General features: G+C 41.4%; 1 protein-coding gene across 2 annotated transcripts; it reads left to right on the top strand.

Annotated features, from left to right (window-relative positions):
- The first annotated feature begins 4072 nt into the window (after nucleotides 1-4072).
- LOC141805621 (uncharacterized) lies at nucleotides 4073-60440 on the top strand. Of its 2 annotated transcripts, none has more exons than XM_074690758.1 (4): nucleotides 4073-4653; nucleotides 15321-19097; nucleotides 22725-22799; nucleotides 59429-60440. In XM_074690758.1, the coding sequence occupies exons 2-4, from the start codon at nucleotides 16114-16116 to the stop codon at nucleotides 59616-59618; spliced, it is 3249 nt and encodes a 1082-aa protein (XP_074546859.1). In that variant the 5' UTR covers nucleotides 4073-4653; nucleotides 15321-16113; the 3' UTR covers nucleotides 59619-60440. The 2 variants fall into 2 exon arrangements, with proteins under 2 accessions (XP_074546859.1, XP_074546860.1); XM_074690759.1 differs by having other exon boundaries at nucleotides 22728-22799.
- The last annotated feature ends 10881 nt before the right edge of the window (nucleotides 60441-71321 follow it).

Below are 71321 nucleotides of genomic sequence, written 5' to 3' on the forward strand. Positions count from 1 at the left end.
AAAACAAACATACACCTTGGTAAAAATCTCCCAAGAGGGGGTGGTGGTGCTACTGGTAATCTTTATCCTGGAAAATCACTGTCAGTTTGGGCCAAAGGTGTCACTGCAATCATCGATGACATTGTTGTGCTGTATCACAAGATAAGTGTGGTCAATAAAACACAATACATATACATTACATTACATTACATTCATTCTTCCTTACTCGTATTAGTATTTAGCTGGAAATCCTGTTGCTTTTCTGAGTTTGTTGTTGTAAATACTGCCTATCTCCAAGGTCAAGCCGCACCTTTAATCTCAGGGGTAATTCAGTTGTGAAATCTCAATCGATTAGGTTTTATGTTACATTTTATTGATTGAGGTAAATGCCAACTCTGATTGAGCTGCCCATTCACATTACGTCCTGTTAATGTTTGCGTGAGGCCATCTCCCACATCGTAGGTGTGGCTATCACAGAAAATGAAATGTCTAATGTCTTTTTAGTTTGCATTCAAATGAATCTTCAGTTGTTTGGATTGTAATAGGGCCTATTGTTGACTTAAAAAAGAATTATGCACGTTGATTGCTTCTTTTTTCATGATTATCCTCCCCTCCCTTTTTTTCTTTTTGAAAAATGGCACCACCCTGGGTGAGACTGTTAATAGTCGTAGCAGCTGGAGTCTGGCAGGTCCACAGCAGCAGGTAGTCTGCAGCAAAGATCCAGAGGAATCTTCAAGACAAGAGAGGTCAGGGACTCTCAGAAAGATCTATGAGCAGTAACATTAATCAGACATTTAGGCCCCCTTTGCACCACAACATTTCACCCCAAATGCAAAACGTTTGCACAGAAACACTGAGGGACTGATAACGCTGCAGTAAGCATGCCAGGCCTGTAGTTGGCGCTATAACTGTCTTGTCCAGAAGCAGCTGTTGGTAGATCTCCTCTGAAGTAAAGTTGGGTAGATCATCTGGTGTATTGGTGAATGCTAAGAGCAGAAGTGGAGCAACAGCAATGAACTTGAAAGACAGTCAGCAAATTGAGCAGCACAAAAACAACACAGTAGTCAGCTACAATGGTAACGTCAGTACTTTTGTACCAATGTACTACATGCTTAGAAGGGAGCGTGACGTCAGCGTTTCCACTGAAAGTCTAGCTCGCCGTTTACATCAAAACGGTGGCTGTGGCGTTTCAGAAAAAATCCACTTTAGGGGCTGTTTTCAAAGGTCCCGTTTTAGGTCAGCTAAAACGCCATTTCAGTGTAAACAAGAGGCTGAAACACAACAAAACTTTTAGATTTAAAGTTACTTACTTATCAAAAAGGAAAGTTTGAAGCCTACACTTAAAGTAGAGTGATTGTCTGCCTCCTTGACCCTGACTGGTAGATGATCCCAAAGAGAAGCCTGATAACTGAAGACTCCACCTCCCATACTACTTTTAGAGGACGTAGGAAGAACGGACAGGCTGCATGCTGGGAGCTCACTTTGAGGTATGATGGTGTTTTTACCATTAAGTGTCTTTTTTACTAGTAAGTTTGTTTGAAATTTGTCAGAATTAAGAATTATGTTCATCTCTGTGTAACCCAGGGGTGGCGTTATGGGTGGGCCCAGCTGCCCTAGGCCGCAATCATTTTCCAGTAGCACAACATTAAACTTTTCTATTATTTTTCCTTTTTCTTTACTTTTTTAACCAGTTTTTTTTTAATATGTGTGAAATTGTGTCTCTTCAGTTTTGTTTTGTTATTGTAAGATGATCTGTCTTTATAAAACAAGCTGAGTTTATCTCATTATTTAGATGAAAAAAAAAGCACTCTTCTGGTACTAGATGGCAGCACCTGTAGCCAAACAAGATTTAGCCACACTAAGGTTTTCCCCTCTGTCTTAATTAATACGTCACTTTGGACAAAAGTGCCGTGCAACACAAGCAACCATAGAGTAGTAGAAAGTTATACAGGCAGGACTAGAGAAGGATTCTGGAAAAGACTGCTGATTTTTTGTCTTTAATGTCACCGTTGTTAATTTCGCTGCTTTTACAGCCTATACCACATGAAAAACTGTAGTGGTGTAGCTTGTTGTTGCGCTACTGTTCTTTGGTCATCACCTGGATCTGTCTGATTCCCCAAAACGTCATAAAATCTAACCAAATGTTAAGGAAGTAAAAACCAATAAATCTGCTTTAAAACCACTCAAAGGGACAATGATGTATTTTTCAGTGGTTTTTATTCATTTAAACAGCTAATCAATCTATATTTATGTATGAGACAAGTTTTAGTCATTTAAATGTGGTTAAATAATGAATATGTTGATATTGCACTCTGCATAAATTTGGAAGTGTTGTTTTTCTATCAAGGGAATGTTTTTTTGTTTTTTTTGATACAGCTAAACTTAATTTTGGTGTAGTGCTTGGATAATTTTGGGACTTATGTGAGTTACCGTGGCGTTAGGAGGGAACTGATAGGGGTGTGGCTTGTGGACAGTTGCGTAGTTCAGTAAAACAAAAGCCAGCCAGCAGAGAAGTCACGTTTTTTTTTTAGTTTTTTTTTTACCTTGTCTGTGTTTTGTAGCATACGTGAAATTTTTGGTTATATTGAAGCCTCTGGATAATTTTGTGACACTTCTAAAAATAAAAGTTTTTTTGTGTTTTAAACCTACAGGGACGTGAAGTGGATTAATGCCGCAAGACACAAGAAGACACGCGTATACTACGACTATAGGCTGTCCAACAGTTTTTAACTCTTAAGTCACAACAAACATTATCTCAAGACACCTTCCAAAGAACATTAACAGGTCTAAACCCCTCAACGTTGATAAAATTTTAAACAATGATCAACCAACTTTTGTAGTTTAAGGCCCACCCAAATCCTGGCTCCGCCCCTGGTGTAACTGCATATTTGCCTTCAGTACCTCAGTTATTTAGGTAAAGATTAAGAAACATCTGCACGTTTATAAAACTTGTGTGGGATCTTCAAATATGAACATTTTCATGGTTCCTCTAATATCCAAAGGACCGGTCTGTATTCATATGAGCAGCCCATGTATTTCATTTGCATATCTTATTCTATCTTATTACAGCTCAGCACTGCAGCAGATGGCATGTTCATTCATTCTCTATTACTGTAGATTCTATGAAGTAATTGTCCTCTTTCCATGAAATTGTATTATAGATGCTTCGTACGAGGGTTCCCAGAAATGAGCTCTGAATGTGTAAAAGCAGAACATCTGAGAGATGTAAAAATAGGATTCACTGGATGTTAATGTAAGCCTGATAGAGAGAGCCGAGCTGGAACAAGATAAGTGATCAGAGCTGATAAAATCAGATGGGATGTGTCATCCCTTGAGGCATTTAGGTGTAGTCTTTATCTCTGTATCTCGTCCATAAAGAGTGGTTTGTGCTAAGCAGCCTCAGGTGGAAACACCATGATGAGGTCAGCGTATCGCAATGAGAGGGAAAACTAAATCAATTTGCTTTAGGTGATCGTTTCGGACGGAGTAAACCTGAGAGGAGAAACGTGCGATTCATCTGATGTAAACTGGTGTTGTTCCTTTAATCTGCATGCACAACAGCAAACACTTTGGGCATGTTAATTCAAAGAGCCTGACAGGTCTGAAGTGGTTTAACCTTCGCTGACTGTGGATCTGAGGCCCATTGTCCATGTGTCTCTATTATCCTGCTGGTCACGGTTCCCCGGCTCTGCCCCGGCTCATATGGGAGATATCTGTAGAATAATTCTACCTGTCTGTTCCTATCTCCTTCTCCCTCCTTCCTCCTTCCTCCCTCCCTACCGCTCTGTATGCATGACCTTTCTGCATTCCTCTCCAGCTGACCGTGGTGTCCTGTCAGCTCTTTCCCTTCTCTTCCCCACCTCTCACTACTACCAAACCACCCCCAGCCCACCTCATGCCCCTCATTTCCACCCCCCACTGACTTCTCCCCCTGGTTCCGCCCCCTGGATCACTTTGCTCTCCTCCTCTCTCCTCCTCTCTCCGTCTCCCTCTTTGCCCTCTGCAGCTGTACATACTCTGCTTTTTAATTAGACCGACTCTCTGGCTCCTCCTCCTCCCTCAGCCTCCTACTCCCCTCCCTCCCTCCCTCCCTCCTTTGCTTACAAGGATACAGGGGGCTTGCATGGCGACACAGAGAGGGGGTCACGATGGAGAGACGCAGCGAGAAGCGGGGAGAGAGGAAAGAGGAACGAGACGAGGAGCATCTGAAAGGATAACTGCCTGTTTGCTCACTCTTGTCGTCTTGCTCCCCCTCCTGTCCGTTCACTTCCACTCAAACACTCAGACAGCTAGGTAGGCTCAGCTCAGCACAGCACAGCACAGCGCAGCGCAGCGGAGCTCCGAGCAGCTGAGGGATGGATAAAAAGGTTCCCACGTGAAAGGCATGAATCCACGGGAGAAGAGGAGGGCGAGCTGGAAAAAGACACAATCAGAGAGCAGGGAGGAAGAGGAGAGGAGGAGGAGAGGAGCAGATGGACTCTAAAAAGAGGAAAGGAAACAGTATCGAGCTGCACTGACAAGAGAGGTGGGAATTAAAAAAAAATAGCAAACATGAACAGCAGAGGGATGGAAGAATGGGCTGAAGAGACGTGAAGGAATAAGAGCGGAGAAGAGCAGCGAGCGCTTGTGGGAAGAAGAGACAACACGGAGGGGGAACAGGAAGAGGGAGATGTGGTACGTGTGACTCAGTTCTGTGTCCTGATGGAAGATAGTACAGCAATCTCCCCATCAGGCTCCTCTCAGCATCACCATAGCTTCACCCTAACCCAGAGAGAAAGCGCCGAGCGGGGACAGATTTCAGAGCAGCAGTGAAGTGTCTTTTTGTTTCTCCACTCACTGTTTCTCTCTGAAAAATCCCAAATGTGAAATAAGAAGGAGGAGTGTGCGCGTCTGTGCGTCCTTGCATGTGTGCGCACACGTGCATGCATTTTGTTTATGTGCTCAGCAGATGTGTGTGTGTGCGTGTGCACCATTGATTCTTACAATGGGGGTGTGTTTTTGTGTGTGTGTGCGTGCAAAACCTTCCAAAATGGGGTCGTGTGTGCGTGCGCGCGCGCATATGTATGTGTGTGTGTGTTTGGATGCTGGGATTTGCTTTACCGCAGGTGTGGGAGTTATTTTCCGAGATTGTGCAGCTTTATGAGGAGCTTTAAAGAGTGAGGAGCTTACATCGGTGTGTCGGTGATGCAGCTTTGCAGATTCCAGGAGCATGCTTTCATTGCATATTTGTCATGAGCAGGAGTGTGTGTTTATATGTGTGTGTGTGGTGGTGGGGGGAGTGTGCGCAGAAAGTTTGAGGAGGAGGAGGAGGTGGTGGTGGAGGAGGAGGAGGCACTCAGTGAGGGAATTCCATTTGTATGGATCCATATCTCCGCAAGATCCAGCGCCTGCTGCTCCGGCCTCATGGGGATTTTAATGTTCACGTCTCGTGTTGAAGTTTTAATGCATCTTTAAAGAAACCAAACACACTCTCACACATCATAACATCACTTTAAGGAGTAATACTTTATTCAGATCCTCCTTTACTCATGTAAGGTGACTGATCTCATAGTAATAGTGTCATTGACATGTGCTGCAAATGTAATTGCACATGCACTTTCATGCATGCATGCACTTGATCAAACACACGTATGCACACAGCCACAGATGCACATTTTGCACACACATCTTTGCAGTGTGGAGAAATGCTGCGCTGTTAATCCTGCCCGTTGTTGCCCGACCCTCTTTCCCTCCTTCTCTCACTCCCTCTGCTCCCCGCTACAGTATATTTCCCTTTTATCTTATCTCATCAACGTGTCTTTTAAAGGGTCAGCTATCTCCACCTCCCTGCTTCCTCTCCCGCCGACTATTTAATCCCTTTTTCTCTCATTGCTTATAAATCTCCCTCTGTCTCCTCCATTTAATTTCAGCCAACAGAACTTAATGTAATCTGAAAGTAAAACTTTCTCTCTTTCACTTTCTGCCCACTCTTTAAATCTCTGTCTGCTGGCTTTGTGTTTTCCTGGACTGACAGTGTCCTGGTTTTAGAGGTAACACGCTATGATGCACGCTCTGAACATTAGTTTGGACAGAGGAATCGCAGCACGTCCGCCCAGCAGAGAGTCACCCCCGGGGAGCTGACTGCTCTATACGCACCCACAGGTAGCGTTCACATCAACATGCCAACAGAGCCACCTGTTTCATTCTGCTGCTAATTTTCCTCACAGAAACCTTTTTGGAGTTTAACCTCTCTGAATCCAGCGGCAGAGTGGAGGAAAAGAGACACAAAAGATGGAGCATAAAAGAAGCAACCAGCCAGAGAAACAAGACAATTAGTCTGCAGAAGGCGTGCAGGAAAGAAAAGCAATGTTTACTCTGGCTCTCTTTCAAACATCCTCAAATTTGCTCACAGTTGGCAGAGTATGCTTATCACAATCCATTGGCCTAAATATAGGGATTTCATATTAGGCAGAGGATTCTGGTCAAAAGAGGACAGATGGAACAAATCATTTCTGGCACTCACACTCTGAAAGTTCGAAATAATCCGGCCATGCTTCAAGGAAACTGGCACAAGCAGGGTGGCTGCTCTGTCCTTTTTAGGAATGAGCTGCCCAGCGATACTGCAAGCTCACATTTGTGTATGTTTGTGTGACAGTGCAAGGGATGCTCCAGCCTGAAATGTGTGCACGATGGACTGAGGAAGGGATAAAGGAAAGATATGCTTTAGAGAGATTTGCTGCTAAAGATGAGCCTCGAGATACTGAGCGTCAGTTTCCACATCCCAACATAAAACGTGATGATTCTAAGGATGCTTAATGATCTTTGGACCATGTTTTTTTAGTATTACAGCTCACTTTTCTGTTTTTTTTTTTTTTTTTTGCTTGTTTTGTTTTTGTTTTTTAATGAAAAACCACCAAATGAGCACATACCAGTATTTGAATAATATAACTTTGGTTGAATAAACGGTAAACTCAAATCTGGACATCTGACACCAAATGTCAACCGTTTTCCTGCTGGCTAAAACATGGTTACTACATCAGCGTGTCAGAAAATACAAATTTAATACATTTATTTATTTAATTTCTTTTCTAAATGGATATTGAGACAACAAGTAATCCTCCAGCTGCAGTTCCAATCCCGTGCACTGCATTTCATTTTCCTAGAAACACATGATCAGAGTGCATCATGAGCCGTGGGATGTTCACAAGAAGGTTCAGAAACATCACACAGCGAAGTTTGCCTCAGTAGAAGAGAAAAGAAAACTGCACATGATCTGATTCTTCGTCTGCAGCACAAAGGTTGAAACGATGCTTGGATGACGATGATTAAAACCAGACGACAGCGTGTTTGAACAGAGTTCAGTGGCCGCTGGTGAAAAGCAGAGGAATTGTCAGCTGCTTACTTATCGTTTTGTGGTAACGCCAACTTTTAGCTATGAAACATGATAGGCAACTTCAAAACTGCTCTGATGTGAAAATGTGAGATGAATCTTTTGATTTTCCTTTGAAAAATGTTCAAAACATGGACGTTTAATCATCCAACACAAAAAGACATACAAAAATACATATTTTTCACCTAAGAACACCTCTTTATGACAGCCTTAGTTGGTTTTTTAAACTCATTTTCATTCATTCTTTATTTAAGCAGGGGAGACCCACTGAGACCAAGGTCCTTTTTCCATGGGGGCCCTGAAGAAATACAATGAAACAGAAGAAAAATACATAGAAACAATTACAGATACAGTAACCACACAATCCATGCTCATTTTGTTCCTGCTTGACAATGTATTTCTCAGTGTAAAGCACAGCAGATACTTCCTTTAAGTAGCTCACACACACAGTCTCTTTGACCCTGTAACGCCAAACTAACATACTTGATATATGAGTTTTAAAGACCTCAATCTCATCAACAAGATGAACAGTTTTCTTGAAAAAAAAAAAAAAAGTATTCTAACCCCTTAAGGATTATTACACCACTAGGGGCAGCTGAAGTTTTATTTTGGCCTTTTTCAAAAGGCCTGCTTTCATGAAATCATCCACACTTTCACTCAGGCAAATCAATCATTATTTTCAATTACTTGCCTCAAGAAAAAACAAAAAAAGTATTTTCTGCATTGAATGAATGCATATTTACTCAAACCTGACTAAAAAGGTTGCCAAACTGCTCAATTTATCAAATGTGATACTCATCTTTGGAGGATTAAAACATGAAATCAGAGAGAGGAGTTGAGCCATCACTCGAAAAATATTTGAAATTATGGGAGCAGCAACACTGAAAGTAGTTTTTCTTATCTAGTTCTAAATGTTGGTGTTTTTAAAGTCGTCCAGATTTGAGATCTGGTCGTAAACAACATTCGGTTGTTGATGTTTTTAAGTCTCTCAGAGAGAAACGATGAAGTGTTGCATCAGATTATGCCACAACATCTTAGCCAAACAGTATCATACAAAATCGACCAATGCACTTTTTAACTAGCAACATTTTTGCAGCGACAGCTGTGGCAACACGATATGATTCAATACGATACAATACAATATGATTCGATACCATACCATGCAATACGATTCGATATGATACGGTACAATTTGATATGATACAATATGATGCAATATGATTTGATACGATACAATACGATTCGATACGATACGATACGATACGATACGATACGATACGATACGATACGATACAATACGATACATTATTGTCAATACCATACCATACCATACCATACCATACAATACAATATGATCCAAAATTATCCGTTACCATACCATACCACACTATACCATACCATACCATACCATACCATACCATACCATATAATGCAATACGGTACGGTACGGTACGATACAGTATGATACAATGTGATAAGATATGGTGTGATATGATTCAATAGGATACGATAGGATACGTTACAAGAAGTTACAATACGATATGATATACTTTATTTTCTCACTAGGGAAATTTGTTTTGGACTCGCCTGCTGCTTACAAGTCTCCAGAATCTGATAAAACAAACATCACAAAAATGCACATCACTAGTATTACACATACAGACACATATTTCACATTACAGAAATATCACATTGTACACATATTGCACTTAAAAGAAAGAAAACACACTGCGCAATCCCTGCAGCCTTAAAAAGAACTATTTAAAAGCTTAATTGAAATAGGAACAAATGAGTTTTTAATTCTGTTTTGTTTACAGTGGGGGACTCTGTATTGTCTGCCAAAGGGCAAAAGCTCATACTCCAAGTGCAGGATGTGTGATGGGTCAGTCACAATCCTCTGAGCTTGATGAAGATCAGATTACTCCTAACCCTAACCCTAACTTCTTTGTTAAAGTGTTTAATTTCTAAAGGAAATACACCAGTACTTACACATCATGTTGTTGCAGTCATTTGTTCGAAGTTTAGTCAGCAATTCTGCATAATGTTAGCTTTGTTTTGGTCTCAACCCTCTCCCAAAAGAAATAACTGGGCCACTTTCTTTCTTTCTTTCTTTCTTTCTTTCTTTCTTTCTTTCTTTCTTTCTTTCTTGTGTCAGTGGCAGAAAAGTTTAAACGGTGATAGACTTCCTCGGACTACTGAACATTCAATAGCTGCACATACAAGGGAGACGCTAACAGCTAATGTTGCCCAATGAATCAGCTGACAGTGACAACAGTGACCTGAGACCTCCTGCCTTGGGAATACACTCACCGGGCATCCAAAAACAGACCAAAACAAAGAAAAAATGCTTAAGCTACTTCATTTAGAAAAATGAGTCAACCTGTGTGCACATATCTGTGTGTGTCCTAAATGAATCTGCCTCCACTGATACCATCATTATCCTGGTTTAGTCATCTCAGGGATCTTCAAGAAATGTGAAAACAGATCAAACAGTTTCTGTTTACATGCTTTTATATCAAATTTTACCTCTGTTTTTGTTTTTATTTTTACAATAATGGATGAAATATTTAATTGTAAATGATTTGGGGATTTTAAAGGCGTTTTACAACCATCTCTGACGTCCCAGCCTAACTTTGGAAACCACTGTCCCCAATCAAACTCATAGAAGTGGAGCTGTGATGAGTTATGTGTGCTTTTTTTGTGGTGGTCACCTCTTTGGAGCGTAACTTTATTCTGATGAAGAAGCTCCTGTCCCTTTAGACTCAGATTCTTTAATACTTGCACTGCAGCTACAGCGGCCACTGAAAATATGGCTCGCTGTGACGGCTGACTGTAACCGGCCAAATTGGATGCTGGTACACAGTCATAAACAAACAAACCAGCGTTTACATCTCGCTGCTGTTAGGAGAGTCTGACAGGAATAACAATGCCTGCGTTCACTGCATAACCAGCGATGTATAATGAATTAAGAAGCATGATTTAATTCATGTTTGTTTGTGTAATTTAATTTCTTGTTAAGCATGATCGGGTTCAAGATTTTATCAGGCGGTTGCACTTTTTTTTTGCTCCTCTGAGTGGAAGCAGCGAAGTGTTGTTACCCTTCAGCGCAGTGAAGGAGATATCTGAACTAGCTTTACCTCGCTCATCTCTTCACTGAGTCCACTTCATTTACCAAAGCTAGGTTGTGTCATTGCTGATTTATGCAAGTTGTTTTGTTTACCCACATATTTTAAAGCCCACAAGGATCTTTATGGTCTACATCTGTTTTTTTTTTCAACGTGCCTGTCGGTTTTATTGCATTAAATAAACCGAAACATCCCCCCGTGTTTGAGACATGCTTCGCTGCATGCGATGCTTACCTAACAAAAATTCCTCTACAGGCATCTTTAGAGGAGTTGCTCCTAATTTTGAGATCTCTGCGTGCAAAAACAACAAATTCTCCCGCACGTTGCTTTCAGTCTGTCAGGTGACCGTGTTGTGAAACCCTTCGACAGAGCACAGGTGAAGCTGCAACTCAAATATTTTTTTGCTCACAGGGCCAATAAGTGATCATATATCTTTTCTCAGTTCCTCTCCAGTTCCTCTTTAAATGCCCTGACACGCTGATGCTCCTGATTTACCACTTCACTGAACCCTAACCATGACATTTCCTCTGCTGCCAGGGGTTGTTCCCTCTTGCTTTTTGCTCCCTGCCCCCCCTCCACCCATCTCCTCCTGCCTGTCTCCCCCTTCGCCTCCCCTCCCTCCTACTTATTCGTACTCCTCTCGGTTTGTTATGTGTCTCATAGCATCTCTAAATATAACCGTGCATGTCTACCTCCTCTCCTTACTCTCCCTCTTTCTCTTTCTCTCTCTGCCTCCTCTTCATCTCAGTCCTGTCTGACAAATTCAAGCGTGCCGAGACAATCCGATCTGACATGCCTTTACATAACAATTCAATCCGCAGCACCTTCCACCTCCTCAGCACCGCGAGACCCAAAGGTGTGTTATTGGCATGGATGCAATCCTCAGCATCCCTGAAAGACTCGGAGTATTATTAGATCTGTGCAAACAGACTCTGGGCCTGTTTTGTTTTGAAATTTGCATCAGATATGTTTCTGCTAGTCAGCACCGCTCAGCACACAGAGATCAGATGTGACCTTAGCGTTACCGTCGCCACACACACACACAGGAAAGAGGATGGGAGCCTATTTTCACCACAAAACCTTCTCGTTGAGGTAGGCAGCTAGCGAGCGGGCTGTAGTAAATCTTAAATAATAACCCTCAAAGAGTTATGACCCTTGCTGGCATTATGCCGTCGCACACCTTCCTCCTCCTGCTCGGTGATTTATCACTTGTCTGCCAATAAAGCTCAACATGAAAATGTCACATGTGGAAAAGAGCTGGCCTCAGCCACGGGAGTGAGCCCATGCAGCATTAAGAGGGTCTGGATTCATTAAAGTGTCAGCATAAATATTGATCCCAGGATAGTTCGCGGATCCAGAGAGAGGAACTGAGGTGATGTGGGATGGAGAGCGGCAGCGGGAGAGATTGAGGCGGTGGAAAGAGGGAGAAAGATGCAGTGACAGAAGAAAAAAAAGGGAGGAGAGAAGGTAGAAAGATGGTACGGTGAGGATGACACGACGACAGGACGAGTACGGGTAACGGTCCTGCCAGAAACCACTGACAATCTGTCAGCGTGAATGTCGAATAGAGAGTGCTTCTTTTACAAGAGAAGGGTAAAAATTCCCAGCGCAAATTCAATATTCATATTTATTCCCTTAAAATTCAGACCGAAATAGTCTCATAGGTACTGATAATGGTTTTTGGAGAATGTTCTAGAGCGGCTAAGTCTTTTGTTATCTAAACATTTTTTATCTTATTTTTTAAATCTAATTCTTTTGTAGGTGAGATTACTCTCTGAAAATTGTCAGAGGTTAGCAAAATGTTTTTCACATGGATAAACACATGATCATGTGCAGCTAACATTAGCCTTACCTGGCAGGTTATCACCTTCATGTCTTTGCTGGTTCCTCATCCTTCCAGTCCCCCTGGTATAAGGATACGCCAATCGTCCAATCCAGAAACAGACAAAAAAAAAAAAAAAAAGGCCAAAGATACTTAATTTTTTCCATGAGTAAAAATTAAGACTATCTATGTGCAGATATAGCTGTGTTTCCTAAATTAATCTTCCTTCGCTAATACCATCTTTATCCTGGTTTAGTCACTTCGGGTTCTTCACCAAAAAAATGTGGAGAACAGATGAAGCATCATCTGTTTGTTTGCTTTTATACCAAATTTAGTCTCTGTTTTTGTTTGAAATTGACAATAATGGATAAAATATGTATTTATAAATAGTATTTGATTTTGGAAGGCATTTCACATCCCCTCCTCCCCCAAATCAGCTTTTGAAGATCCCCCCAGGGTACCGCCCCACACTTTGGGAACCACTAGTTTCACCAGACAACTTTATTTCTTTACTGGATCAACATGCTGACAAACAGGCCACACTCAGTATGTAATGTGTTGTTTCTGCTTGTTTACATCAGGGTAGTAGATCAATTTAGGATCATGGCTGTAGCCATTAACCAGAGCGAGAACCTCAGCTAGTGGTGGTAGGCTGCACAACAGCTTGGACACAACACATGACTGATGCTCACAAATTTGACCAAGTTGTCCAAACGGGGTTCATCCCCTAAACTGGTGTTGTGACAGCCTCAGATGGTGTCAAAAATGGGTTGTTGGGGCGCTGGTATGGCCTTGTGTTAACCTGGGTTTGTATCCAACCTGTGATTTCCCAGGTCACTCTATGGTCTCGCCCTGTTTCCTACCCTATCCACTGTCCTGTCTTCTCTCAAAAAGGGGCACAAAACACTGAAAAAATAAAAAAAATAAAATTAAAAACTGGGTATTGAATTTACTAGAATAGTATGATGAATAGTATGGTCTTCAAAATGCCGAAAACATATAAAACTTGTTAATTCTTTCTTAATGATAGCAGACTACCAAAGTGCTAGCGAGCACAGATTAAAATGTTTGCTAATATTTACGGTTTGGTTTACACCAGGGGTGGCCAACCTGTGGCTCGGGAGTCGCATGTGGCTCTTTGCCTTTTGGTGTGCGGCTCTTCGATGCATTCATAAAAATATATATACATACTTAAGAGTAGTGGTGTGCTGATCAATCTTAAATATTGATATAGTGATGCCAACGTTGGGATCAGTGTCGATCCATATTTGGGTGTACACATTGATACTTAAGCTTCAGTTTCTCTTCTCTAGGACGAATTTAAACACACTTACAAACACAATAAACCTCGCTTTGAAATTGGAAATATATTGATTTTTATTTCATGTCATTTTGTTTATGTGTGAGAGGAAGTGTGTTTGTAAGACCCCGTGTGTGACGTGGCTCTCCATAGTATCACAGTAATTTTTCTTTAATTTCTTGGTCTCTGACTGGTTGGCCACCCCTGGTTTACACTTCTGTCAAACCACAGCCAAAACATGGGCCCCTACATGTGTGGTTACTGTGTCAGCCACTCCAGAGAAGCATCAATGCACCAGAGTTAAATGTTCATAAATAGTGTTTTTCCAGCGCTACCAAGCAGTTCTCAGATTCAGGTTTTAGATTTGGGAAGAAAAAAATGTAATTGTAACATGTCTATTAAACTTTTATGCTTGTTAAGCCTCTGTAGCCCAGGATCCAGTCCTCCCAAATCCACTTTAACCCACAGTGTTTGTGTCTCCTCTGTGAAATAAGCAGCTCATCTATTTACACTGAACTGATGAGAAGGTAATATGAAAAGGAATCCCATGGTTTGTTTCCAAATCCATTAATATATATCCAAGCGTGCACGCTTGATATTTCCCCTTGAGGCAGTGCTGTAACTTTAATCATAATTTAAGCTAATAACCATGTTTTTAAAGGCTCTTGACAGCGGGGGTGTGGTTGTGACAAAGATCCTCCTCTTCAGCGGCGTGGAAAGAAAGAGAGAAAGAGGAAAACAGAGGATGTAAATAAAAGTGGCAGCCCCTCGGGTTTCTCTCTCCCTAAATAACCTGGGAGCTGTGAAGGAGTCACTAATTACCCCTCCCACAGCAGAGAGGGGAACAGAGTTACGGCCAGTCACACTCCCGCACAGAATTAGCAGAGGCCCGTCAGTGTCACAGGCAATCACAGCCAGATAACAAGACACAGATCCATAGATGGTGCACGGCGAACGACAGCCTCACGCTTCACTGCCAGTGGTCCAGACAGGAAATGGAAGTGATATATATACGTATCAAGGCCATAGATCGTCAAAAACAGGCTGCAGAATCAGACTGACGAGAACATACTACTAAATACAGCGAGGCAGACAGACTGTCACACAGTGACCAGATGAATCAGAGAGGATGTCACCATGGCATATCATCAAGGACTGATAACAGGGCTGCAGACTGTTTAACATGGAGGAGAAGAAAAATCTGTAAGACACACGGGATGAGGAAAACGATAACAGTCATACTCTGAGAAGGAGAAATACTAAATAGCGCTCACTCTTCTGCTGCAACAACAACTACTTCTAACAATGCAAGTAATGCCCGTGAGCATACGTACAAAAGATTTAAAGTCTTGAAGGAAAAGAAGAAAAGAATATCAAGTACACATAAGAACCCCCTTCAGCCCGTGTGAATCAGGCCATAATTACAATCTCTTTCACTTGTCATGAGTGGATTTTATTCTATTGTTGATGATATATCAAGTGTTTCTCCTTCATGTCTGCTTTTTTCTCCATCATTTCATTATTTCGAAATTGAAGTCTCCTTTCCCCATTTTTCGCTGACCTCTCTCTCATGCATTTTTTAAGTAGCTGCCTATCTTATATCTTCCTCATTATCCCCAAGAACACGCACATCGTGTTTCATCAGAATGCAATAATATAGAATCCGTTACAGTCTCTCACTCCTCTTTTTTTCTCTCTCTCTCTCTGTCTTCCTGCTCTCTTTAGGAGCCCGAGCTGTCCTCAGCCGTGAGAGAGTGAGTCATTGAGAAGTGAAAGAAAAACGTGGAGGAACACCGAAACAGAAAGGGGCATTATGTGTAAGAGCGCAAGACCATCCCAGACTTTGGCCATCAAATCCCCTGAGAGCCCAGGGGACAATGCAGGTGTAGAGGACAGAGCCGCCAAGTAGACAAGGCAGTGTGATGGACAGAGGAAGGATGGACAAGCCGTGCGTCCTTCCTCTCTGCGTATTTGTTGGAAGCTTCTCCAGCCTAAAGAAGAGTTCACTTCCTTGGAAGCTTAAAGGAAAAATGGAGTAGGACGTAAAAGACATGGACACTATGGACATTTATCACATGCTCATCTGAAGAGAATATTTGATGCTGCACATATTTATTTTTGTAAAAACCTGTCCGCAAAGAAAGACCTGTGAGGGTTTTGGGTTAGCATTTATCACAACGATATATACGTAATTTACTTTTCTGTGCTTCATATGAGTAAAACCTTGAACTGTGAATTTGGCGAAACAACTTTTTCTGAGGACAATCTGAGTTTCAAAGAAGGTCCCTGGTGTCAAGATTTGAAAAACCCTGAGCAGCTGCACAACAGAAACAGCTGTAAATGTTCTGTGATGAAACTGGAACTCTTTCAATCAATTGTACAGATTTCTCAGCGTTAAAATGAATATTTAGTGAAAGGATATTGATTTCTTTGTTGACGCACTGACACAAGTTAGCCTTCACAACAGAAACTGCCTGCAGAGCCTGTGGATGTCTGGGGAGCAAGAGCAACAAGAGACATGGTGAGCAAAGAGCCAAACCAAGTGCTCACAGGCCAAACCAACGGCAAGAGCACTCTGGCGGACAAGCTGCCCGGGACAATGACTGTGCGCTCTGTGTTGCTCAATCGAGACTCCCCGGATATCGAGAGCCGCCTGAAGCGGCGACGCAACCGCACCCACCAGGTCCGATTCAAAGACCTGGAGGATGGCAGCAGCAGCAGCGGTAACAGTGGAACTGGAGAAAACAATAGCCATCAAAGGGTTGCCACGGATTGTGACAGCCCACATCCTCTTCGTAAACACAGCAGCAGGGCCCCCACACCATGGGCTGACAGGGATGGCCCAAGGACTGACAGCCTGCCTGGACAAACCTCTGTGGTGGGGGCTGTGCGTGGGGACATGGCGAGTACTATAGAAGTGGTGGCAGCTTTCTTAGCCAGGGCCCCCCCTCATCCATTGACTCCAGGTCCTACACGCAAATGCTGGGCACCACCACAGAGTAACTCCCTAACATTGCCGATGACACGCAAACCCAGTACAAGCATCAGCACAGCCATCCAGACTTCCCCATGCCTGAAAAAACCCGTGTCCATCACTTCCACTCACAGGCGTAGCCACAGTCTCGGGGACTCAGTGGGTGCAGATGGGGACGATGAACATGACTCCCAAGATGAGTACCTTACGCACAACCATGTGTCCTTGCCTGGGTCCAAGGATCTTAATGGTCCCCCTGTTCAAGCAGATGGACCAGTTGTAGAACGAAGGTCTAGATCTTGCAGGACAGACATGAAATCAGCGGTTAGTGTGGTAAAAAACTCAAGGCACAGCTGTCCACCGTCAGTCCCCCACAATGTTGAGCCATGCCACTGTTCCACTGTATCCTGTCGCGATGGACCCAAGCGTCAGGGAAGCAGCACTCCTTCAGTGATCAGAAGGAGAAAGCGGCTGAACAGGACCACTAGTGATCCTGGCAAGGAAGTACATTACTGCACCACCGTCACTCAAACTGAAAGCCCCAGTCCATCTCCGAAACCCTCAAATACCAAACTCTGCACCACACAAGTCCAAACAGAGGGCCCTTCCCCACCTGTCAGTTCAAAGTATTGCACTGCTCAAATTCAAACTGAGAGTAAACATCGGTCTTTAGTCCCGAGTGACAAACAATGCACAACTCAAGCTCAAATCACCAACTCTCACCCAACCCTACCTCCAGATGCTGAACAGTGCACCACTCAGATACAAACGGACTCACCACACCACCTTTCCCCTATTCATCAACCTTGCACTACCCAGACACAAACTTGCAGTCCCTGTGCTTCCCCACCTCCAAAGGTAACATCCAGCTCAATGCAAGTTCAATCTGAGAGTCCTGTACCCCCCTTCATGACTGAAGACCCTCCCGCCACCCAGATAACTACTGTGCCTTACTGTACCTCCCCTGTACCCACACAGAGTCCTGAACATTGTACAAAGCCAAGTTGCTCCTCTCCGACTAAACCACCTTGCACCACCCCTCCTCCATCTGTAGCACTTCCCATTTCCTGCTCAACTGCTGCATCGACATCCATCCAACATCCCATTCCCTATTATACGGTTGTTTCGCCCCCAGTGACCCCGAGCACAGCTTTGGTCTGTGCTACTCCTCCCCCAACTGCAACATCACATCCCACCCCTCACTGCCCCTCCCCTGTTCCAAACGCACCTTCCCAATCCCTAACCCAGGAAGTGATTCCTAAAGAGTCATTACCGTCCCAAATTACCCCATCCCCTGATGTTCCCCCTGTTGCCCCGCCCAGTAATCACACAACTGCCCCAAATGTGATGCATCAACCACCAATTGATGCACCAAATCCTACACCACCTACAAACCCAACACCTTGTACATTCGTGACTCAAACTGCCATGTCTTGCACCTCCATATCTTATTACTCCACTACACATCCAGTTGGTCCTAATGCCCCACAACCAAATTCTTCTGCACCTACTTATGCCACACTGATACAAACTGTATCTCACTGCAATATCCCATGTAAAGCTTTGCAAAATACCTCTGCTGCCAACACAGGAATAACCCCCTACTCCTCCCCAGTCCCCAAGCTAAGATCTTGCACTTCTCCGCCTCCACTTGTGAAAACATACGTGTCCACTCTTCCACTAGCACAACAATGTGCAACACCAACTAAAGCTGTTCCATTATATTCTTCCACATTTCGTGCTGCGCCACCATACACTCCCCCCTCTCAGGCCACCTTCAATGCTCAGGACAAGAGGGGCATTCGACTTCCACCTCCTCCCCCACCACCTCCACCTTACACTCCACGCAAAAAGGGAAACGATACACCAGGTCCTGCAATCCGTACACCCATGCTCAGGGCAGACAGTAAGGCCAGCAAGAAGGAGAAAGACAGGGAGAAGGAGAAAAAGGATGATGTAAAATGTACAGACTCACCCAAGCTGTGTGAGAGAGCCAGCTCTTTGAAGCACAGAGCTCAAACTCCGCCAGTTGCTGTGATGAAGGGAGAGAAGCAGTCCTCCTCCTCCTCCTCTCCTGCCAAGGCCTGTTTTAAGCCCAGCTGTCTCAGCTCAGCCCAAGCTCAGCTTGGGGCGCTACACAAAATGCTCTGCTCAGGAGCCAATGCCCGGCCCAACACCCCCAACAGCCAACACCCTCTCCCTCCAAACCAGCAGGGTTGCTCTGGGGCCAGGCGCTGCTCTGCGTCTGGGGAGCGACCTACAGCTGGGCCGCTGACTGCCACCCAGGCTGACACACTGAGACAGGTCCAGGAGATTCTGGGAGGGTTGGTGGCTGGGGCCAGGTGTAAACTGGATCCAGCCAGGGTGACAGAAAAGCTCCTGGGCCCCAATGGACCACTACATGATATCCGCAGCCTGCAGAACCAGCTCCACAGCCTAGAGGGGGTCCTGGAGACCAGCCAGAATACCATCAAGGTCCTCTTGGATGTAATTCAAGACCTTGAAAAGAAAGAAGCCGAGAGGGATGGGTGAGGAAAGATTTTCTTCTTCCCAAGTGTAAAATTTAAGAATAAAGAGGTGAGGTCGACACTTCTGCCAAACCACACGTTTAATTTAATCAATTATGATTTAATCCCAGTCAGACCTGGAGAGGTCCAATGCATATTCAACTGACTAACAGCATACCTTATGATTAACATAATCAACACCTAATGGCCCAGAGGGCTTGAGTGGTGAATTTAATAGACCAGCCCATAGACAGTTAGGAAGGTCGAGCAGCCTAAGGGCAGGAGACAGAGCCACGTTTTATTGTGAGTGTTTGGTTAAACGACCAATTGATCGATTGAGATATTTAGTTTCCTACATGGCAGAAGGTGAAGACCTCACCTCACCTGAAGGTGTGTTAAAAAAGGATTCTGGGATGAGCTGTGAGAAATGTATTGTCTGTGTGAAATGATAATCCTGACTTGCTTTTGTAGCTCAAGTATTCAGCCTCATACTGGAAGGTGTTGAAGTTCAAAAAACTGAGCAGCAGCCTCTGGCCTATGAGTATGAAGCTTATTCTGAAGTGTTAAAGACAGCAGTTCATTAAGTTTCCACTAGAGACTGGCTGCAGAAATACAGGAAGCCACACACACACCCACTCAAAAAAGCTGAGTTGGGTTGGGTTGAGTGGCCCCCTGACGTTACACTGCAGAAAGTCAAAACTAAGTAGGTGTCTTATCTGGGTTCTAAAGAAAAAGCCTTAAATGACTTCATTTAAGATAAAATCACCCTGCAAGTACAGAAAAAATGTTTTATTAAAAGTCATTAGAAATCAACAATGATGCCTGAATATTGTAATAAACTGAACATGGATATTTTTGTATGAAGACATTATTCTTTACAAAAAAAAAAACGATGAAGGCATAATCTTTGATATTTTGTAATTTAACTTGAAAAATCTCTTTTTCAAGATTTTCAAGATAATCTTTTCCCAAGACAAGCCGCAGCAGAGAACAGCAGAACAAAGCTCCTGACTGAAAACAGCAGGAACAACAAATAGTTGCAAGACAAGGCCTCTTGAAAACAATAACATGCATAACATAACATAACATAACATAACATAACATAACATAACATAACATAACATAACATAACATAACATAAGATTTTTAATCCAAGTTAAGTCTCAAATATACTGGGCAAACACCTGCAGCCCAATGTGACTGCCTCCACATTATTCAACATTAGGAACGGGTACCTTTCACATTTGAATTGATACGGTACGGATGCCCCGAACATGGCAATGGTTACCGGTACACAACAGTACCAGTTTTCTGTACTTTTTAAAAGAATATCAATTTTTTTAATAATATAATATGAAAAAAAAAAATCACTTAAACAAATTTGTTCGTCAATTTAAAACCTTGCAATGTCCAGTATGGAAAATTGCCTTCTCTTCCACTCCTTCACAGTCACAAGGATGCATTTAGGTACCTAAACATGGTACCTTTTGATTTTACATGAATCAGTACCCGGTACTTTTGACAGGATTCGGTCGGTACCTGTAAAAGTACCTAAATCGGTACCCATCCCTATTCAACATTACTCGAAAGTCACTTACTGAGAGCTGTTTCCTTTTACTTTGGCTCTTTCTGTTACTAATTCAGGTAAAAAGAGCCTTTTTATCCATCTCAGTTCTGACCTATGGCACACGCTGCAAGAAAAGGTCAGAACTGAGAACATCTTGAAATAAGACTTTTTTCTGTTCAGCCAGGTGAATTTATTTTAAATGAAGTCTTATAAGACATATCTTCTAGGATTAAGACTTAAAAACTTTGTATCAGAAACAAATGGGTGATGTCAGAGGCTACGTCCATCTATTATATGGTTTATGGACTAAACTCTGGGATTAAACATGAGGATTTATGTCTTACCATATTCTAACTTGGGCTGGACTTTCCCAGGTCCAGCGTTAAACACATTTGAAAGGTGGAAAATCCGCCGGAGGTGTTTCAGTTCATGACCAGGCTGAATATTATTCTCTGCAGCACAAGCCTGAGGTACGTGTGTTCAAAGGAGGTGTTAACAGGAGTGTGAAACGCAGCGTAGCTCACGGTTAAATCCTGGTTTTTAAGGAGGGCTTGTCCTGGTTTAGATGTAGAGTGAAAGTCCCGAGCTGAAAGAAGAGCTCTCCCACATTTGAAGTTGTAAATGTGAGAAGACTGGAGGCCTGAGGCTAATGGGGCTGTAAACCCTCCTAACACGGGGGGCTCTTAACCCAGGGGCCCAGAGAAGTGTGAAGAGCCATGTGGTAATCTGTGGTTAATGGCAAACCCTTTCTTCAGGATGGATAGCTGCATGAACGAGTGATGGAGAGGAATCAATGAAGAAGAGAATGATGAACAGTGGGGCTCTGTAAATTTTGTTATCTTTCAGCGTTGAAAGCTAATGTCAGTGTGTAGCCAAGGTGCCCACTGTTTTTATTCCCTAACAGTTAATTCCTCAATCTGGTTCTCCCCACACAAAAACAAACAAAGAGCAGGCAGAAAACATGCTGAAAGACTGGCTGTCATATTCTGATTATTCTTCAGAAAGAGGAACATAAACAGTAGCGGCTTTCACCTCCCTGCATCATGTGCTGTGAATTTTAAAGATGGATGTCTGCTGTGCCTGTGTTTTCTGTTATGTGGCCCTCCTATTTATAGCCAATCCCAGCGCTGTAAATACTTTGAAAACAAAGCAGTGTGAACGCTACACGGTGACATTTCTGGTAGGAATGAGAGAGTGATGGAAAGAGAAGGATGTGGGTAAAACAGGAGGTGAAAATTCAACAGCAGACTGACATGCATGACAGACAGCAGGGCGAGCGTCTGTTGTTTTTTTTCTGTGCAGTCTCGAGTCCCATCTCTGGATATCCTAAAGAATTCATGCCATGTCAGACCTCTGGGAGCACTTTAGGAGCTTGGTTTCACCCATTTTGCAGCTGCTGTCCTCACTCATGCATGTATGCAGCAGGCGGGGACAGATAGGAATCAGCATGCGGCTGTCATCATGTTGGTGGTTTCAGATGCCTCTTAGTGTAAACCCTTTACCATTCTCCTCAAGTCTTTAATTAATCTCCTTCCTACATTGTAAGCTGCTTAGTAATTTCTCCCTCCTTATCAGGCAAAAATTGGAACAGATAGACAAGGATAGATGTGTGTCTATGAATCCATGGAAAGGCTTGACTGATATCTGAGCAGCATAATCCAAAATCATGCTGTTAACGCTAATGCTAACGCTACACTTTGTGGTCGTTTGAACGTGTGACTGCACGGCCCTCCGCCTCACAAAGTGACATATCTTGCGTGTTCTGGTACAAGAATTCAGTGACAGGGCTAAGTCTAATGCATGCAGACTTGACTTTTACCTCATAAGCATTATTTTATGCCTGGAGTGATGTAGTGACTCATGTTTTACGTAACCGCCGGAGCCCGTTGAAGCGGGGTATCGTTCATTAAAAAATGATCAGGGTGATTTCAGGAGGGAGATTGCTTTATTTGTAGGGAAGTGTGCGCCAGAAATTTGGTCCAACAGGGGAAACCATAACCCGAATCTGTCTCCCACAAGCACACACACACATAAAAATCACTCTTGTACGCCTGATATGTCATCTCCGTGCTTCTCCACAGAAGACATTCATACAGAACCGGACAGGACATTGAGAACTGTGGGACCTGCAGGGACTGCGCTTGCATCATCTACAGGTATGGATGCATGAATATCTACATGTTTATAACTTCTTGCACACGCGAGCACTGGGAGCGCAGTGCGTGTCTCGGTGCACAGTAATGTGCATCATGCTGTCATTTTGAATCACATCACTTTTGGGAGGAAGCTCAGTTTTACGGCTTGGTAGGATTTGTCGTTCTGCTCGGTGTGACAGCACAGCCGGATGCGACACGTTGAGTGTGGCCACTGTGTGCCCAAACACTGCTGCAGGTTTGATCAGCGAGGGTTGCGGGAGATTTGTAAAGACTTATCAGACACACACGCACACACACAAACGCAGACTGTCAGATTTAATGATGCAAACAAAAACAGACTGGACGTGCAGCCGTGTGCCCGCTCTACCTCTGCTTCTACTCTTAATTTACTATTCTTCTCATCTTTCTTTTACTCACACACAGATGCACACAAACACACACACATACAGATGCACACCAAACACATCTTCACACATGCGTGTAGTTGCTGCATAATGATTCCTCTCTGTGGTTTTGAATTGAAATCAGTCAATTAACAAACAGGATTTCACACTTTACAGGAGGGTGAAGGAAGGCGAAATGAAAAGTGTGGATTGGTATGAAATTAAAATCCCTCTCTCTTACTCGCAAATGTCAAAATTGCAAAAATTTAATGTGGGTTATTAGTGGGATAATAAATCTTGCGAAGGCAGAGGAGGGAAACACAGAGACTACTCTCAGAGTGATTATATGTTCAGATTGTTTTTATTCACTCTACATTATTTTTTTCCTTCTGGAAGATCTTTTTACTAAACATGCAGGTTTTGGCGTTTTCATTAGTATCATTGATTAAACATCTGGCTCTGACAGCATGACAGATTCCGTATCTGTATTTCTTGAGCCATCTTATTCTCCGAAAACTTCCTGGAGATTTTGCTCCACTTTGACATGATAGCATCATAACGGAGCTGACCATCCATGATGAGAATCTCCCGTTCCACCACATCCCAAAGGAGCTCTATTGGATTGAGATCTGGGGACTGTGGAGGTCATTTGAGTACAGGGAACTCATTGTCATGTTGAAGAAACCAGTCTGAGATGATTCCAGCTTTATGACATGGAGCGTTATCCTGCTGGAAGTAGCCATCAGAAGATGGGTACACTGTGCTCATAAAGGGATGGACATGGTCAGCAACAATACTCAGGTAGGCTGTGGACTTTAAACCATGCTCAGTTGGTACTAAGGGGCCCAAAGTGAGCCAAGAAAATATCCCCCACACCATTACACCACCAGCAGCAGCCTGAAACGTTGATACAAGGCAGGATGGATCCATGCTTTCATGTTGTTGACGCCAAATTCTGACCCTACCATCTGAATGTGGAGCAGAAATCCAGACTCATCAGACCAGGCAACGTTTTTCCAATCTTCTATTGTCCAGTTTTGGTGTTGCTGTGTGAATTGTAGCCTCAGTTTCCTGTTCTTAGCTGACAGGAGGGTCACCTGGTGTGGTCTTCTGCTGCTGTAGCCCATCTGTCTCAAGGTTGGACGTGTTGTGTTCAGAGATGCTCTTCTGCAGACCTCGGTTATAACCAGTGGTTAGTTGAGTTACTGTTGCCTTTCTATCAGCTCCAACCAGTCTGTCCATTCTCCTCTGACCTCTGGCATCAACAAGGCATTTTGGCCCACAGAGAACCAAGGTAATAAAAGTTTTTCCTTTTTTTTTTTTTGACTTTTTGTTTTCAACTCCAGTTTGGTTTTAATTTGCTTTTCAATCAGGTTTTCAAGCTAAGTTTAGTTTTTTTTTTTTTTTTTTTTTTTTTTTTAAATGCTTACTTTTAGTTTAGTTTTATTAGTTTCAGTACTAGTTTTAGTCTTTTTTTGTTATAGTTGTCACACTGCAAAAAACTGAAATCTTTTCAAGTGTTTTTGTCTTTTTTTAAAGTAAAAATTGTCTTATTATACTCGATATGAGCCACTTTCAACTTATCAATCCAGAAAAATGTCTTGTTTCAAGTTATCAGAGTACAAAAATGAGGTTTGAATTGCTTGTAACCAGTAAAAAAAATGTGCAAATGGAACAAGAAAAAATTGCTTGAAAATTTCCTTGAGACTAGAACAATGTCTTAATACAAGTAACTTTTCTCTTGTTCCATTGGCAGATTTTTTTACTGGTTACGAGCAATTCACACCTCATTTTTGTCCTTAAGTCCTTAACTTTAAACAAGACATTTTTCTGGATTGGTCATGTAAATTTAGCTCATATTGAGTCTAAAAGAGAATTTTCTACTGAAAATAAGACAAAAACACTTGATTGACTTCACTTTTTGCAGTGCAGGGGCGAGATTAAAAAAGGTCAGAAAGGTATCCACCCAAAATTGTGAGATTATGGATGACAGATTGAGAAAAATGGAAACTAAAGCCATAAAGAAACCTCTTAGGAGTTTATTGTTTGTTTTTGTTTTTCATTATTTTTTTTATAACTATATTAACCTTGTAGAGAACTGCTGCTCACTGGATGTTTCCTCTTTTTAGAACCATGCTCTGTAAACTCTCGAGATGGTTGAGGGTTAAATTCCCAGTACATGAGTATTTTGTCAAATACTCAGACCAACAACCATGCCACGTTTAAAGTCTCTTCAATCACCTTTCTGATGCTCAGCTTGACCTTCAGGGGCTCTTCTTCATCATGTCTTTTTGAGCCATGTGATTGGCTGGTTGGATGTGGTATTGGGCGGTTAAGATTTCATCATTAGCAGCATGTTTGTCGGGTAATTATTGACCGTGGTGATGAATCTTTCTTTGAGTGTTGTGGATCAAACATGATACTGATGCTCGCTGTAGAGGCAGAATCATTAAAACTTCCGTGTAAACACCTTTGAGGGGCAATGTTTGTCAAATAGTGTCATAAATCTGAGACGGCATAACTCAATTAAAGGGCCGGCTCTCATCATCAGTCATTTTAATTGAAGCCGTGAGATGTGTGCACCTCGCGCTGGTTTGCTCTCAGTGATTTGATTGTGCGTCCTCTCCCACTCACTCATTTATTATTTATCACTCAGCGGCTCTAATAAGGTGTTTCCTGTAGCTACAACACAGCCTCGACATGAACCTCATCATGAAACAAATGAAATTAATACTCTGAGTTACTGAGAAGCACATAAATGATCCAATCAGGCAATTATTTTAATCTGGTTACTCTCTGTGATAATATTTAGACTGTTGATTCAAACGTCCTTAAACAAGAGATGAAGAAGAGGGTGAGGAGAGGCAGAGGGGGAGGACAGGAAGAAGAAAGACAGCTGAAGAGAAAAGAGAGAAGATCTGAGATGAGATATAAAAGAGGAGAGAGGGAAGCCTGTGAAGGAATGATTTGTTTGAAAGTCATCACAGCTTCATCAGAGAGACTGAAGATTACAGAGAGGGTTACAGCGCAGGAAGAACCCAGAGTTCCTTGTTTCGAACAAAAGAAACTGAGAGCAGAAATGACAAGACCTGACAGATTCAGTTTTACTGAATCATCATGTTTTCACCTCTAAGTGGCTGCTCTCAAATACAGCGCTCCACATTACCCTGCTTAGTCGACATCTCAGGTCTTCACAGTCAGACGAACATCACCGCTCCGCCGACCCGTCAGGTCGACATGCTTCTTTCATGTGTGACATGAGGATTTTCCCGCTTTGAAAGAGAAGGAGATTTTCATTCTCTTTGCGGCTGAAGTCGAGCTGAGTCTGGAAAAAAAGGACTTGTCAGTGAGAAGAGAAAAAAAAGGTGTTTGAGGGGAAGAAAAAAAACGTGGAGTGAAGCTTGAAAAGGACTGAGTGATGGAAAAGCCATGATATGTGACGGGTCAGATTCCATCAATTAAAAAAATCCTCTTGAAGAAGTCTGAACCCACAAAGAAAAGCCCGGCTCAGCATCCCAGCACACAATCAATCAGGCTGAAAGCTTGGACAGGAGTGTATTTAGAAAAAGCAAATAGTTTGCTTCTAAGAGTCCTGGAGCTACTTGAAAATGTGACCTGTGAAACTAAATATCAGACAAACAGATAAATGCTATTTTTGCTCCCTGGCTGACAAACGACCCAGGTTTTATCAGCCCTTTTTCTGCGGGACCCCCTTTGGTAGATGAAAACATTTCCTTGCATATATAAACATCAGAACATAAACATATGCATCATTCTTTTATTTGACATTTGTTTTTTTGTTCTTTCTTACTTTTTAAAGGAATGTTTTTTTTTTTTTTTTTTTTTTTGCAGTATTACCAAAAATAAAGGATCAAGCATGTCTGCAACTTTCCCCTTAAATCTGAACTAGAGCCTGACCGATATGGGATTTTTGGGGCCGATGCCGATACCGATACTGGGGGCAAAAAAAGACGATATCCAATATACCGACCGATATCCGAAATATCGGCTGATATATATATGTATATTATAAATTCATTGATATACACAGGATTTATACTGTATATGAACACAAATTATTATAACACCCATATGATTCAAGACAGAGACAGAACACTATTAAATTAAAGAAGTCAAACTTTAAAGTCAGTAAGTAGAAAAAAAAGTCAAACTGTAAACATACAATGAGCAACTTACACAATGTTAAAACGCCGTATTATAGTCTTACATTAGATGATGGTGGACGTGTGAAATAACAGTACCATTTATCTCTGTTTATCTCACAAAAAAGCAACTAACACGACGTTAAAACGCCGTTCTATAGTCCTATGAGGATTTTGCAAATCAGCTGGTGAAATATAAAGAAAAAAATAAAAGTAGTTGCAATACCCAACCAAACCAGTAAAGGGCAGTATAAATGACACCATAGAAGGAGAAAGTCAGGCTGTCATCGTTACAAGCAACACCACAGTTAGCGTGGTGAATGTTTAACCTACACTAGGTTTGATTGTTTATTCCTTTGTGGATGGATTTGTTAAAACAAAATACTGACAAAATAGCTTGAATTTCATCTGCCTCAGTCCCAGAATTCCTCACACAATCACCAACTTATTTTCAAGGTCATTTTCCTGGTTTTTAAGTCTCATCTAGGATCTATTGCTGCCAAAATGACTGCTTTAGTGAGCAACTTCTCCAAACGTAATGGAGCTGTGATGTGTCAATTCACTGTAGGGAGATCAAGAGGGACAGGAAGTTGTGCTCCAAAAACACACACACACACACACACACACACACACACACACACACACACACACACACACACACACAAATGACCGGTAACTTTCAAACCAAAACAAAACCATATTGTATTTAGCTTGACTACAACAACAAATTGGCGTAATGACTGCAACCAGACCAGGAGTCAACATGTTTGAGGTTTTACAACTTGACATGAACCAGGAGAGGTTCATTAATGGGTTGGGAAGTGTGGGAACTCCTCACTCTTGTTACTCCAGTTGTCTGGTGTCCTGCAAGGTGTGTACCATATTTTCCGCACCACAAGGCGCACCCAAAAGTCTTCAGTTTTCTCAAAAGTCGACAGTGTGCTTTGTAATCTGATGTGCCTTATAAATGGATTGATATTGATTACATATTTCCCGCACTATAAGGCGCACCTAAAAGCCTATAGCTTTCTCAAAAGCCGACAGTGCGCCTTATAATCTGATGTGCCTTAAAAGGCAGAGCGATATTGATTAATCATGGCTACTGTAGTCAGGGGTCGTCGTCGGAGTAACAGCGGTAAGCAGTAAGAACCTGTAAAGAGGAATTCTGCTAAGTGCTAACATTAGCTCACAGGCTGGCCTGGGCTTCTTCTCTTGTTTATTGTTAGAGCAATATAGCGCCCCCCAAAGGTCTGGCATGTGAACTGATCTCTGGAAACGGCTTTTGTGGACGGCAAAAACGGCTCCGTCTTTACAGTGCGCTTTTTTGAAAACGGCACAGAAAATAGTTGGATAGGAAAATGTGTGGCTCCGTGTGGATGTAGCCTGAGTTTGACTGACTTATTGACAGTTTTGTTGACATTCCCTTTAGCACAGCTCCATCTAGTGGATGCATAACGCAACCCCAGCCACTACTACAGCTTATTCTTTGCGCCTTATAATATGGTGCGCCCTATGTATGAAAACAGTTTTCAAATAGGCCATTCATTGAAGGTGCGCCCTATATTCCGAAGCTCCTTATAGTGCGGAAAATACGGTAGACCTATGCAGTCAACACGCAGCAGAACAGAGCATCTGGTGTATTTGGGCAGTTATACTGTTATGTTAATTGTACATCACCCAACTGACCCATCTGACATAAGTATGCTTTGTTGCCTGATGTCAACACCCCAGCATCTGCCGTCCAATGTACTGAGCAACATTTTGGATGGACCTTGGACATCTGACTGCAAGAGGTCAATGTCTAGCAGCAAAATAGCAGAATTTAGGCGGCATCAGTTTTTCAATTTTATCTTGAAGTGCTGCCCTCATGTGGCCAGAAACAGTTTTCAAGTCAGCAAATAAACATTCGGAAAACAATTGCCTTTATTTGAAAATTCAGGTGCATCATAACTCAAATGAAGCACTTAAGTAATATTAATAACACATATTATTTTTGTGTTTTAAAATAAAAACTAAAAGAGTAATCAGGGCTTAAATCAAAGTATGTTTTTAAAGTCAAGAACAATTTTAAAGCCCTGTTTCTACTAAGTGGTTCAGTTCAGTTCGTTTCAATATGGCGCATGTTTTGTGGCATTTCCTGTGACTATAACCAGGACAGACAAATTTAACGACCCATATGGTCCCATGATTTGGTACCTTTCTTTTTGAGTACCAGACTGTCTGATCCAATACCCAAGAGGGTGGAGCTAAAAATACTGCAAGCTGTTGATTGGGTTGATGAATCATCACCTCCAGTGCCATGTTTTTTTTTCTTTATTTGATTTATTAGTGGGGTACACTGTGTCGGCTGCTATGCCGTCATGCTGTCACATAGCTGACGCAGCTATCGGCATTCACCTACCAAGAAGGGCACAGTTGGCTGTGGAAACACGAACAGGATCAGGTGGAATCTTGGTGGAAACAGGGATTTAGTTACGTAGACAGCTGTTGTCATATTTGTGTGCTTTGTCTTCCTTTCCGGTTACTTGAGACGTCTTTCTGCTGGATTTAAAATGCTTAAGATACTTAAACCATGATTGTAGCGACAGAGCACAGTTTGCTCACTTTGTACAGGACGCTGCGATAAGCACTCTCTCTTCTTGTCTTAAAGGATCTGAGATTACAGGAGGAACAATGTGTGATGATATTTATCAGTGACACGTTGACTGGGTGTTGATCCGAGGATGTTATTGTTTGGTTTCACAGGGCTGTTAATCACTGAGCGACGCTCTGACTTCTTGCTGATGTCGGATAGGGTGTGTGGAGAAAAAGTAGGAGCTCTAACAAGGAAGTGTGGGACCTAATCCCTGTGGAGAGTGCGGCTTATCAGATCTGCTCTTGGCTGCTTTATCTCTGCTCCTGCTTTGTCTATAGCTCCATCACGCATTTCACCGGAGGAGCTCGATGGGAGACGGATTAATGACTCTCTGGACCGTACGTTTTTCAGCCGAACTACGAGTCCACAAAGAGTTTCTTTTTCCCAAACACAATCCGTCATCGCCTTCACTGAGCAGCAGATAATTGAGAAAAAAAGGTTGCTGAGGAAGCATTCTGGCTCCTTCTCTCTGTCTCTTCCTGGGGATGCCAGTCATGCCTGTCTGAAATCCGTACTGCGGCCTCCTTTGTTTTCTCTCTCATTTACAGCCTGGGCTGCCTTTTTCGAGCGTCCTGTTTGTCAATGACTGCCTCTTCACATCTGTGTTATGCATATGCATGCCAGGCGTGGTTGTGGTGGTGGTAGGGCGGAGGATTCATCCACTGAGACTCGTAGGACGGAGGCTGCAGACGGATCCATTAGGAGGGCTTTGAGACCAACATTTTGTGACAGCGCCTACAGTAACAACTCATCACCACACACCCATCATGAATCAGCGCTTCCTGACGCACATCTCCGCTGACACGACAACGCATGACAGAACTGGATCCTCGCACGCTGTCCTTCGATTGCGACAGACCAGAGAGTGAGTTGGTGGAGCAGAAGAGAGTCTGGGCACAGGGGAGGGAAATTTTGGATGACTCTTCATGCATATCAATATCTCCAACTTTTTTTTTCCTCTCCCGCCGTGTATCCCTCAATGACTCGTACCTCTTCCTCTCTTTGCCTAACTCTGGTGTGCAGTGAAATATTCATCTGCATTAAAGATTCATTAGAGCGGCTTTAAAAGATTTTAAAAAGTAATAATAGTGTTAAAAGAGACCCGGAGACATGGCTCCTTTGGCTCGGTGCGGTGAGAGGATGACTGCCAGACACGTTTGTCCCCTATGATGGAGCAGAGCTTCATGTCCTGCATTGTTAAGCAGGCTGATGATGTCGCTGATAGGCATGTGCAGAAACAACATGAAAAACACGTTTCATGTTTCCAACTTTAGGGAATTCTTACCTTAAGTTTCTCCTCTATCCATCAGATTTTTTTTATCTGTTTGGCAATAAGTCAGTGACAGGTCTGCCATGACACTAAACACCAAACATCTCTCAACAGCATCCTCTGCTGCACTATTTATGGTGAGACGACGATGATCCAACTCCAGCAGCCAACTGTGGCAAAGGATGGACAAAGAAAGAGGGAAAAACAGACGGAAAGATGGGTTATAGATCCCCTCAGTGGAATCTGTATACAGTTAGATGGAGATCAGGGGAAAGAGGAGCTGTTTATAACATTAAATGTTCATCAATTTCACATTTTTCTGTGTCAATAATGAAATTAAGAAGCTAAAATCCAGGCCTTAAGTTCTCCAGCATGGTGCCAGATTTTCAGGGTATGGAAATATCTTGACAAAACCCAGGCTATGATGCGCCAAATATTCAATTACAGAAGACGTCATCATTAAGTGGGTGCTGTGACCTGCAGCGTTGTCCTGTTGAAAAACCCAGTCATTCCCACACAGACCAGGGCCCTCAGTCATGAAGGAGGCCCCCTGCAACATCTCCACAGAGCCAGCCGCCGTTTGAAGCCCCTGACCAACCTGAAGCTCCATTGGTCCATTGAAGGAAAAAGCCCCACATCATGATGGCGCCCCCTCCACTGTGCCACCGTGAAAACATCTCCAGAGGGATGCTGTCTAATGGTTATTGGGCTGTGGTCAGCAGCAGAAAGGGCCTTACTTTGGGTCAAAAATTGGCCTGTGTCTTCATGGTTGTACCTCTTTTCATTTTTGGTTGATATAAAGCAGAGAATACAACAGATGCATCTCCAGTTCAGCTCCATTCTGTTGCGTGTTGACTGTGTGCTCTCTTATCCATCGACTCACACCAGTTGTATGTTCAGTTCGACACTTATTAGGTACCACCAGACAGCTGGAGTCGCATATCGAGGAGTTTCTGTGGTTTCCATCCTAATGATGATCTTCTCCTTGTTCATGCTAGGCTGTAAAACTCTGCTCTTGCTCTGCTCATTTTTGGGCCGTTTACACCACAAAAACAACGGTTTTAGGGTAAACACAAAAGTTTTGTTGCATTTCAGCCTCACGTTTACCCGGAAAGCCAACCCAAAACGCAAACTTTTGAAAACGGCCTCCAGAGTGGGATTTTTTTTTAAACGGTGCTGACACCGTTGCCGTGTAAACGGTAAGCCGGCGTTTTCAGTAGAAACGCTGACGTCACACTCTGCTTTGCATGATATCTCCAGTACCGTTGTTACGATTGTCGCGGACTACTGTGTTGTGCTTGTGCTGCTCAATCTGCTGTATCTGCTGACTGTCTTTTAACAAAATGTGCATCTGTTGCTCCACTTTTGCACGTAGTATCCCCCAATACACCAGATGATCAGCTCAACTCTTCTCCGGTGGAAATCTCCCAAAAGCAGCTTCTGACCAGGACAGTAATAGTGCTAACTACAGGCCTGGCATGCTTACTACAGCCCCTTGGCGTTTCTGTGTAAACGCAGATTTTTTTTTCACTGCTTTTTAGTGTTTTCAGATGAAATGGTGTCTTGTAAACGGGGCCTTAGTCGATTTGTAGTTTTAGTCGAGCCAAATATGGTCTGGTTTTGACACCATTTGTTTTATTTTGAAAGTCATTGGGTGTCTTTAGGTGGTTTCCGGTCTCACTGAATCTGCTTTTGGAAATCAACAGATGACAGCTCCTGCATCCTGCAGAAAAGCCCCATAGCATTATTGCCTAAGTGAAAGAAAAAAACATGAGTAAACAATAATGTAAATAAAACAAATATGATATTACAGATATTTTTTTTTTTTATTAAAAAATATTCATACAAATGTGTTTTTTTCTTCTTTTCTGAAACTTTAAAATATAACTTAGGTGAAAATACTATGGGGTTAAAAAGAAATTGGAGCTTTGCGTATCTTATTGTAATTATTATTATTGCATTAAAGACAGATTTCTTCAAATTTTTATTTTTTAAGGCTATAGTCCTAAATTTTAGTTCAGCTGATGAACAGCCTGTTAATGTTTATACACGTTTTTTTTTTTATTAAATGACCTGCCCTTTATTTACTATGTCTAGCTCCTGTTTCTTGTTTTTGCATTTGAAGCTCTACTTACAACCTGCTCACAATCCACTGGAACCAAATGCAAAATTATTGTTATTTTCTTTAATCTAATGATTTTGTTCAGGAGTGTATTTAGAGAGGGTGTCTGCCTCTTGTATTTTAGATCTCAGGTGCCATAAGGGAGCCCACCTCATTGTAAAAAGGCCAGTTAGTCAGAAAATTAATTTGAATTCAGTTGATTTTCTTCATTCTCATTTGAACCAGTATTTCAGAAAACTTGCATCTTATAAGATTCTCACTGATCAGAGCTGTCTGGGCACAGTGGGCAGTTGCTCGGGGCCTGTCCGCCCCCACAAGTTCAGGAGGCCCCACAGACCGGCGATAAAGGTTTTTATTTTTCTTTTCTTTAAGTTGTTAAAGTCAGTTTTTAAGGGGCCCCAATGTACTGATTTTCCCAGGGGCCTTTGATGTTGTTAGGACGGCTATGGTACAGAAAACATGAATGATAAAATGATTCTCAAAAACTCGGGATCAAAGCAACGAAAAGTGATAGTTTAACTCTGTTTTCAATAGGAGTAATAAATCGAAAAGAATGATAATTTTCTGACAAACTGGCCTTATAGCCCGGCCATAAGCAGGCTCACCTGTGGGGGTGTAATATTGGGAACATTCGTAGGACGCATACGACTTCTTTGATATCTGTTTTTCCTGGCCTTTAAGAGTGATGTTGGTTTGGATTGTTTTAGATCCTCCTCTTGGTTTCGTGTGGAGTTGTAAGAAGAAGGTGCTGTGTTTTTGCTGTCACTCATTCAGCGTTAAGCGCTGTGGGCTGTGGTGCATGGAGGCCTCATTCCTGCTCCTCCTGCCCTCCGTAATGCGCTTCAGTCTCCAGAGTGCTGCTTCTCAGCTCAGACTCACGTTTCCTTTCACCACCTTTGATTCACTCGCTTCCTCATGTGGCCCAGAAGAAGCGTAGCCGTCCGATTCAAATACTCTCCACAAGCTTCCAACACTGGCCCAAAGCTACTGACAGCTCCTCATTGTCCTGTTTTTATCCGCAGGAATACGCTGCTCCACACACATCAGAAAGAGGCGCCTTTTCCACTAGATTGCTTGTGTCACTTCCTCCGCTCTCCCCCTACATTCTCCCGTTTTCCTGCGCTTTGAATATAAATACATTTCACACCTAAATGGGGTTGAGGAGAAGTGGTGCAAACTCACAGCAGGGGAGCGGGGTGAGAGGAGAGGAGCATCAGGGAGGAGGAGGTGAGGAGGAAAGATTGCCCAGGCAGAGACTTACAGCTTTGCTTTGCCTTCCACAGTCAAATGAAGCGGAACCCGAGGTGTTTCTGCGCAGTTTATTCAGGGAAACCAAAATCTGCACTATACATAGAGAGAGCAAATGAGCAGAAACTTGTCCAAAATAAATCTGAGCCCCGTGTGCGCACATTTAGCTGAGCTCCTCTGCACACACAGCCACGGCCAGCAAATTATAGATGAACTTCTCATGTTCACGGTCACAAGGATATTTCTGAACCTGTATGCAGCCTCCAGCTGTTCATTAAACATTGACAGTCCTCTGCCATTATCATAACAGGGAATGAAAAGACCTGACTGAATAGAATATGAAATGAAATCCCAGGAAAAAACAGAGTGTAAGAGAGGAGGAGAGTGCATCTGTGTTTGAAGGAGCAACAAAGTGAAGGCGACAGAGAGAAGAAACGGAGCAGAGGAAATGTAACAGTGACAGGAAAAGAAGTGTTTTTGTGGAGGCATAATGTGAATTTTAAAAGGCAACACTGAAAAACAAAATCAGGCGGTCTGGGGTTTGGGGTTGAACAAGGGCATTAAGTGAGTCCTAATCGCATGAATTAGAGTCCAGCTGAGACAAATTTATAACTACTTGTAACCACAATCCTTCCTTTCTTCCCCCTAACAACTGGAATAAGACACTAATTAAACAATCTAAAGAGTTTTATCCTGTGATGTATCTGAAGAGAGTCATCGCCCGAATCTACAGACCTCCTCAGGCAGACGGAGATGCTTTTTTGGTTCGTCTCATCGCTCTTAGAGTCAATTTCAAGGACAGCAAGCTCCTTTTTTTCCAGGGAAAATCTTAGAAGCAACTTCACAGCACCTTTTCAGAGTCAGGCGACTGTTCTTCCTTCTGATTTGTTTGGTAGCAAACACTCTTGTTTCCAGCAGTATTTCTTCAGACGTACCAAAAGCTGCGTGATTCATTCAGGAGAGAAAGGACGACCCTCATCTATCTGTCCCACACTTTGAAAGTTTGTGATTTTTTATTTATTTATTTAGGACTGCTTGTTAAGAATGATATTTCGTAAAAAAAGAATAAGTTAACCACAGATGTGTTAGGTGACCTGAGAATTTAACCCTCCCTGAAGACGACTTTCATAGCAGGTGGCTGGTTCAGTTCCTGGTGTCAGGGGAAATCTCTGGATCTGTTCAGTGTAAACACAGACCTTCACATGGCTTAGCATGTTTAACCAAGACTGGGATCAGCTCTGCACATGCAAAAACACACCATAAGAGCAAACTGATTGCCTCAGAGACGATGTTTACCGTAAATGGATATGTTGTTGAAAGCATTTTTTTTCCAACATTTCTTTCAAGTCCAGAAAATAACTTTTTTTGAAGACGTAATTTTATGCTTTTATTACATTTTAAAAACAGACGATCAGAAATTATGTGGGCAGAGTTTCAAGTCAGGCTGAACAGGGGTTGGAGTAAACTCAGGCTGCTTGTAACTAGTGCTGCACGATTTGGGGAAAAGGTGCGATTTGCGATTAGGTGGACAATATTGCGATTGTGATTGTGCTTGCAATTTAATAAAAAAAGTTGTGTCATGATGAGTCTACAGACTTGCTTGGTTATCATGGAGAAAAATCTAAATTGCATGTGCTGACATTGCAATTGCGATTGCGATAACCTCTTTTGCGATTACGTAATTGCTAGGCTTTATACCGATCATATCGGCTATATCGGATCGGCCGATATTTGCCATTTTTTGTAATGATCGGGATCGGTCGCCATGTCATAAATCACCGATCAATCAATGACATCATGGTTGTGTTTAATCTGTCTCATTTACTCCAAACTAGTTTCACAGCATCGACATGTTTATTTGTTTTTATCCGAGAGTAATGACTCATGATTAAAAAAACTGTTTCGTGGATGTATATGAATGTTTTGAGGCAGCTTTGCTCTATTTGCACTAGAGTTACAGTCTGTGACTGTTAATTTAATTGATATGCTGCAGTATGTTTGAGGCAGCATTACTGTCCTTAATTTGCAGTATCTACTTGTTACAGGAAAGTAATTAATTACAATAAAGTAATTTAACTACTATAAGTTGTGCTAATTATTTTTGTCTTGGGTTATATTTTTGATTGTCCAGATTGAACTTAACTGAACTTGTCAGTCCTTTAATGCCCTCCAGAGGTCATTGATGTTTAACCCTTATATCTCAGTCAGATTGGGGCAAGATTGATACTCAGGAAACAGCTAAATATTGCTCCTCACGTGATCGGATCGGTGATCGGTTATCGGTTTATTTAAACTCACTGATCGGTGATCGGTGATTAGCCCAAAAATTGTGATTGTGTAAAGCCTAGTAATTGCATGTGCTGACATTGCGATTGCGATAATCGTGCAGCTCTACTTGTAACAGCTTGTACGTAGATTTAGTTTGAATTTATAAAAAAAAAGGATTTAATTAATTGCGGTTTGAGTGTTTTTTTCACTCAGATGGAAAAACAGTTGTTGTCAAGGTCTCAAATTATTTCTCCCGTTTTCTTGGAAAAAACAAGCCTCATCTTTCCCAAGGCAACAAGATAAGTTATCCAATCATGTTAACAAAAATTAACAAATTTTGATATCAAAATTTTGTTTCGATATAACGAGATAGATTTAGTCTTCATCTTGGGAAAACAACTGAAATTGACTCGAACACTGAGACAAAAATAATAACTTAGTTATGACCTTTTATGGCTTCCATAGATTGGACAGAGTTGTGGACAGTGTTCGAAGATGCAAAGTTTAGCCAGCCCTCTGTTGTTGATGCTATGTTCTCACGAGTTGAAGCCGGCTCATCGTCCAAACCTCTGGAGACTCCTGCAGAACTCTGGATATTTAAGACGCACAGGGACGCAGAGAAGGCAAAAACTAGGTGGGAACAGAGCTGAAGCAAAACAATGCAGTGTCTCTCCTCTTTCATCATGGAAGACATGAGATCTCTGCTAAACAAGATAGAGGAGCTAACAGGACGAGCCAGGAGTCAGGCAGAGTTTGAGGAACGCAATGTATTCCCGACGGCTTCCAGACTGTGCAGGCTGACAGGGATTACACCAAGATCAACTGACACCAGAGCTTTAGTCCAGAAACTTTTATAATTATTCAGATTCTTACAGATTTAATTTAATCCAACATTTTTTTAGTATTTATTAGTTCTTTGTATCACTGCTGTTGTATTTTAACTTTATTTAGCTTGAGGATAACTGTAATGACTGAATTCCCCCCAGAATAAACAAAATATAATTCTGATTAACATTTGAAAAAAAAAACACAACTTTGTAGCATGGCAACAGTGGAGGAGGCTTCAAGAAAGCTGGGCTCTGGAAAAAAAGTACATTTTTTTTTTTTTTGCTGTGGGAATCACAGGAGCTATCAGAGAAACAATTTAAAACATAGAAATGAAATGAGATAACGACATCATCTTTAACAGTGTCCCATCACCTTGACATGTAAAATCAGGCACATATCTGATATCTATATTAATAGCAAATTGACTGAATGACAAAATATCACAGAATAAAACCTAGATGGTATTAGCAAATGTATTTCAAAGCATTAAAACTGGATTACAGTTATACCGCATTCTACATCTCTGCAGTGTGGCAGCAATTTCACACCAGAAAATGTCTGTCACAAGGTTTTCACAGTGATCTCTGTGTGATGAATCCTATGAATGCCAGTATTTGTGTACTTCGGACACTAGGAGCTCCTGTTTGTCCGTGCATCTCTGTCTTTTGAGCCAGTTAGAGACGCCAACATTTCCCGCTTAAAAAGGACAGTGCAAAGGGGATGAGGCTGCTAAAATGAATGCCATTGGTCCACACAGACGTGTCAGGAACAAATCCATCTTTAAACTCTGCAGTCTACATCAGTCCATTCCTGAGTCACTGTGCTTCAGTTAAGGAGCGATTACCTGCTCTAATATGTATAATTTTTCTCGCAAATGGATATTTGACAAAGTGTCCTATTTGGAAGAAAATGGTACCTGCTGTCATTAAATTTCTCCAGAAAGTTTTTACTGCAAATTATGGGAGTCGATGCAATTGCTTAGAGACAAGCTTATTGCTTACACACTGTCCCGTCAGATAATGTAGAGGCACAAAAATACACATAGGACAAGAAAACTCAGTCAGCCTGTACCATTCAACATGAATGAATGAAACAGTCAGTTTGACAACAGTAAGAAACTGACTCAACATGGCTGCGTGAAGCATTATATAGGTGGAAAGTAAACTGTATCAATCCTCAGCGCTAATGAGAACCTGCCCAGCTTACCAGGCGATCGATGCTGCTGCTATTGAGTCCAAGAGGTTAAGACTTTACAGCCAGGAAACACGAGGACCACGTTTGACCGCAGAGCCAGGATTTGCTTCTTTCGGATCTTTCAAATAACCAGCTGTCCGCATCTGACAGGAGAGTGATCAAAACACAAGCAGATTTACTACCAGGCTGTCTGTCTTCAAGTAATAAAACCAGACAGAGAAACACGGAGCAACCAAAACACACGAGCAGCTTCAGTTTAGCTCGATATGAGAGGTTTCAGTTTCTCAGAAGAAAGATTCGTCTTGAATCTGACCTTTTGTTAACAACCCTGTCAGAGCTGTCAGGACTGTGTGTGTGTGTGTGTGTGTGTGTGTGTGTGTGTGTGTGTGTGTGTGTGTGTGTGTGTGTGTGTGTTAATGCACATGCGCATCACTTCCCCCTGGATGAGGCTGATAATGGAGAAGTGGTGCGTGTGTGTGTGTGTGTGTTAAGTGTTTAAAGGGCAGGGCAGCCAGTTCTTCTGCAGTAACCCATCTTTACTTCAGGGCTGAGCCAAAGAGCAACAGGCGGCTCTCGAGGGAGGCGGAGAAAATACACTGAAGGCATCAGTCTCATTCATATCGAGCCGCGCAGAGGTAACAGCAAGCCAGAAGAGAGAGAGATTCGCACAGGCAGAAAACAAGATAGAAGAAGTGAGCCGTTTTATTCCCGCTATATGCTCTGATTCTGCCGTGCACACACGTGAAAATCACTGAAACATTTTCTTCTATTCCTGCTCAGACCCGTGTCCGTTTGAGTTTGTTTGTGTGAAGACAACAGATATATAAAGGTGCTGGGTGTGTGAAACAGCAAGACACACAAGAAGAGAAGAAGAGAGAGCCAGCTCCCTTGTTCACGCCATTTGGCAATAATCACAGAGCCCAGCCTCGTGCCAACAGTGAGGGCCAGATGGTGCACATCACCGGCGTGCCACGTCTTTGAAACAGGGGGGAGAAAGGATCAGGAGTGGCGTGTGGAACAAGGAAGCACACTGGACGATGTGTCATATCAATGATAATCATGCTACAGTCACACCCACGGCTAAATTAGATCCCTGAACCTCCTCCACTGGCCCCATCTCCACCAGATCTGGCTCTGCTTATCTTAATTTAATCAATAAGATTTTAAATGCAAATATGGAAGCTGTTTATTCATTTAATTTGGCTAAAAGTAAATATGGGCTCCTCTTTTTAATGATGTTAGCAGTGATAATGATTCCATTTGATAATAGTTCATAAATCATTGCTAAAATGCCTCAAAGATAAGTTACAGGGATTTTTTATTTGGCTTTACTACAGCCAGAAGATGGATAGTGCTAAAAATGAGTTTGTCAACAAAATGTCGTCCAGTCTTGTCACATGCTTGAAGTTTGGGACAATCCTTCTTACTTAATGTTTCAGGAAAGGGCACCACAGCATCTTGACATCAATCAATGTGGTGATATAGCATGGAGCTCTGTTAGCACTGAGTACAAACGCTGTGAAGACACAAAATAGAGCAAAGACAAAAAAGCAAGATGAAGGCATAGGACTGATTATCATGCTTACTTAGCAAAGCTCAGAACCACAGACTTTGGCCTCTGTGACATCACCCATTTGTTTCAGATACAGTGTTTTGAAGCCACTTTTTGACTCAAGCCAAAATGGAAAGGCTGAGGGCATGGTCACACCTTGGTTGGGTACCAAATTAGTTACTTCTAAAGGAACTGACCGAATTCTGTCAAAAGTACCAGGTACCGATTCAGGTAAAATCAAAAGGTACCATGTTTGGATACCTAAATGCATCCTTGTGACTGTGAGAGGCTGGAAGAGTAGGAGATTTTCCATGCTGGACATGAACACAGCATTGAATGGTTATATATTGGAGAATAAATATGTTAAATTAAAAATGATTAACATTTTATTATTAAACAAATTAATATTTTTTTCCATATACCCACTCAAAAGTACCGAAAATTGGTACCCTTGAGTACCCATACTGATTGCAAGGTACCAGGAATTGGTACCATATCGTTTCAAATGTGAAAGGTACCCATCCCTACACCTAACCATCCCAACCGTATTCAAGCACGGTACAGCCTATGTTCACACTACTCTAATACGAACCAGACTTAAGGCACATGGATAGGCTGCCTATGGCACAGAGAACACTGCTACAACTTAAGGGACTTATTGGCTCATATTTAGTCATTTTGGTCTGACACAGCCCTCTAACCCCTCAAATACACCAGATACAACTGCAGTCTAGCTCTCCTCTGTTACATGTTGACTGTATTTGTCAACTTACACCAGCTGTGTGTTGAGTCTGGCAAGGCTTATAACTGACAGACAGCTGAAGTCGTGATACCAAGAAGGTCCCGTGCTTCCCACTCCATGGATAAGTTGGGATGTAAAACCTCAAACCTGTTGACTCCTGGTTGTATTTAGTCAAGCTTAATATGAACTGATTTTGACACAGTTTGGATTTCTTTTTGAAAGTCACAAGGTGTTTTAAAGTAATGTCTGGTCAGGATTTTCAGTCCAGCTTTATCTTTTCTACGCTGAATTTATGCGTCACAGCTCTGCGCCCAGCAAAAGTAGGATGGCTGCGTATTACCTGACAGACCAGCCTTGCAACCAGACAGCGACGGTGTGAGTTGACAGATTGACTTGACTGGAAAACTCTTTGATCAAATGCCATGACAGAGTGGAGACGGACCGGAGACACATCTGGCGTATTTCAGCCTTAACACTATTGTCTGCAATTATCAAAAGGAGCAGTTGGAGTGATCATATGTCGTAGATCATATGTACGTCATACGTATTGTGCTCAGGCATGAAGTGTACCTCACCAGAGCACACCCACCAAGCATGCCAAAGAGAAGTGTACCTTACCTGAGCACGGCACACCTGTGACCTTACTGGCCAAACAAACTGGTCTTAGGGTTGAAGCGTGATTGGGCACGGTTTGGCTAGCTAGTGTGACCATGCCCCGAATCTATCTTCATTTACTCAGGATGAGATAAAGAGCCGGGTCTTTAGCCTCCTTGCTGCTGGCTACAGGTTGGCCACCTGTCAATCAAATCAGCCATGCCTTCATCATTAGGTCAGAACTCTTCAGTTTAATAATTAAGGGAATCGATCCATGTGCAGTGTGTTGTTATTTTCTTTAAATAATATTTATTCATTTTTTTCTTTTTTGACAGATATTTGTATCAGGCTGCAAACATATATACTTTAGATGCAAAGATCAGCTTAGGTGCGAATGAGGTTTCTGCTGTCTAATTAATTTGATCAAATTACCTGTTACAGTAGGAGAGTGGCAACACCATCTGTTCACTCTGCTTTTTACTTTTTGGTCCTTGTTTCCTGTGAAGTCTGTTTTGATTAGTTTTGCTGTGAAAGATAAAGCCTTTTCGTCTGTCAGTCAATTCAGCCATACGTGTATCTGGGCAAAATGTGTAATGATAACAAGTTGTGTGTATCGAGAAATGATCCATTCAAATCTAAACCAGTTTTTGAACGAGGCTGTATATGTAAATTTCTGCTGTAAACATTAGCTTTTTTAAATGGTTGTTGAGCCAGATTGTGCTAAGCTCGTGGCACTGCATTCCTCTTTTTAGCACCGTCACGTAAATATGATTGCCATTTAAATCAATCGGTCCACAAAGTTCAAAGATTTTTAATAATTATTTTATAAATCCCCTCCGTCCTTTCTTCACTTCATGATCAAAGACTGCGTTTGAAAAATTTCACCACAGGTGCTTTGAGAAATGTTTGATCAGAAGACATGAAAGCAACAGAAAAGAAACCCAAACACAACAAACGGCTGCCATTGACCCTTTTTAAACACCCAACCTCTTTGGTCACCCAGAAAAAACTATTTGTGTTTGGGTCCAGATGAACATATTTTCTGCATCTATGCTCATAAGTTTCAACAAATACCTGCTCATTCCCGCCACAAATCATCATTACTCCCTGACTCGTCACCTCCAAATGCTGCCATCCTCCTTCACACAGAGGAAACTGTGAAAATCTCCTCTGAGAGTTAATGTTTGAACGAGTGCGACGCAGATAAAGACGGATGGATCCTAACTGCTAGTTGTTGTTTTTCCTTCTGATGGCAAACTGCCACACTGCCTCCATCAGGTCTCCTCTGCAGCCGCTCATCCATCATCAGCTATCACTCAATACCTCAGCGTGCTGTGTGTAACCAGCCGTAACCTTCTGCCTTTTAATTCACCTCAGCTGACTCACTACTTCTCATTCATCAGGTGAAATATCTGGATGACTTCTGAGTGAGAAACAGGAGGACAGCTCAGCAGCACTTTGTGTCTGAGTCTTGGATGGATGCTCATCGTAGGCGGGTGTTGAGGAAAATCCTGGCGTGAATGTTAGGACAGACTTTGTAAGCACACCTCATCATATGTTGCTCTAAATTTGGCCCACAACATCCACAGGAGGCCCAACAGGGAATTTGGTCTATTTGCCTGAATGCCAGAACTCAGCTGTTATCAGCACAGATTCACTCTGACTGGAGTCTAACAGCACTGAAACTCTGCTTATGCTCAGACGTACAGTTGGACTGAAAGGCAGTGACGTGTTCAGCAGATCATGGCCCACAATAATGAGGAAGGGTAACCACGCTCAGCTGCTCAGCGGGCCGGAAACATCACCCAGCTCTGCAGTCTCTCTCTGAGCTGTGCAGAGGTTTAATGTGAGTTTCAGCAGTTTTCATCCTACACATTCACTGGTTTGGTTCAAGACCAATAACACGCTCATGTCTGCTAAATAAACTGTGCAGCTGGATCAGTACTTTAACAAAATCTGCCTCCAAACATCACTGGAAATCAACAATCAACATGCTGCATGCATGATTTATAAAGGTAGCTGAATCTTTTTTAATGACTTAAAATTAAAGCATGGATTTGTAGCAGATAGGAAAAGGACAAATATTAGTGTGCCATGAATTATCGTTCTTGACCTGTGAGATACAACTATTGGTATGTTGGATCTAAATATCATTAGTTAAATTAAATTAATTAAAGGTAATCTTTTTGCTTCCCTTTCCGATTTGCATTGCCACGTTGCTACTCAAGAACTGCATGTAATGGTGCTAATGATGCCAAAAAGGGCAAAAGTTCACTGACCCCAGAGGAAACTGATAGCTACTTAATACCAAGTAGCAACCTCCAGTCTAAAAACATGAAGCCTATGCAAAAATTTTAAAAATTGCAGTTCCAGAAACGTCCACTAGAGGCTGGATGCAGGAACACCAGAAACCACATACACATCCATTCAAAATAATAAAAAAAAAGATCTTTACAGCAGAAATTACAATGTTTACAGCCTTATTAAAAAAGAAAGAAAAATAAAAAAAGCTTTTGTCTTTTTGGATTTAATACAAGTCATTAGATTTACAAGTTTTGCCCATATAAGGGCGTGTCCGACAGGAAAGCCCCCTGGCTGCCCATGGAAAGGCTAAAGGCCTGCCTCTTTTCCTTATCCTAACTGAAACAGAGTTTGATTGGTTGAGAGTTTCAGTCACTTGTGATGGGAGGAGTTCAGGTTTCACAGAGTCTTAGTTACTGATCCTTTCTTTTTTTTACCATAAACTAGGGAAAACTCTATTTCTTAGGTGCTACAAGTGAGAGTGAGGTAAAAAAAAAAAAAAAAACTTACTGTGGTGGCATATAGTACTTTCTTATTTTCATTTTATTATACAGGATTTTAAACTCATGTACATCTGGGATTTTTTTAAGGTTTGTGCGTATAGATGAGCTGTTATCTTATGTAAATTGACTGTGTTGGAATCTCACCCAGTATTTAATCATCTTTTTTGACACCTTTTTTTGTTTGCTTGTCTTAGATTTCAATTTATATTTTCAAGCTGCTGCCAACTCTCTGCTAACAATAATTTGCCAATTTGTCTTACAAATAATTTGTGTTAACAAACATTTGTGCTTTACAAATAAATGAATATTGATTTCATTAGATGCTTCTAATGTTGTAAAAGACAGATAAAGGTAGAGGCTGTGAGGAGTTGGATATTTAGAAAAAGTTAGTTGTAGTTGACTTTTAAATGAATGAAGTGAGTCAGAGCTGTGGATGTTGGGAGGGACAGAGTTCAGTTGGGGCTGCAGTGGCAAAGTCTGTCTCCTGCCCACAGATGCAGAACACGGTGTTTATGACAGGGTCAGAAGATATCTGATGTTCTGAGATGGGGAGAAGGTTATTGGGGGATTTGTGGGTGATGAGGAGGGTCTTTGAGTGGATTTGGAGCTGAATGGCCAGCCTTGAAGGGGCTAAAAGGTGGTGTGATGTGAGCTTTGGAGAAGCTGAACATTTTACAGTCAGAGGACAGTAGATGTGAGGTCATGAAGGATGCTGTTACAGGAGTCCAGTCTGGAGGTTATAAAGGTGTGGTTGAAAGTTCCTGCAGCAGAGAAAGAGAAGGTCTAAGACACACCAGGTCAGAGAGGTGAAAAAAAATGTTTTGGTTCAGATTCTGGTGTGTGGTTTGAAGGAGAGACTGAGGATGAGGATGATGCCAGAGTTAGTATCTAATGGGGAGGCTGTGATTGTGGTTATCAATGTTCAGTGAGAAGATCTGAGAGATTTGGGGAAAATAAGAATATTTTCAGATTTATTAAAGTCACTTTTATGAAAGCTGCTGTTTATCCAGTGTTTGGTGTCAGTGAGTCAGTTTGTGGAGTGCTGAATGATGTGGCCAAGGAAGTAGAGGATGAAGAGGAGGGGACTAAACACTGATCCTTGGGGAACACCATGTATAAGGAGATTGGTATTGGATTATTCTTATTCATTGACTGGATATCGTTGAGTTTTATTCATCGACTCAAATCAGGGATGGATGGCATTAGCAGGCATGTTCCATTCTCCCAAAGTCAACCAGTAACGACTGTGAATTCAGAGCGAACAGATTTTATTCTCTGCAGAGCAAATCCTGGAGGCTGGAGGTTGCCAGGCTCGCATTTGGCTGCTCATTCTGTGTATGCAAGCTTGTCTCATTTAAACACTTTGTAAGGAATCTTCCTGTGACTCAATGAGCTTCACAGAGCAAAGAAAAGATCTGCACCATGAGAGGAGGTCAGGTCTGAAGCTGCCATGGACCACATGTGATAGGCTTAATCTAAACCTCCACTGCTTTTAATTTAGGAAGCTAATCTATTCAGAAAATTTCCTCTGATCTCTGAGCTGCCATGTTCAACGTAAGGCCTCTTCAATAAACAAACAGTATGTTTTATTTATTTATGCTCATGAGAAGAAGTACAAACAAGGTGAGAGTCTGCCCCCTCTCACTCTGGGATTGTCTGCTCTGTGGGTTTAGTGCCAGAGGTCACGAATAAGGTGACATTAGTGAAATCTATACGGGTAATTGCTCTGAAAATGTAAATATTTGGCATTAATAATCAAACAGTGGGACAAAGGATGAAAGCAGGAGGACAGAGACAGTAACATTAACGCTGTGCAAGGTGAGGTTATTTAAATTCATCCACTACAGGTTTCCCTGTGTTTATTTTGAAAGGCTGCCAAGCGCTTCAGCACTTAGTAATGAAGCCCAACGCATCGACCTTGAAAATATTTGTATCCAGAGCTAGCTCAAATAGTTCCAATACAATACATTGTTCCTTGTAGAGAGAGGTTTTTGTGTAATGTGATCTGACTGCGGGTGAGCATTTAAGCTTTTAGCATCCTATGATTAGCATAAATTATATCGCATAGTCAGCCCGTCCGTGGATAGCATAAATCATGTGATGATGTGTCCCTGAGGTATTAGTCATGTTTACAGCGTCAGTGTCTTTCTCTTCTTGCTCTGTCACACAGTCTCCTCCCAGCGATACAGACTGAAATAATACTTTGCCTCATCGCCCTCTGCCTTTTCTCTTTGCAGACATCATTTTCCATCACTTCTCGCCCCAGTCTACCATCTTGTTAGTGAAGCTTTTTTTTCTCCATCTTTTATTTCCTTGATGGGATTTTCTCCAGGCCTGTGTAAGCTTGTTGAATGGAGGTGTGGAAATGTAAGATTATTACTCATTTCTGCATGTTTCTCCAAAATAAAACCTGTTTGGATCGCGCCGTGGTTACTCCACAGAGGCGACCTTCTGTCAGTCAAAGTCAGACGACAGATGCCTCCACCAGCTGTCAATAAAGTGAAGCCGACGACGACTGAATCCGATTGTAGACGAGCTGACTGTGAGTCCAGCTCCAGATCACGCCTGAATCATCTCATTATCTTAAGATGTTAGACAATTTCTCATCATCCCAACTCAATTATGTGGAGCTGAAATTTGTTTTTAAGCATGTCATCCTGGGATACTGATTTAATGAACTCATTTTTAGAATCAGATGTTGTTAAAAAACTTGCTGTGACTGTCTCAGTGCCTGGAGACAGTTTTTCAGCCAAGCCAGCAAGGAGGTCTATGGAGGGTGTGACAGCAAGCGAGTCGGTAAATTACTGTTGTTCTGACATACTGGCATTTTGTTTTATTATAATGTTTTGTCTTCTTTTCACAGTGAAAGAAAATATTTTGTAAAAAAGTTAGATTTTTCTCAAAGCATCTGTTTTGTAGGAGTTTAAAGAGTCATACCACACACACACAAATATATATATATATATATATATATATATATATATATATATATATATATATATATATATATATATATATATATGTATATATATATATATATATATATATATATATATATATATATATATATATATATATATGTATATATATATATATATATATATATATATATATATATATATATATATATATATATATATATATATATATATATACAGGCCACAATTGACAATCTGATAAGTTCAATGCGAAGAAGATGTGTTGCACTGCATAAGGCAAATGGTGGTCACACCAGATACTGACTGGTTCTGCGTCCCCAGACCCCCAATAAAGAAAAAAAACTGCACATTTCAGAGTGGCCTTTTATTGGGCCGGTAGAGGTACACCTGTGCACTAATCATGGTGTCTGATGAGCATCTTGATGTGGCACACCTGTGAGGTGGGATGGATTATCTCAGCAAAGCAGAAGTGCTCACTATCAAACATTTAGACAGATTTGTGAACAACACTTGAAAGAAATTGTAATATTGTTTATCTGGAATGAATTATAGATCTTTGAGCCCATCTCATGAATAATGGGAGCAAAAACAAAAGTGTTGGGTTAATATTTTTTTTTGAGTATATATATATATGTATGTATATATAAAGTCTTGAATGGAACATAAAAAGAAAAAATAAATAAATACAGGGTGGGCCACATGTATATTTATATATAGTGTGTGCTCTATATGATGACCATTGTTTCAAAACACATATTAATATGTGATACAATGGTAATCATGTAGCTAGAACACATTATATATAAAAACAGTTGTCCGACATAAAATGTATATTTTCCTATGTATGGAAACTAATGGCCAACTCTGTAGATTTCACATCCCTTGCATTTAAAAAGTGAAAGTTAAAGATTCAAAAGGAGTGAATGTTCAAGTGTTTCTTTATTGTCACCATAGACTGAAAAAAAAATGGACGTTTTCTTGCTGGTCTCTAAGTGAAGTCGCCACAAAATTGCTCCCCCTGGTGGCTGGCTGCAGTGTAGGTCAAAATTCGTGTCTCCAGTCTTTCCAGATGAGCTGTGGTCAAACTTAAAAAAATTAATACATTTAGTAGCAATGTTTCTCACGTCCGATTGTTGTGGTGATTTGAAGATATTATTTGGCTGCCTTGTATTCAAGTTCCCTTTTTTCTGAAAAGTTTTGTTTTCATTAGTTATACATGGTTGAAAACAAGGTTTTACGTCACGTTTTAACAATGATTGACAGCTTACATTTTTCAGCGATTGTAAAATATCTCAGGAGGTAGATTCAAGAAGTGATTAGACTCTCAAAAGGAAAAAATAAATATTATTTTTTTCACCCAGCTCCACTTCTCCCAGAATCCCTCAGTCTCTACCGCTGCGCCTGTGACGGGGTTAATTTGGCTTCAAAACCGTACAATGGTAAATGGCAGAGCCATGCTGTCCAATCTGTACAGTCTATGGTTGTCACGTATTTGTGGGTGTGGTACCTCATCAGAGCTAACATCTCTCCCTCCTGTGATTGACTCCTCTTGTAACTCTTGGAATGAAATTTTCCCCTCTTTTATGGATGTTCTGCCTATAGGGGAGAAAATTGCGCAGATTTGATTGCCTCGGCGTGGCTTTATTTCGTCTGAAAGTCTCTCCTCCACTCCTCGGCAGAAGCAGAAGGGAGGGGAGGCGGAGGAGGACCGATGATCTCCTGCTGGTGCTGTTGCATGAATGTTTTATAGATGGAGCGATGAAAAAGAGACGAGGCCTTGCTCAACCCTCTTTTCTCATATTATTTTAACACACTGTTTCAGAATACTGTTCTTAGCTTATCAAATGTTTCATCCTGTATCCCATCTGACTGCACTTAGCATCCTGTTCTACACAGAGTGCATTACGGTGACAGTTAGCTGCTCTGTTTCTTTGAGTACATTTCACAGCGTGCACTCTGGAGTTAGAGTAAGTAAACTGACATGCCAGTTAATCATATTTCCATTACTGCAGTCAATATTCTGTAATTGTTTAAAATGTTGGTTTGAAATGACCTTGACTAACATTTGTTTCTGTAAATCTGCTGATCCAATCCCCTCTGGAGGAGCGCTGGGTTGGTGCTCTTGGGCAAGGTCGCCGTGCTGTCTCCCAAACTGATGATTAAAAAAAGAGTCGATTTAAAGAGTAAATCTCTAAGGGATAGAATAACATGTACAAAGTAAGGTCACACAGTGGGAATAGATAGTGTACTGATACAAGCTTTACAGCAACAATATCAGCTTCTCAGGCTGATGTTTGGTTGACTTTGGAGTCACTTTGATCTCCATGAAACTCTTTGTGCTGTAATCAGAAAGATGCAGACAGATAATTCACCGAAACAGAAGAAAGATCCCTCCTGGACTTGTTTTCAGATTAGCTACAGAAAGACGGGTTTCAAAAGTGTTTCTGTCTGATAAGCTCCTCCAAAGAAGGCTTTGATTACCTTCTTAAATATTCTTATATTCACATCTAGTTTATGCATCTCATTGAAGGATCATTCTATGCATTTCAAGTCTGACTTCAATGGGTCTCCTATGGAACTGAAAAGTCCACACTGAGTGTTTTCTGATTCAGCAATTGTTTACTCAGAGAAAAGTTTCACTCTTTCTTACATTTTATGCCTTCCTACTTTATTATACAAATTCAATTCAGCTGTGCCTCTATAGAACTTGTAGTTTCTCAGAGAAACCAGGGACACTCAAAGTCAGGCCTGAATTCCATTTTCATAAGGCCCCCAGCTTTCATCTTCCAATGTCTGAATCATGGCACTGAAATCAATCATGTTCGTAATTATGTGTACATTTACATTTTCAGTCAGGTTCACAAACCAAACAAAAGTATATCTAGTAAAGTCTGACTAAAGTACATTTGTCATCTGCATTATGTGAGACAGTATTATCTGTGAAATCATTCTGGCAGATGTGCGACACTAACTGTGCACTATCCCTTCTCATATGTGCAATATTCCCATATAACTAGTGATTAAAAACTGGTTCCTGTTGAGAATCAATAAGAAATGTTTCAATCCATCGATATTGTATGCCTTTGTGCCTAACGATTCCAGTTAGATAATCATTCCCAAGAAAACTTGAAGTAAAACTTGAGCTTTTACTGAAGAACTGACTTCATAAAGAAATGTACATTACTCTCTCTCTCTCAGGAGATTCATATTCAGTACATTCAAAATGGTATAAATCACTTTATTTACCAAAATAACAAAATGGGGCAAGTTTGATGCTAGCGTATATGTGAAACTGCATTGATATGCTTGCAGTTAGCATACATCAGTATAACTTTAGCTTCAGAATAGAATTTCAACTTTCATCACAGAAACATTTCACATCAACTCTCTAAAAAATACTGAGTATTGCAAATGTCAAAAGCTAACAGGCTAATGAAAGGCTCATGGGTGTCTTCATAACTACGAAAGGTTCCAAACAACTTAAATTATTGCTATAACCACTTTGAGACACTAGATGGCCTACTTGACTTATTAATAAATTACAACACAGCACATCAACGTCACATTGTGTGTAACCTTTACCTGTTTCTGTTTAATTATGCCCAGAAATATCCAGACACAGGGACCAATTACATTTTAGCCACTTATAGTATAAACTCAATTAAATGTTGTTGACACAGAAAACCTGTAAAGCTACTTTTTGTACCAAGAAAATTCACAACAGGAATTGATAAGGGAATCGATAAAGAATCAGATCGATAAGCAGAATCGATAAGCTATCGAGGTATTGACAAAATCTTATCAGTTCCCATCCCTACATATAACCCTCTTTAAATTCTCGTGTACATATCACACTTGTTTTATACAGATCACCGCCATTCCTGTACATAATACCTCCCTTTTACAGTGGTTTTGTGCTCTAGAGGGATTTTTTTTTATATATTATTTATCTTATTTGTTTTATATGCTCTGTTTTAATTTTCATACACTGTCGACTCTGGGAGAACCTTGCACAATAGTTGCTGTGTGTCTGGACTGTTGGTCCATGTGCAAATAGCAAATAAAAAACCTTGAATCCTTGAATGTGGACTCTGCATCAGCTACTTGTATAAGGCTAAAGCTCTGTTCGTTCTGCAGAAACTCAACAACTCTTACAGCTGACGTCTTTAAATAAATGTGTTCATCATGAAGTGAAAATGTGAAAGGTCGAAAAAGATTACATTAAAGTTATCAAATGGTGCATGAAATAGATCAGAATGCAGGTTAAGAAATATTTGGGGCTAAAAATATTGTTTCCAGGTCAAAAAAGTCTGAATTTGAAAAACAGTTTTGATACAATCCAGATCCTGATCCTGCCATAAAATCATCGTGACATATTTTCCCCATATCCCCCCCCTAATGGAGAACATTTTCATTGGTCAGAAGCAAAGTTTGCTGATGTGTGTGTAGCATGTAACACTGCAGAAAACTGACCACTGCTATCTAGAGGCACCTGAGGGACAGGCAAGCTTTGAATTCATCAGTCTGTGATGATGAAACAGGGATGTTTGACCCAAGCGGCAACCTTCGATCTAAAAGTATGAGAAAGTATGGAAGTGCTGAAATCTGCCGTTTCTGGAGTGTTCGATTGAGGCTTGTTAGAGCTTGAAACATAACAATGACCCAAAACGTAATGAAAAATGTAATAAAACCCCAAATGTAACAACTGGTCGATAATGTAACAAAAGTACTGAGCCCAAAATTTAATAAAATTAAATGCTATAAAAACTAAAATGCGATAACCAACCCTTAGAGATGGGGACCTTTCACAATTGAAATGATACAGTTCTGATTCCCGGTATCTGGCAATTGGTACCGGTACTCAACGGTACCAATTTTCGGTACTTGTATGTGCGTGTGTGATAAAAAATATTGATTTGTTTAACAATAAAATGTAAAGTCTCTTTAATTTAGCATATTTATTCTTCAATATATAACCTTGTAATGCTGTGTTCATGTCGTGTATGGAAAATCGCCTACTCTTCCACTCCCTCACAGTCACATGGATGCATTTAGGTACCTAAACATGGAACCTTTTGATTTTACCTGAATTGGTACCCGGTACTTTTGACAGAATTCAGTCAGTACCTATAAGAGTACCTAATTCAGTACTCATCCCTACTGACCCAAAACATAAAGTGTAACAAGTTGTTTCATTTTTATACGTAACTGTTAGTGTGGAGACCAAGGGGCAACATCCGGTTAGTAAAAATGAAGCCTTTGCAGAGGTCTTAAAAGTAGCTTTTTATTGAGAATCTGCTTGAGGCTGGCTGCAGAAAGACCAGAAGTCAGTACACACCTAGCCAGAAAAATAGAGTTTTACAGAATTAAAAAGCATATTTACAGCCTAGTTTAAAAACAGCTTTCTTTTCTTTTCTCTGAGTTGCTGATTTCACTATTAGAACACACTGAATTTTTTTTCTAACTAACTTTCTAACCAGCGTTTTAAAAGTTATTAGGATCGTTTGATTGTCCAATCAGAGACACAGCTCAGGTCACATGACTATAGCTGTACAGACGATGTCATATCAAATGTGGCTGCGTCCGCGGATTGGCTTCGTTTCACAGTATCAGGAACAGACGGGTAACGTCACAGAGGCTATGTTCATGTTTAATACAGTCTATGGTGGAGGCTCAAAGCTCGCCCTATTTCCAACATGGCCGCACCAGCTAATTTTCTTCAAAAATCTGTTCCAAAAACAGACAGGTGACATCAGGGAGACTGCCTCAGTTTATTATACTGTCTGTGGTTGCACCACACTTAGTGACTGATTTTAACAGAAATCACCAGAAGAAATAGCTTTCAAATTGAGCATTTGTATGTTACTTTAAGGGTTAATAAATTTGTCGGTAATAGCTGTGAATACTTTCAGCCCTCAGCCATCGGCGTGTGGCTGATGGGTGAATGTGACGAGCAGCGTGAAAGCGCTTTGAGTGGTTAGAAAGACCAGAAAAGTGCTCTGTGAGTACAAGTATATACACGGTATAGAAATCATTCACGGATTGAGCTCTTTAGGGTCTTTTTTTCTGTGCTGGTGATGGATTTTCTTTAAGCACAGGCTTTTTTTCAGCATGTAGCACTGGATTAGTGCATCCATCGCATCAAAATTCATTTTAAGATATCTTAATTTCTCATTAAGGATTGAATATTTTCTGTTAATCGTGCAGAAAACCCTGCTGTGACTGAGTATTGACCTGTTTTGGACTCAGTATGATGAACTTCGTCAACCTGGTGATGATGTCAGTGACAGCCAATTGCTCTCAGCGTTGAATTTGTGACACTTGTGGTGAACTTGCCTTGAAGCGTGATGGAGCGGTGACAGGGAAATAAGGGAAGCTTAATGTTCTGTCATCCTCTCCTCAGTATCTATCAGTATTTCCTGTCTGGGCTCTTTGAAAAAGCATCAGACCACGTTCCCTGATGAGTTGCACATCCCACAATGATTGACCTCCGTTCCAGCTGCGAAGCTGCAAAATGATGCTTGTCTATAAATGTCTTTAATTCAGATTTAAGATGAGCTCAAACTGCAAATATGTCAGACTGCAGAGAGAAGGTCAGACATCCAAGTGAAGAAAGACGAAGCAAAACACTTTTTTTTTTACCTGGAGGAGAATTCAAGGCTGTGTGATTTATATTACAGAACATGAGGCGAACACACACTCATAACTGAGCAACTACTGTGAAAACACATTTCTTTCAACTTCAGTTACACCAGAATGAACCTCAAACCGCCGCCCTTAAGCTCAGGTCAATCCTCCTCTCCCCCATCCATCTCTGAAAAGCTATACAGCACAAATCACAGCTCTGAGCCTCTGACTTATTGCCTGCATTGTCTATAAAACTCACCTGGGATTGGGCACACCCTGTAGCCAAAAAAGTGTCGATATGAGCAGAGGACGCGGGAGGAGCGGCAGAAAAGAGCTGTGCGAGGTTCACAGCTTCCTGCCTGCCTGCCTGCCACAGTTTGTGGGCTCAGTGTGCAGATAATTAAGGTTGAGGGTGGACAGCTCCCTACAGCGCCCATGTTGCCTTCATCACGCAGAGCTGTGGACCGGGGCTATTCATTTTCACAAAGAGGGAACACGGCGGACGCAAAGCTGGAGGCACAGGGGAGCCGAGCTGTACGGTGGCACAAACAGGGCTGCTGTTAGGAGGAGTGAGGAGGGGGCTCTATATTACCTGTTTATTAAGGAGACGAAAACAGAGCAGAGGAAAAATCACAACAGAACACACAGAAATACTGTGATGAGACTAAATCTGACTTCTGTCTTTTATTGTCGATGTTATCAAGGAATTGTACCCAATACAAGCTAAATGTTTTGAAAAAACAATGATTCTTTTCAGCTGTGCAGATGTTTCTGGAGATATAATAATTCACCATGAGTATGTATAGATTGTGGTATGGAAAATATTTCCTCCTTCTGGCACAAAACCTCAAGCTGCTGTCGGTAAACTGCTCAGAAATGTACGTTATAAACTGACAGGACCCTAACAAGACTTCCTGAAATGATGAGGTCATCACATTTGGACCTCCTAACTGGTTTGTGTCACATTAGAGGGGTGGGCCTCAAACACCAAGGTCCACCCCAACAGACCTCCAGAGGACTGGCCAATCAGAGGGAAGGGAGTTTGTGGAGCAGGAAGCCTTAAAGAGATAGCAGCTAAAAGCAAAGGTTGCAGTTAGAGGCTGAAATAAACGTTTTCCAAAAAATCCCAGAGAGAGAAACATAGGGATGTTTCGAGCTGTTGATCATGTTAAGATACGGGCATCACAGGGACATAATAAATACAAAAAAGCACAAGTACCCCTCTTTAAGGGCAAGGTCACACTGGCCATCCATACCGCGTCTTACTCAAGCACCATTGGCCTCCCACTGGCCAGTACAACCCACTACAACCTTCCTCCAATATGAACCAGGAAGTTTTAGAAAATTTCCACTCTGGAGGCCATTTTCAAAAGTTTGTGTTTTAGGTCAGCTGAAATGCTTTTTCCATGTAAAGGCAAGGCTGAAACACAACAAAACTTTTGCGTTTCACCCTAAAACCGTTGTCGTGTAAGTAGCCCCTTAAGAAGCCCAGGCCTCTTTTTTTGGGTCTATGCCAAAGAGAATGACATACCCAAACTGAATCTTTCTGATGTCAAAATAAAGGGAACACTTGTAAAATTAGTTTAGATGTTTCAGTATTGGTATTTATGTCACCAGCTTAGTGTAATAACTTAAGTATTTTTTAAAACTTTTGTTGTGGAGCAACCTCAAAGTCCCCCAATAAGGGGTACCTTAGGGTTTAAAGGGTTAAGGCCCGCTTATGTCATCATGAAACCTCAATTTACAAGAAGCCTGGTCTCATCAGAGTCCGCACAATGGAGAAGACAGAACATGGCTATGATTTCAATGACTCTTTGTCTTTTGTTAAGTCGTTTTAGTCACAGCCCTCTAACACCCTGTTATTGTTTGAAAAGATTGTCCAGAGGTGGGGTTGCAGCAATTCTACCTCATGGGCTAGGCGTCATGTCCTCGATGTGCTTGGACATGCCCGAGCACAGTACACTTGAACTGGTCTTTAAGGGTGAAGCTCGGTCAGTTTCTCTTACGTGGTTTTTTGGGGAGTTTTGGGAAAATTAAACCCTCCAAATATGACACAATGCAAAATAATCATACTTTGCTTTCAGTAGCATGCTGACACTTCACATTCTGAGACGTTAAAGGCTTATTTATAACAAGTCTTAACTTGAGTTTTGGGATTTAACGGTCCTGCCCAGCTCTGGTGATTCCCACCCTCACCTCGCTGTGGACTACTGGTCCTGCAGCTATAGAGGTTTGTTTCGAGGTTTGTTTTGAGGTTTGTTTCGAGGTTTGTTTCGAGGTTTGTTTGGTGCCGTGAAGCCCTCCCAGCCACCACACGCAGGTTTAGTTAAAGTGTCTTTTTTTTCTCTTTCTGCTGTAAATATTGCCGAGGGAAGAAATCCACTCCACTGCTCTTTGTTCCCACTCACTTTTTAACTGTTTACTCTGTCCGCACTCGTTTGCCTGCACTGTGCTCCCGTCTGGAGTTTGATGTTTCATTTGTTTTGAGTGAAGTGGATGAGTGACTGTGGGAGTGGGAGTTTTGAAGCCAGATGGATATGAATGTGAGAGTCCTCATTGTTCCTGCCTGAGAACTCTGGGGCCCTGCTCCTGCTGAGTTCAGACCTCCTAGCTTCCTCTGCAGCTCTCCTCTCCTCTCCTCGTCTCCTGAACAGAGGGAGTCCTCTTTATTTCCAGCTTCTGTGCTGTGATGAGAAACACCAGCTAACTAGGCCACTGCATAATAAGCAAGAATAGCAGCAAAGTGAAACGAATAAAAAAGAAAAAAGAATGAGTTCACTGGGGAAAGCTTTCCCTCCATGTGACTGCTGACAAAAGTAAATCACTAAGCAAATATTGTCTCTATTCCTTTATCGCAGATGCATACATTTTTATTGCTTACCTTCACTGATGGCTGCTGAGGAGGTGCATCAGAGTTCACGCCTCATTTCAGCGGTGAAGCCCCTGAGCTGTGCTGTCATGTGATGCTGTCACGTGTCAATGATGCACCTTGCTGACTTTTCATTTGATGTGTATGTCAGCTGCAGTCCTGAGATCTCTCCTGGTGCTGCAACATTTCTGTGATACTCAGCGTTTCAGCTCCTGATTCACTTTGTCAACCGCTTCATTATTATCTACAACAAAGTGGCAGCTGCTGGAGTCTCCTCTGTTTCTCTCTGATGCTTTCTACAGGGGGTCTTTCTGGGAACTTGCACAGTGTTCGACTCTTGATTTTTTAAAGTGGTTTTCTTAAGTTTGAGGGGAGACGCTTAAACATACATAACTTCTTGTCCTTTCAGCCTCTGGAAGCTTTATAGCATGTTTTATCTCATTTTTAAACACTCTGTGAGGACTTTACAAGTGATCTAGAAATTAGGGATGCCCCATTCCCAATCCCTAGTATTGGATTGGGCCACTGAGCAAAATTTGCTCCCCAACCTCATAAAGATGATGATAAAATAATAAAATAAGGTTTGGTACATTGATGTGGAACAGCAGTCACACTTAACTTTATTACAGAAGACTCACACAACCAGACACATTACAGCAATAACATCTGCTCTACAACATTCTACAGTAACCTCATGGGGACTTACAGTTCAAAATGGAGAGAACAAACATACACTGGATGGGTTGTTAGCCTAGCATTAGCAACTCCATGGCGCAAATGTCAGAGATGCGAAAGTATATCAAATTGAAACAAGAAAACAGTCCAACAGCCACATGATAATACATTTATGCACTGTGATCTTTTGGCAATGCGATCAAAACATCCTAAAACAACACACAGTGTAGTTCACTGACAGAGGAAAGGCTGCCCTGCTGTTTCTGGGACTTAAAAGAATGAATTAATATCCTCAGACAGAGAGAGCCCCCAGAAAGTTCTGAGAAGAAGACGGGATGCTAGTTAAAGCGATCGAAGTTATCCACTTTATATCCTGCTGTTCAGAAACTTGATTTCCCATCATGCCTCACTGGAGCTGTACAGTGCAGTCTTTGACAATATGCGAGGTCATTTAAACATGATGTGATTAGTTTTACAACAGATATTTGTCCCATGTCTTGTAGGTTAAATCCCTTACTTTTTAGTTTGTGATGATCAGGTCAGTTTCAATTGTAATGTGGTTAGTAGTGAAACAAACATTTAAAGGAAAGGAGAAAAACACATAAGACAGTTGCATTAGGGTCAAAAATGTACGTTCATTCAAGCAGCAACATCTGGTCTACAAATATGAGACAATGCTGAAGTGCTAAAATCTGCTGTTTCTCAAGTGTCCTCTTGAGACTGGCTCCTGAAGTACCGATGTGTCACATACACACCAAGTCGAAAAAAGCCATTTTCACTGTAGGAATATAACATATTTACAGCCTGGTTCAAAAATGTATCCTGTCTGAGTTGCTAATTTCACCAATGGCACACACTGAACAGGGGTTGAAGTTTTTTTCCAACAGCAGCTTAAAAAACATTCACCAGGAGTTTGTCCAATCAGAGGCACAATTCAGCCCCACTTGCAATATGACCGTGCCAGCTTCGTCGACGGGTGACAACAGGGAGTCTATGTCCATATTTTTTTTTACAGTCTATGGTTGGTAGTCTTGCATTGTCTTGTGAGAGTTGCATTCAGGGCAGCCTGGGATTTTAGTGTGCTGTATTCAATGCACAAGTTTAAAGGGCCTCATACAAGAGATGATGTTGAATACATCAGATGACTTTAACATCAAAACTAGCTGGACTAAGTTAAATGAAATTTTAAAGCTCAAGACATGTTTTAGCTATTATCATATACTGTTCATGACTGTGAAACAGGAAACAAAAAAGTGTGTAGCTTCACTTTCTTACCTTTTAAGTAAAGTTTACCTCTGCAAACCCAAGAATCAGATTTGGACTCAGTATCAGCTGATACTCAATACAGAAAAATTAGGACAAGTATTGGGAGCAGAAAAATGCTGATCGGGACATCTCTTCTTAAAATAATCTCACTTTTTGGCTGTTCATAATCCATGATTTTATATGAGACTATCAGCGCCAGTATTGGTTATTTCTAAATGCTTTTTCTCAGTATCTGTGGCCGGGCCGAATTTTCCTGGAAAAACATGAATCCATCCCTATTGACCAAAAGTCTCTTAAATGACCATGCACTGACTGAGATGACCAAATGAGGAGCAAGTTGTGTACTTTTTCTCTGGTGAAAGGGATTTCTTGGAAAGCTAATCTAACTTTTTGACACTGAATTTATGCCAAAACTGAACTGACACTTCCTGTTTCTCTTCCTCTCTCCAGTGTAGAGCACGACTTCCGTCTTCAGGAAGGCCAGGTGGTCCGCACCTGGAAGGTGGGCGACCCTCCTGAGGGCATGCCACAGCCCCCCACTCCCCAGCCCCCTACACCCCACCAACAAGACTCCCCTCAGCCGGTGCGACCCCCCGCCACCACCAAGAAGAACAGGAAGAAATGCTTCTGGTTCCTCTGAGAGCTTCGAGACGAAGCAAAAGACACTTTGATACTGTAATGCACTGCTTACCCTTCTTAAAACTACTAAAAGATGGAGATGTGATTAAAAAACTAGTGTGGAGAGAAGTGCAGAGCCGAAATGCAAACACAAAAGTGAGGTAGGAGGAAGAGTAACAAAGGTTATGATTTTATCTGTTGTTGTTGGAGCTGATGGGAACGGTTGACTGGGCCACACATGTTGTTACTGCTTTTAAAATGCCTCTTCAGCACTTAGAGGTTCGATACTGGTGCAGGGAAGTAAAAGTGCTGAAGTCAAATAAAAGCAAAAGTTCAGTCCACACATGAGTCACAGCAAGGAAGCAATTAGGAGGTATAAAGAGAATATATAGCGAGTGGAAGGGGGCAAGGGGCACAGTGCAAGAGGCGATACAGACGAGAGACGGAGAATATTTATAAAAGATGAAACGAATAAAGTTTATAGGCGGAGAGAGGAGACAGAGAGAAAGTATTCATCTTCATTAATGGACTAATGAGGGTCAGAACACCAGCTTTTATATCCAGAGACATTTCAAAAGAATTATTATGACCTGTATTTAAAACTTTTATTAAACTGTTATTCATGAAAAAGTACTACATGTCTACACACACACACTCACACACAAACACACACACACATACACATACATATACACAAACACACTATAATGAACATATTTACATTTAAAAAAAAGTATATATAAAAGGAGAAAATGAGAGGTGAGTTCTGTACATATCAGGGCTATTCTGCTTGGATGCTATATTTCAGATATGGATTACTGCTCTATAAAAGTATTTTACCACAGCTGCTGGAGTTTGTTTTTATTTTGAACCTTTACGAGAATAAAGGGCTCAGGTACGTATCTTCAGGAAGCAATATTTTACAATAAAAATAAAACGGGGATGCTTGAGGTAATGAATCCTTGGAGAGTTATCACCAGGATGTGCAGCTTCACTTGGCTTCATGGAGTTTTATTCTGAGCACATAGTGATGTTTTTTCCCTTCACCTGAGTGCTCTAAAAGCTTTGTGCACATTGAGACGGAGCAGACGGAAAAATAATGGATCAATTGGGCCTCTAAATCCATAGAAGAATACATTAACCTTGAGAGATGGTGGAGACCAAAACTGAGCCAATAGAAGGAGTTGAAATTGCACAAAAATAAGTCAATATAAATCAACAAAATGATTCTTGTAACATCGGAATACAACCAATTACAATTACCTTAAAATGACGTATTAAGTCACTTTTTCCAAACAGAATAACATGAAATCTATCATTCAAACTTATGCACACTTCAGTCCATGTGTTAATAAAATAAGCAGTGATGCATGTGAAAAAATTAAATGATTTCTTATTGATTTAGACATGACTGAGGTTACAAGTCAGTGCTAGCTTAAACACTTTTACATAAAACTACAAAAGTAGGTTATAAAATCAATTCTTTAGTTGCACGAGAAACAAAAATAATGCAGACCTCTCAACATAAAGTAACTCATCAAAAGTAAAGTAAATTTCATTAATTTTTATTAAGCATGCTGTTTTACTGTTTCAGTACTTCAAGTATATGAGCCTTCAAAATAAAAGCACTCAAGCACTGTAAAATCACTCACAGGTGACAAAGAACTTTTAGATTAAAAAAAGACACAATCAGGGTAAACATTACAAAAACAGCAAGCTATTTTGACTTTTTTGTAGTTTCACAAATTTAAAAAAGACAACAGCCAAATTTAGAATAAAAGCACTCCAACCAAGACTGTGACAGATATCAATGTTTAAGCAGCATTTTATTAACTGGTAACCATTAGGCACTACCAACCTTTAGGTAAGTAAAAGAAAAATGATATGAACAATGGTAAGAAGGACAAACTGTTTTGAGGTTATTTTAGCTCTTCAGATGTATAACTACTGTTGCCCTCAACTTATCAGTATGTTTTAAAGGGGGGGTTATCTGCTTTCCTCTATTTATAACATGGATAAAAAGTGACAATGCTGGATCTTCAGACTAAGTGTGTCAAGATTTTAAAACTTCTGTTAAACTCAAATATCATGGAAAACTGAATCCATCTGTAAACTGCTCAAGACACTCTTATCTAAAAGTAGCACAAAATCTTCATGAGATCTTTGTGAGACTTACTGAGGTCATCAAAGAAGGATCTCCTGACTGGTTCATGAAACACCAAGGTCTGGCCTCCAGACCTCCAGAGGGCTGACCAATCAGACAGAAGGGGGATTGTGGAGCGGGGTGTCTTAAAGAGACAGCAGCTAGTAGGAAAAAGTTTCAGACAGAAGCTAAAATGAGGATTTTCTAAAACACCACTGAGCCAAAATTAGGAATTTTATTTTATTTAATTTAAATGATAAAATATTCAATTCTACTGCAGGGACACCAGACTAAAACAAGCACAATACCCCCGCTTTAAAGTAATCCCAAAAAAGTAGTTTGACTTCAAATCTCATTTTATCAGGAATCATTCTCACCAATTTTAAGTTTCAGAACAGTAAAGAATGATTTTTCTGTTTGTTTTGACACTCTAAACTTTAAACTAAGCCCTGTGATTGACTGGTGACCAGTCCAGGGTGTACCCTGGCCCTCGCCCAACGACAGCTGGGATAGGCTCCAGCCACCCGTGACCCGGAACGGGTTTGACAGTTTAGAAAACAAATGAGTGAATAAACTTAAAACTATGTCACAGACTTAAAAAATTCTTCCTTTCTTTTTCCTGATCCCTCTGTCACAATAATCACTGATGGAAGTTTGATACGGCTCTTGGTTTTTCCAGGGAATGTCACAATAATGGGACATTCCCCGGTCAGGACGTAATGATGGAAACATGGTGAATTCTAAAAAAGCTGATAAGACACGAATATCAGAGATATCATAACAGATGAAAAGAAGGGACGCCTCTCAGTCCACAGATGGAGGAGAGCAGCCCACTTTAACGGACACTCCGGGGCAAGTCACTGGAAATTAAGCCTCAGCTGTTTGATGGCTGCGAGAGAAGCCCCAAATATTGCTGCTTAGTAATTCATGACACACATAAGCTGCTTCTATGAGGCTCTGAGCCGGTACGAGAACATGGCCTAATTTATGCCAAACTTTGGAAAGTGGTAGCTCTCAGTTTGTTTGCCGGCTTGTTTGGATTTGTACGACTCCTGCCAGCTTCCACATCGCCTCGAACAAAGCAGTCAGAAAACAGCCTCTTCTGTTTTCAGCTGGGGAGAGTAATTGGAGAAAAACTGTATCCATGTCAGGCTGGATCCACGCAGGCTATCAGACGTGTCGCTGCCACTCTCTAGTTGGGCTCTCATGGCACGAGAACACAAGCATGTGTGTGTATGTGTGTGTATATGTGTGTGTGTTTCAAACACAGAAATCAGCAGACGCTCGTTCAATGACTCTTAGAGTTCTCCAGCTTGAAATCTCCATGAAGCAGCTGGAGTTTCATCACTTTGGGCGGAAATCAGAGGAGAGTGTTAGCAAGCTTTGGATGCTAACCAGCAAGCTAGCTCTGTCTGGTAAATGGCAGAATTCATAGTTCTGGCTTGAGAGATACAAAACAAGCATAATGGTGGGCTGCCACAGAGAAACTGCATGACTTATCAACTTATCATCAGTTTTCAACCACGTAAAATGTGGTGGAACATAAAATTCTGCCCTGTTGCTGTTAAATTTATTTAATCTCACCACCTTTGTGTATTTCAGACTTTCCCAGAGAGACTTTCTAACCTAGAAATCTAAAATGAAATCTAAATGTATAAAACCCTATCACAACCTCCAGTCTGCTACTTTTCAAAGACAAAGAAAAGGTAGACAGGGTTTGAATTTCTACATGCTCTAGGGTAAGAGACAACTGTAGTAATTCCAGAAATTAAGATAGAAGAAAGCATGAATGTTTTTCAGGTCTGAAAAAGGCAGAAGCATTAGCCCTGCCAAGTTATTTATTTATATTTCCTTACTTAAAGGGGCTGTGAGGAGTGTCTAAGTGATCTTTAAAAAAGTCTCCCTTCTAGATATATGCCTGACTGTAATCCACACTTTAAAATCAAATTATCAGCACCAATTGGTTATTTCCAAATGCTACTTCTTAGCTTCCCGATCGGGTCAAGCAGGACCGAATTAATTTCCAGCATGTCTAGGTCTCTATGACAACAGCTGACGAAGATAGATCCATGTTTTTCTGTGATTAATTTTGTAGTGATGGTGGACACTGGAGCCTAACTGTCAGACAGAAAAAGGACAGAAGAGCAGAAGAAAGATAAACAGGAGAGAGATAGAGCATGAGCTAAAGGCTAACACAGGGGCTAAACTGTTTGTGCTAATGTTGATTCCAACCCACAGTCAGAAGTTATTCTGCAGTGGTCTGTTCAAACTTGAGAGTCTATCAATAAAATGAAGAGTGAGGTTACGTTAGCTCTGATTGGTAGATGACTGGCAGGACATAACCAGGATTTACTAACATTACACATTACAGACATGTCTTAGGGTGCGGTCACACTGGCAAGCCAAACCGTGTCGTGCTTAAGCACGATTGCCCCCCGCAGCGCTGTTCCCCAGCTGGAGAGTACGGCCAGCAGTCACACTAACCCTACGTCAACCAGACTTTAGCGGGTATCACACACGTGCACGGCCCGCCTACGTCATCGTGAAGCGTCTGTTTACATGAAGTGCGATCTCATCAGAGTCAGCACAATGAGACACAGAGAGCACTGTTGCAACTTTTGGACTTATGGTGAGTCGTTTACGCCCGACACAGCCCTCTTACACCCCCCCTTAGTTTAAAATGACTGTCAAGAGATGCGCTCACGGCGATCATACGTAATGCATCGCACGTGCTGTTCGCGTGCTTGTGCTCGTGCATGAAGTAAACTGTGCCGAAGCCCACCTCTCCGAAGCGTGCCAAAGCACGGAAGCAAATCATGCTGTGACACGGCACAGTTGCGGTCACACTGGCCTTTCCAAACGTGCTTTAGGGCTGAAGCGTGCTTAGGCACAGCACGATTGGCCAGTGTGACCGCGTCCTTAGAGCACCGGGCTGCCAGATGCACTAAATACAAACAGCTACTAAACTACATACAAACTGACTATGTTTACTTGTTGTCACGTTAGCCTATAGATATGTTGCAGCACAAAGCTGCCGATAGCACTACATATAGCCACCGACCACAATGATGACACTTGATGTCATGTTTTAAACTGTATCACTACGTAACTGTACTGATAAGTCCCTTACATCAGCGTATTGTATCCAGTAAAAAGTTGTGTTGAAAAAAAGAAAAATTGTTTCGATCCAATCTCCATTCTAAATTCCAAAATAAACACACACCTCACTAAAAGATATTTACAACAGTGTGTGTGTGAGACTCTGGGCCAGAAGGTGGCAAGGGATTCCAATTAAAACAGATCCTCCTCATAGCATCTTTAACCACTCTGACATAGTTTGCAACACAACCGAACATTTTTTGTTTATTTTTTTTTCCTTTTTAAAAAAAACTTGTAAGTTTAGTAACTTAGAAAATATCAAGTTCTGAAAATATTCTCCCCACACTGTTATTAACCAGGCTGTAAACTTGTTTATTCCTGCTTCAGCCTTCTTGAATGGATGTGTGTGTGGTTTGTGGTTTTTCTGCAGACAGCCTCAAGTGGACACTTGAGGAACTGCAGAAGGGGTGTCAGACGGTTGCTGCTTCATAGCATCTGGTAGAATTTATCATCATGGTTGAGGGTAATAAGACCATCTGAAATTATATCATATCATATAAATTCTAAACACTTTCAGTAAATGCAGAAATCCAGACCTTATTTTACAGAGAACACAAATATCTGTGCTGATACTGTGGAAAGTTTAACTTTGTGTCCTGTTGTGCTGCACTGAGGTGTAGATGTAAACCCTGGAGCTTCACAAACCTCTGCTTCAAAACAAGACATTTACACACACATCTCACAACCGCACAGCTAACATATTGTTCACAGACCAACACAATGAATTATCTCCCCCGCAGTTGTTCTTCTCTCCCTCACAACCAGGCACACGCTTCCTCCTGGTCGCTCTGTGTGTGCCTCGCAACGCTGAGAGGAGTGTAGAGATGTCAGTCATTAATCTGCTACAGCACAGCCTGTAATCCTGATGACAGAGCAGAGCGGGCTTACAGAGAGCAGAGAGGATCTGAGCCCAGCCTGGAGTGGCGAACAAAGGAGCCAGAGAAGACTGGCTTTGAATCCATAAAGAGAAAGGAAATGTGTGAGGAGGTGTGTGTGTGTGTGAGTGTGTGAGAGCGAGAGGATTCTAGGTTGAGGTAGGTAACTATTTTGTCAGCAGTGCAGCAGTGCAAGAATGCTGGCACACACAAAGGAGAGAAAAGCTAAGCATAGAAAGTGACCCGTAGTGTCACCCTGACACATCAGGTAGATGGGCTCCAGTCCAGGCTGGTCATTAAGGAGCACCAACGCCACGCGAACACCGCAGCCTGCAGAGACCGAGACAGAGGGAACAATCCTGTTCTGGGGGCCTCTTCAAAGAAACATCAAGGGGTCAAAGGTGGCTCACGCAATTCGGCGCAACATCATCCGAGGCTGAAAATGAAGGAGAAAGAAAACCATGTCTCGGGGCATCAACAAGCATGCATAATGGGCATGTGAAAACAACTACAACTGCCTCTGCATGCTGAGAGGAAGCAGCAAAGCTAATACTGCATGAGTCATTGAGCTTAGGCTGCTCCACAGATATTATGTTTCACTTTAGCACATTACAACTAAAGAGGTCATTTTGCAGTCAATCAGAAGGAGGAGGAGGCTCCGAGGTGCGTGAGTCGTAACCTGTCCAGTCCGGCAGCAGAGCATCATCATTTGAAAGCTCATGTAAAGAAATGATGCAACATAAACTGCGTCTTCTCCCGATGACTTAATGATGATGCTGATAAACAAGCCCCAAAGTTACAGTGGTACTTGAAAGCTTTTTCTTTTCTTTGAACCAAGAAAGAAGCCTCATTAGTGGCCGAATAAAAGAAAAATATGGATTGAATGTGGACCAGGGGATTCAAATTAAAAATACACCCACATGCGTGCCCACACACACACACACACACAGAGGCACACAAAGAGACAATGCCCGGGCAAATCCTGCAGCTTGGCTCTCTAGATTTCAGAGGAAACACACTCACACACATTGTATCCCAGTGCAGCACGGTGTGAGCATGTGTGTGTGTGTGTCATACGAACATGATAAATAATGAATTAAAAAGTACCCGTTTCTAGACGACCTGCCAAGTTTCTGAGTCAACCTCGATAGCTGCAGATTGCTTCAATAAAATATGAGCTAAATTCTCCCCTGCCACAGCTGTCACTGATGCAAAAACGGGCAATGAAATGTAAATATGTGTCGGCTGGGCACAGGAGGAGACAGAAACAGAGAGGACCTGCGACACATGGTTCTCAATCAGACGAGCGCGGCACACGTGGAGAGAAATATCGCTTCATTTCTGTGGAGCTCTCTCTGGCAGGCTTGGGAAGAAGAACCCAGAGTGTGTTATCCATCAATAAACTGCACTACTTCTGATGAGTTTTTTTTTCTTTACTTTTTCTGCACTCATATGAAACTTCAAAGTGCACAGTAAAGGTTTTTAAAAAAGAGTGGAATGATATCTGACAAGGGCTGAGACTGAAGTTAAGATACTGATGATGTTGTGAAGAGCTTCTCTCACTGGAGGAGCATTAACATGGGAGCTGAGCTGTGAGTAGTTTTCACTGTGTGCTCATTCTTTCACTGGGAATGATTTTTGTTGCATGATTCAGCAGGAGGTGAGACCAGGAATTCAATCATATGTATGTAAATTTACAAGATGTGTCTGCACCCTGCAGGTGGGTGAACATACATTACATGCAGGTCTTCTGACATATACACCAGGTTGTGACTTGATCTTGTTGAGAAAGCCTACAAGAGTACAGCAACCCCTGCTAACCCTCCAAGCTAACATAAAGAACTAGCCAACCAAAAGGCATTTGTTGCTTATTTTGTTTGTATTCCATTTTTGATTTCCTTCTTCTCTTTGTGGATTTATCTTGTGTCTTTGTGTCAATAGCAATCCTTTGTCTTCTACCTGTTATCTTTTTCGTGTGTTTCTCGTGTGTCAGGTTTAGCTTTATTTCTGTCCCTTATGTTTCTATCCTGTTTGTTAGCATCCACTGGTTTCACCTGTGCTAATTTCACCCTCTGTTACCTTACTCCTTTGTCGATGGCTGTTTTCCAAACCGCCTACTACACTAGCAGTGTCTACTATTTTGGATGAAATTCAGTCTGTAGTAGTCAGTATGCAAAAACTTGCAAAATCTGCAGTATGCCAAAAATCCACGGATGTCCCACTGATCCAGGAAAATTTCTCTGTATGAATACTGGCATACTGTTTCCCACAATGCATGGCGCTGACGCTGTTTGTCAATGCAGGTGGCAGGTTTCGATGAATTACCATCATCTAGTGGAATGAGTCAGCATCACAACTACAATACAACAACACTAACGTAAGAAGGTCCATGAGGTAGAAGTGAAGTGATGAGAAAGAAAAGCCTGTAAATCTGGTCACTTCTGGTTGTAAAAGAGATGTTATTTCTGCAAATTCATTAAAGTCCATATAAACCACTTCTTACCTCTTTTTAAACCATACGTGGATTATATGGCAGTGTTTTTTTCATCAGCTGTAAAAATAAAAATCAAGATTTATTTTCAGTCAAACTTCATGAAAAGTCATGTAACTAATCTTACATGACTTTTTGTGTAAGATTAGAAATCAAGAATGATGAATCTTTGATATGATTAACAAAACAACTAAATGCAGAGACCTTCCCATAGTTTTGTATATTTTTATTAAAGGCAAAAAACAACAACAACCCAACATCATCTGTAGCTCTATCTTTCAAAACTGAAAACCAGAGTAGTATACTACAAAACAGACCCGACAGAACAGTCATACTACATAATACATGCAAAAGCAGTAGGCAGTATGCAGTACCAACTACATACTACATTCACATGTAGTATGTAGTAGGTGGTTTGAAAAACAGACGCTGTTCTCCAAACCGCCTTCTACACTAGTAGTGCTTACTATTTTGGTCGAAATTTAGTTTTTAGCAGGCAGTATGCAAAAACTTCAAAAATCTGCAGTATGTCAAAAATCCCTGGATGTCCTACTGACCCAGGGACCAGTCTATTTCCCAAAATGCATGGTGCTGACCCTGCTTGTCAATGCATGGTCATCTAGTGGAATGAGTCAGAATTACAATTACAATACAACAACACTAAAGTAAGATGGTCTGTGAGATAGAAGTGAAGTGGTGAGAAAGAAACACTGGTATATTTTGTTACTTCCAGTTATAAAAGAGTTTTTTACTTCTACAAACGCATTAAAGCCCATCTAAATCACTAACTCGTTTTTTTTAACCATACATGGATTATATGGAAGTGTTTTTTCCATCAGCTGTAAAAATAAAAAGCCAATCCCTCCCAGTTTTTCTTTAAAAAAAAAAAAGATCAACCTTTTGGTTTAGGATTAAAAAAATATATATATTTTTTTCTGCTGTGATATGATTAAAAAAATAACTAAAATGTCACAAACCACCCAGAGTTTTTTTTTTTTTTTTTTTACATATTTAATAGAGGTAAAAAAAAAAAGAAAAAAAAAAAATCATCATCTGTAGCTCTGCCTTTCAAACCTGACAACCAGAGTAGTATACCACAAAACAGACCCAACAGAACAGTCAAACTCCAAACTACATACAAAAGCAGAAGGTAGTATGCAGTGCTTACTACAAACTACTTTGACATGTAGTATGTAGTAGGTGGTTTGAAAAACAGGCAGTGCCATGGACAATTTCTGGGGTTTTTGTTTGATAAATTGTTTGAGCTACCTTCCTCACCCCTTTGGACCCACAGAGCTAATCACTAAAAAACATGTTTTCTGAAAACTCCGGCCAAAGTGGAGATTTTGGGAAAACTCTGGTTTCATGGTTTGGTGTAGACACTGTGAAACTGGGTTTTTGGTTCTCAAACATCACAGCTGAATAACGGGGGCTCACTCTAATTGGTTAGCACGGGTTTTACGTCTTTGAAATACCTTGAGCCACTCTCATCAGCCTTGTGGACTAAAGTACTTTAAAAAACAAAAGAGGGGGCAATATTCGTTTTAGAAAATACCTAGCTACTTGTGTACAAGGCCCAAGAGAGCCTCACTCTGGAACAATGTGTCCTTCAAGGACCACAATCTGCATGAATCCTCTAACAACAACCTGACCTTGGAGGAGGATGGTGAGGGCAGGGTGGAGCAGAAGGATGGGGAAATTAACCTGTCAATAAATACAACCCTAATGTGCAACGACAAAGAGAAGTAAGGCACTTAAAGAGGAGATGATTGCCCAGCTAGTATGTGATAGAAGCCTGTACCTTGAAGGTTTACGTCAACTAATTTAAATTTCTCCAATAAGTAATCAACATGGTGGGAATGCTCCTTTTTTTCAAGGGAACAACTTCAGGTCCACAGATGCTACCAAAGCTAGGACACTGTCCTTCATCTTACCTTGTCAATGGAAAATGTCCTGAAATTAAAGCAAATCTTCATCGCACACAGCATCTCCAAACATGTGAAGTTTGGTTGGACGACTTTTGTAACCGATCCGGAGTAAGAACCATGAACAGCTGTAGAGCTTACACCATGACGCAGTGATCTCAAGAGTTCTATTTCAGCGTGTATTCTACCCTGTTCTCACTTTGAAAGATGCTTCTTAAAAATACCACCCTTCAACAGAATGCCGTTTTGGCGCACAACCCGACATTTCTCCACACCACAGCCAACATTTAACCAGTTTTTGGCAGATGGCAGGAGCTAATTCTGTCCCCTGCTGTAATTAATTTGAATAAGGGCAGCCAGTTGACACGGTGTGGCTGCCAACTCTTTCACCACAAACAATACAGGGACATCCAGCACATATGTCAGGTAGTTAACTTTGCAACATGTCAACTGAGTTTGAGTTCATTTTAAAGTCAATAGGACAAACATGAATAATTAAAATTCATCGTTCTTGAAGCTGAAGAGTGAACTGCCAACAGCAAAGCCCTGTGTGTTGATTTAACTCTGGGCTATTTACAGTCTGAAGATCAGTTTCCTCTTCTGAACAAACACAAACAGAGTTTCTGCTAATACAGCAGCAGGATGTCTAACTCAAGGTAACCCATACACTCCAAATCTCTGGAATATGTTGTGTCCATACAGTAGATTGTGTATAAGAGAGCAAAACCAAAGGCATGTAATGCCTCTGATGGTCAGCAGGGGGAGACTCCATGGGTCACAAACATAGATCGTAAAATATGAACATGGCCTCTGTGACCCATCTGTTTCTAAAACAGTTTTGAAGCTTACATTTGGAAGAAGCCATACTGAAAAGGTTTTGTTCAAGTTGGGAGGAGGTAAAGAGGTGGGCTTTTAGGCTCTTTACATACAATCACCCATCATTCAAATCAGCCATGCCCTTATATGGACGAACAACTTAAGATAACAAATCATGGAAAAAAAACATCTTTAAAGGTTCTATGAAGAGTTTCAAAATGCAAAACGAAAAAATAAGATTGAGACCAAGTAAATATATAAATAAATAAATTGAAAATAAGTAAGAAATTTATTGCAAACAATTAAACTAAAATAG

Source organism: Halichoeres trimaculatus, unplaced genomic scaffold (genome assembly GCF_033239565.1).
Source record: "Halichoeres trimaculatus isolate MK-OKI-2021-1 unplaced genomic scaffold, fHalTri1.1 fHalTri1_scaffold_16, whole genome shotgun sequence".
Lineage (NCBI taxonomy): Eukaryota > Metazoa > Chordata > Actinopteri > Labriformes > Labridae > Halichoeres > Halichoeres trimaculatus.

Bases quoted from the DNA above. Each gene is read 5' to 3' on its own strand.
- LOC141805621 (XM_074690758.1), top strand. From the start codon at position 16,114: ATGGTGAGCAAAGAGCCAAACCAAGTGCTCACAGGCCAAACCAACGGC. The intron at 19,098-22,724 runs GTGAGGAAAGAT...GCTTCTCCACAG, and splicing joins AAAGAAGCCGAGAGGGATGG to AAGACATTCATACAGAACCG. The intron at 22,800-59,428 runs GTATGGATGCAT...TCCTCTCTCCAG, and splicing joins TGCGCTTGCATCATCTACAG to TGTAGAGCACGACTTCCGTC.